Genomic DNA, 72,089 nt, shown 5'->3' with positions numbered 1-72,089 from the left:
TTAACGCTAGAAATGTGTTTTGGAGTTTGTACATGCTTTTTGGAGTTTGTATGTGTTTTGTCTCTAGGAGCCACTGTATATATTTATATATAAACATATATAAATAAAACCACTTTTTTTTTACATTAGTAATTCCTTCTGTGCATAATTTCATATTATTGTTAATAATAAATTAATTATACAAAACAACCTGAAGATCTGGTTCGGAGCCGAAAGATCCGGCTCTTTTTTGTGAGTCGAGCCGAAAGAGCCGGTTTTCTAAAAAGAACCGGAAATCCCATCACTAGTGCTCAGTCGCCTAGTGCCTGAGCTCGGATCATACCAAAATTAGGGGGAATTTACGACGGTGCGCTCTGTGCTTCGTGTGTTGTTTTTGTTTTATACAGTTGTCAGTCAGGCATTTTACTAACAAATTACACTCCAAAAGACCCCATGCTTCTGAAAAAATGACCCGGGCTTAAGCCCAGTAAGCCACAGGCTTTAGAAACACATGAAAAAGATAGATAAAACAAGTGATGTGGAACACAGGGGAGGCATGATAACAGTAACCAAAAGCCAAGATAACAAAACCAAGACCAGAAGAAAGTAGAAATAGGGAGCATAGCAGAATATGATGACTAAAAGAAACAAAACCTAGAACACCAACTTAACAAAATAGTAAGAAAAGCATGAATGACAACAAATACAAAAAATAGAACTATAATATACGGATAATACACTAGAAAACTCCTAAACATTCCCAAAACTCAAAACCCTGCGTCACAGACCCTGGACCATGACAGTAACTGTAAACAGCCCAGTTTTGGTTGCGCTTAAAAAAAAGAATAGAATAGCTTTATGTGGACATGTACAACGAAACTGTGGCAAAATCCATTCACATTTAGGTAAAGATATATTTTTTTAAATGAAAATTTGAACATTATCTAAATTCTTTTCACACTGTAAAATCTAATATTGTGCTCTGTGTGCATGCTGCTGCCTCTCGGGTTATGATACTTAAAAATTAACACCACAGCTTTAAAAACCTTATAAAAAAGACTCTCAGTGAAGCTTTCTTTTGTTTGTTTGAAGTAGAAAAGTGAGCAGCTAATAGAAACAAGCCCAGATGAAACTATTTGGGAAGGTGTAGCTATTAGGGGTGGGCACTTGTTTTCAATCCATATGAACTTTTATAACATATGAACTGTATATTCTTTACTCCTGTATTTATTTGAATGCTTTGTGGTTGCTTTTGAACATCTGTGGCATTTGTTATTGTCAAATCTAGCCATTCTTTTACAACATAAGCAAACTGCTTTTACATTTAACGAACATTTCTGTTTAATTACACATTAAATAATAATAAAATGGTAATAAAATGGGGCGCACTGACAGAGGCGAGGCTGCCGGACACTGGCGCCACCGGGCCCTCTGACCACCACCAGTAGGCAACGGGTGAAGTGTCTTGCCCAAGGACACAACGACTGAGACTGTCAGAGCCGGGGCTCGAACCGGCAACCTTCTGATTACAAGATGAACTGCCAACTCTTGAGCCACGATCGCTCCCAATAATAATAATAATAATAATCATGTTTGTTTAGGTACCAGTTGTTTTAGATACAAGTTTTGTTGCGAAAGTCCAAAGCCATAAACCAGATTAGCGGCATGTTAAATGGTTATAGTCTGGGTTGGCTTTACAGTTGAAAATAAAGTAATTTAGCTTGTCCTTCTAAAAAAATAAGTTAAATTCCACAGTTAAATCATCAGAAACTTGTAATATTAGTTGGATAGCAGATAGGGGGATAGAGGGTTTAATAAGAATATTTTTTCTTCCTGCTCCTTTTCACGCATGGTTGCAGTGTTATTTCAAGGGAAAGCATGGTTTGTGTGTATGAAAGGACAAAACTGTTGAAACTGTTGAACCAAGTGTGAAATAAATAAATAAATGAAATGAAATAAAGAAACATTTTGGGGTTGCCTATGTTAAATATAAACATTGCCACATTGCATATTAGAAATGTTATATATTGTAAGTTCGCTTTTAACAAGCATGTAATGATTACATTTAAATTAGATTTTATATCTCTTTAGGCCTCAATTGACGGTGGCAATACCACACATTCAGATACAGTAGTACATGATGTTTTGAGTACTATATGTGCTAGTCTAATTTGGTTATATGAGGTTTACATTGACTTTCTATGTTGTAAATTAAAACAGTTGCATAGCCATTAAGGATCAAATGAGCTACTAAATAATTTTCTGGTTTTTCTCCCTCTGCTTGCGTCTTACTTTCTTTGACGCTCTGAACACATTACATCAAACTCGTACAAGTCTAGAAAAGGAGCTGTTGGACAGAAAAACATCAACTGAGTGGCAAGTATTTTGGTTTTCCAACATATTAGTAATTGTCAGTGAAATTTATATTAATCATGCTGAACTTTAAGCATACTTTAGAAGAACCTGTTTTACCTTTCATTTCATTTTTTCTTTGCCTTTCTTTACTGATCTTTTCCTGTCTTCTGTTATTAGACTTGAAATATGACTGCTCTATGCTGTTGCCGTTGAGCCCAGTAAGTTCTACAAGACATGCTTTGTAAGTAAATACAAACAGCAACAGTTTGGTCTGCATTTCTTGAAAGATCATATCCCACAAACTTAGTTTAGGGGAGTTGCGACAATGTTAAAGACTTTCTTACGCACTTACATTTGGATCACCTAAATCCATGACAGCCATTCAGGCAGTAGTGCCACGACTGAAAATATCCTTAAAATATTACAACACACAAAGTTTCTGTGTTTGAATGCAAAACAAATGTGTTGTTTGAGCTAGAGACTGCACGTGTGGCTTAACAATAAATACATTTTATTTTGATTATATAAGTAATGTAACTTGCAAAGCAAGGTTATGGGAAGCCTAAACTTAGTTTCAGAATAATTAAATGATTATATAATTTTTTTAAACTTAAAAATAAAAGTTGGGCTGATTTTAACACCATTACAAGAAGTGTTGTTAATTATTCTTTTTGAATCATACATGCATTCAGTATTATATTAATATAAGTGTTGTACTAGAAATTTCAAGGATGATTAAACATAATGGGTTTTTTTTTTATAGTAAGTTACCACAAACTGTTTTTTTTAAGTTAGTAGAACTTGGAATGAACTTGAACTTTCCCTTTCACGCTGTTAACTTTTTTAATGCAACCTACCAGTAAAACATATGGTCAGTGCTCAATGTTTAGTGTATATGGTTAACAGTTTCCTTGTTCTGATTGTTGTTTGTTACTAGAATAAACAGTCAGAACCTGGAAATTCTTAGTCATCAACTTAAAGCTAAAGAAATTCTAGCTCTCCGATTACCACTGGGACCACTGTTACCTTCACCCTCCACATCTTTTTGAGCTCTTCTCTGAACAAATGATACTTCTCGAGCTTCTCGTGTTCCTTCTTCCTGATGTTGCTGTCATTCGGAGTCGTTACATCTTCTTCTGTTTCTCTACCACCACTATGTCCGGTTAGTTAGCCATCACCATTTTGTCCATCTGTATCTGGAAGTCACACAGGATCTTAGCTCAGTCATTATCCACCATCCTAGGGGGCATCTCCCATTTTGACCTCGGGATTTCCAGGACATATTCGGCACAGGTGTTTCTGTTTACTATGCTGGCCACATGGTTATGGTGTTCCATGTATGCCCTGCCTGCTAGCATCTGCTGTCAGGGGCATCTTTACACAGCCTGCACCTGGGGTCTTGCCTGGTATGATAGACCCCAGCCTCAATGGATCTTGTGCTCAGAGCTTGTTCCTGTGCTGCCATGATTAGTGCCTCTGTGCTGTTTTTCAGTCCAGCTTTGACCAGCCAGTAATAGGATTTCTGGATGTCAGCCACTTCCTCTATCTGCCAGTGGTACATATCATGCAGGGGCCTGTCCTTCCATGATGGTTCCTCCTCTTCCTCCTCTCTCTTGGGTTTCTGATGCCTAAGGTATTGACTGAGCACGTGGTCGGTTGGAGCCATCTTCCTGATGTATTTGTGGATGTTTGTTGTCTCATCCTGGACTGTGGTGCTAACACTCACCAGTCCCCGGCCTCCTTCCTTCTGCTTTGCATATAGCCTCAGGGTACTGGACTTGGGGTGAAACCATCCATGCATGGTAAGGAGTTTCCTGGTCTTGATGTCAGTGGCTTCTATCTCCTCCTTTGGCCAACTTATTATCTGTTAGGATTCAGAAATTCTTTTATTTCTGCCATATAATCTGCCTTATGATAATTGCATTAATAACATGTTTTACAGCATTATTTTATCAGTAATATTTCTTACAGGGTTATATTGAAGATGTTTGTCACCACATTGACCTTTCTATTTACAGGTTGAGTTTATTCTATACACATTGCTTATCTGTGCTTGTTTAGAGTTGGTGTTCCATTCAGGAGGGTTGCAAGCTTCACTGACGCGATGTTCAGGTGATACATGTTGAGGGAGGATGAGAACATAGCAGGTTAATCTGCATGCATGCTTACAATACATAAATCTAGCAACAGGCCTGAGCGACGGCCCAAGTGTCTTCTGCTTCTTTTTGAGACCTGCGGCAGTTCTGTCTACTTAGTGATTGGTGACGAGGGTCAATAATTAGCCACTAGAGACCCTGAGGTTTGAAGTTTATTACCTTAAAAGGCAAGTGTTATTGAAAAGAGAAGTTATATGTCTGATTATAGCTATTAAAAATGTACAAGATGTACCCATGTCTGTCAACAATGTATTTTTGACCTGTACTTGACGTGTACGTGGGGGCGTACATTTTCTGTCCTATAAAACCCCCATTCAGTGTATTCTTGTCAGAAGAGGACATATGCTGATGCTTCTTCTCCTGTGTAATAAACTCATAGTTTGATTGCACTTTTCTGGAGCCTCCGTCGTTTGTTGTCTGGTTTGCAGTTGATTGATCTCGCTTCATATCCCAGCAGAGTACCTGATCACGGGCAGGGCATAGGTGTTGATAGCCCGGATCTTGTTCTTACCATTCAGCTGACTCCTCAGGAATTGCCTCACCCTCATCAGGTACTTGGTGGTTGCAGCTGTCCTAGCAGCCTCCTCATGGTTCCTATTTGCCTGCGGGATCCCCAGGTACTTGTAACTGTCCTCTATGTCTGCAATGTTGCCTTCTGGTAGTTCGATCCCCTCAGTTCTGACTACCTTCCCTCTCTTTGTTATCATCCAACTACACTTCTCTAATCCGAATGACATTCCGATGTCATTGCTGTATATCTTGGTGGTGTGGATCAGTGAATCGATGTCTTGTTCACTCTTGGCATACAGCTTGATGTCATCCATGTACAGAAGTTGGCTGACAACTGCTCCATTCCGTAGTCGGTATCCGTAGACAGTCTTTGTCAATGATCTCACTGAGGGGTTCAGGCCTATGCAGATAGGCAGCAGGGACAGAGCATCTCCTTAGTAGATCCCACAATGGATGGTGACTTGTGCTATGGCCTTGAAGTTGGCGTCTAGTGTTGTTCACCATATCCCCACTGAGTTCCTGATGAAGGGTCCTGTTGATCTTGTATAGTTGTAGTTCTAGGCATATATATATATAACTAAAGCTATTTGTATCTATTACAGTTGTTTTGTTATATTTTGTAGCTTTGTAATATATTTTAGTATTTAATTTAGTTTAGTGTCTTGGAGCAACCATAATTTCCTCAGGGATTCTGACTGATCTGCTGACTGTATATAAAATATGATAATCTGAAACACACAGCTCTGGCTATGAACAGAGCCCCACCCACTTGGTTTTCAAAATCCTCTGTAAGAGGCAGCTAATCACAATAAAGTGGCCTCAAAATTGGTTTGAGCTTGTTTTTCACTCACTGTTTATATCTATAGATTGTTGTATTAATGTGACTGGTAATGCCAGAGGAGGTTTGAAAACTCTGCAGTTACTAATTCAGCAGAGCATTGGTAACTTTTATGCAGCTCAGCACTCAGTGACTCAGTAACTGTATGGTCTACCACTTTGTGGCTGAGCTACCATGGTTACAGCAATGCTAGAACATCACTTATCAAAACTGAAGCGCAAACTTTGTGCTTTCAAAAGACTCAAGCAAGATAAACATACTAAAATGACCATGCTAATTCAATGACCTAAATTACCAAGAAAGTAAACAAAGGCAAGGAAGATAAATGAATCAATTTATCTCCCCCTCATCATCACAGTGGGTGTTATACCTTGCTTAACAAAGTACTCCAGTAGTTATTGGCCCCGTTTCAGGAACTGTGTTCAACAAACTCTCAGTTGATGAACTCTAAGATCTGAAACTGAGTTTTTGGTTCCAGAACAGCTGATTAAAGTTATTTCAATGAACTCTGAAAGTGTCACCCCAAGTTAAGTACATGCATAAGTAGAGAAAGAAAGCCAGTCATCAGTGGAGCGCCAATATCACAATTTACTATTGCAACAGCTAAATAAAGACACTGTGAATGATGTCATTTAACGACTAAATATGAATTTGTGAACAAATTTCATCATGAAATGTTCAAAACAAAGCAGTCTGCAGCTGCTTGTAAAGCATCACTTTAAGACACATTTTTAGAGTAGTAAAAAGCCTCATTTTCTCTCATATATTCACATCATTTTCTAGATCTCCACTGTGATAGACATGCTTCCATCATTGTGACTGATTACACCATGAAAAATGATTGATGTGTGTTACGTGTCTAAAGCTTTATACAGATAAGTTTAATTTAAACAGTGAATGCTATAGCAATGTACACTAAATGTTTCCAGTGCAGAAAAACAGGGTATTTTTAAGAAATTTCAGCGTTTGTTAAAATGTAAACTTGTCCGAACTGATTTGCTCTGCTTTTCTTAACGATGACTGCTCGTCTGCTCTCACTGGTGATAGTGTTAATTTAAAATGCTTATGCAGATATGTTTTTGTACAGGCTTTGTAGAGTGTGCGTTTTTGACTGCATAGTCATCACAACACAACCCCAAAAAATCACTACCTATGTTAAATAGATAACCGATAGGGTTAAAACGCATTCAAAAACCATGTAATGTCCGATTTGCACCACATGAGAATATGCCAGAAAATTGTCAAATTAATTTACAGTGAGTTTATGTTTTCTGGATTCTGCAAGGCTTAAATCAGAGTATTTCCAGCTGCGAGAATGAGTTCATTTGTGAAAACAGTTTTTGTCATGGCTACACTGTATAAACATACTTCATAGTATTTTAGTTGGGGGACCAGGGTCCCCTGTATGTCGATCCTGCTTCCACTGAATGTGTACTTGCCAGGGTGGCCTTGCAGTCAAAAATAAATCACACCCGCTATCAGCAGTTCTTCTCTATAATCTGTGCACTTGGTATTTAACTGGGTTAAGATTTAGTGGCCTGGAAAGTAGGCCCCAAAGATCTGTTAATTGTTAAGGCCTGATTAACCTGTTTGAACACTTGAGTGAGATATAACAATACACAGATCTTTACTTTTACTGTTTCACAAAGGGCTTAAAAGGGAACATTCACATTTTAGACTTTTTAATGCAGGATATTTTATTAAAACAATTTAGCAGGAACAAAGCAAAACTGTAACCCACATAATTTCTTTAGGGATAAATAAAGTATTCTGATTCTGAAAACCCAAATCAAATAAGAATAAAATCACTTGAGTTATACTTCTATCTATCACTATCTAAATATGGGTAGATGTACTGTGTTGTAGGAAGTAATGATTGCTACACAAATTAAGTATGCAGATTGAAGGGAGAACATATTTTTCTCCACACTTGCATTTTTAGATTTCCTTCAGTTAACATTTTAAAACAAGCAACAGTTTGAAAATTTAAATTAAAGTGCTCATAGTATAAAGAAACAAAACCTCAGTGTGAGATTTGTCAAAGTATATAACATATTTTGTTTCACATGTCTTTTTCACAGAGCCAAAAGTTTTCGTTTTCACACGCAGCATCATTCCAGTTGTTTTCATAATCATAGTAGTGATTTATTACTACACAATCTTCATTTCTGCCTCTAAAATTGTTGGGTTCCCCAGAGTACCAGAAGCTGAAAGATAAAAAGGACAAAATAGTAACACAAACACATGCAAATTAGAAACAACTTAAAATCACCAATTTCATAATATTTACAATCTAAAAAATGTAAATAGAGGAATTATTTAATTTGATTAATTTTTAAAGTGGAAACCTTGCCGTCAATGGAGTCTCATCCACCCATTTCCAAACTCCTTCTGTCTCTCTGTCAGTCAGTCCAATCCACATTACCTTCTGCTGCTGCCTTATGAATTCCTTACACATAAACATGCAGCAATCAACCATTGAAATGATGTCACACACATTTTTGTTTTACTTAAATGTTTCACTCTGTTATCTAATTATATCATAAATGAACATACCTGTTCTTCTCTGCTGCTGATGATCGCCAAGACTGCGCCTCTCTGCAAACAATCATCTCTACTGTCTTGCCAGCTTTTCTTGATTGAAGAAATATAATAGAAACTGCCGTTGAAATACAGCCAACCTTGTTGCGCATAGTGAGCTTTCATGAGAACAAAGAATAAACTGTAGTTACAGTATTGTACAAACCTAAATAACACCTGTGAAATAAGTGTAAAATGTTAAAGGATACAACATAGTTTTCATTTGAATGTGTGTTTGGTATTGTGCTGTGAAAGGGTAGTTCCCCTGTCATGTGTTGTTGTTTGAGCTGGTTATTTGTGGAACCAAAATGCAGAGACACAGAAGGAAGGAGTAAACTTAAAATGAACATTTATTGATGAAAGCCCAAACTACACAAGATCAAAAGCACTAGAAGATACCTGGAGGAGGGAGGTAAAGAGCTAGGGTACACACAGATATGAGAGCTGAGGGATGGTGCCACAATAGACAGAGGGAGACAGACACAACATATCTTCCTGATAATGAGGGGATAGGTAACACAACTGATATAATGAGATGGGGAAGTAAACACAACACAACACAACACGTAGAAACAACAGAACTGGGAAAATAAAATTAACCTGACACAGAGGGAAGATAGGAGGGAGACCAGGGAACATAGAAAGATGAAATACAAAAACAGACGTGACTTAGAAGAACAGAAACTAAACAAAAGCCAACAGCGATGTCAGCAATGACTAAAACAAGAACAGAAAATTCTGCATAAGGCAGTACAGTAAGGAAATCATAAAGAGCATTTTCACCTATACCCAATAAGTGGTTGTGCAATCCTGGTAGCAAGAAAACGATATGATCATGTTATCTTCACTAGTATGAGCTTCATGCTCACACTTACCAAAGTCCTCTAGCTTCCTCTTCAACTCCTCTCTCTCTTTTGTCAGGAAATTCAGCCGTGAAGCTGCCATAAGATAAGAGAGACGAGCTGTTACATATGTTGCCAGTTTTCTGATTACTAATGGAAACACGTGTATTCACCCATATAATCGAGTTGCCTCTTCTGCTCTTCTCGCTCCTTATTCATAGACTCTAGCTGCAAAGCTGATATTTTTAGAGAGCTTACCAACACTTTAAACATAAGCAGAGCATGATAAAAACATATAATTTTAAACTGAATGTATTGCATAAATGTATGAAAGTATACACTACCAGGCAGAAGTTTGGGTGCATCTTCTCATTTAATGGTTTTTCTTTATTTTCATGAATATTTACATTGTAGTCTCACTGAAGGCATCAAAATTATGAATGAACACATATGGAATTATGTAGTAAACGAAAAGGGTTAAATAACTCAAAATGTGTTATATATTTTTGATTTTTCAAAATAGCCACCCTTTGCTTTGATAACTTGCACACTCTTGGCATTCTCTCGATGAGCTTCATGAAGTAGTCACCTGAAATGGTTTTCCAACAGAGTTACCAAAGATGCTGAGCACTTGTTGGCCCCTTTGCCTTCACTCTGCGGTCCATCTCATCGATTGGGTTTAGATCAGGTGACTGTGGAGGCCAGGCCATCTAGGGCAGCACTCCATCACTCTCCTTCTTGGTCAAATAGCCCTTACACAACCTGGAGATGTGTTTGGGGTCATTGTTCTGTTGAAAAATAAATGCTGGTCCAACTAAACGCAAAGTGTATGGGATGGGATGGGATGGTATTGCGACTGCACTTGGGGACACATTCAGTTTTAGCAATTTATTACTGACTTATTTTCAGTTCTTAAAGTAATGATGTACTGTCGATTCTCTTTACTTAGCTGATTGGTTCTTGCCATAGCATGAATTCTAATAGGCTGTCAGTTGTGTACCAAACTGACTTCTGCACAAGATAACTGATGGTCGCAACCCCATTAAGAAGGCAAGAAATTCCACAAATGAACCCAAACAAGGCACACCTGTGAAGTGAAAACTATTTCAGGCGATCATAAAGCTAAGTAAGAGAAGGCCAAGGGTTTGCAGCACTGTCAACAAAGCAAAGGGTGGCTACTTTCGACTGAATGTAGTGTAAAGCGCTTTGGGGTCCTAAGGGACTAAGTAAAGTGCTATACAAATACAGGCCATTTACCATTTTTTACTTTCAGCAATCTAAAATGTAAAACTTACATCAAGTTCTTTATCATTTTTTTTCTTTCCTACATTCTTCCATATATCTTGCTTCATATATTTGATATCTTCAGTATGTATCTAGAATCTAATCTTCCTCTTCACATTAGGCAATCAACATCAGTGCTGGTTTTTAAATTCAGATTAGAAACACATTTTTATTCGTTGGCCTTTGACTGAGTGGTTAACTTTTATTTACTTATATTTTATTGTTTTTACTATGTTTATTATTTTATCATATTTATTATTCTTATTGTATCTCTTATATTTCTATTATTCAGCACTTTGGTCAGCCTTGTGTGTTTTTAGGTGCTATATAAATAAACTATGATGATGATGATGATGATGATGATGATGATGATGATGATGAGGAGGAGAATGGCAATGTAGAAAGTAGAAAAAATAAAGACAAACCATTAAATGAGAAGGTGTGTCCAAACTTTTGACTGGTAGTGTATATAATTCGTGTTTATTTGCATACTGTAACATTTTATTCATATTTCTGTCAGCTTTATTTAATTAATATGTGGCATTTATAAAACCTGACAAATTATGTGTTCACAATATTTAATAAGCATTTATTTCTGACTATTACAGGGCTTTTATCCCCATGATGTTTACCAAAGTTGATCTTCTCCAAACTGTCTTCTACATTAGTTTGATTTTCACAGGTGACATCAGCACCTAGTGTAGAGGTTAGCATTCTTTACACAACATTACACACAACTTTACACAACACAACATTTTTCTTTAAAACTATTCTTTTAAATAACCGTAACTATAAACTAGTTTAGGGACATCATGCATCATTTATACATAAGATGGCAACAGTGGTGGTAGACCATTCTGTTGTCTGTTTCCACAATACCAACATTTATTAACATGAGAAAAAGGTCTTTAAGTTATAATTAAAGCTATCTTACGCAGAGCCAGACGCAGGGAAACATTGAGAGCAGCCTGTAGGATACATAAGAGACAAAAGCTCCCAGCAATCCATTTATGCAGCTTTCCTCCTGTAAAAGGACCACACACACACACGCGCGCGCACACACACACACGCACACGCACACACACACTTACATTCACTACACGCACTAAAAAGTGTAAAAAAACCCACTAAAATTTCATTTGTGTCTTACCTGGCACAGATGCAGCAACTTCAACACTTTCATCAGTGAACCGGTTCAAGGCAACACTCCTGGCTGGAGAGCTGAGGTTTCTAATATCCAGAACCATACCAGATTCATCTTTATGGCCTTTCATGTTTAACATAAATTGATGTGACTTTGCACAACCGTTAGTCACTGTGCCTTGTTTTTCAAGTTGCTTACACAGGAAAATACTTTCTTCCTCATTTGTCTTTTTTTTTCAAGAAATGTCATCGCGCTATTAACCTCATTTGGACAGGAAGGAAGAGACGCATATAAAAGTGTCTAGCAAGCAGCAGATTTCCTGTCTTTTTGTTTTTTCATTTTTATTGTTTGTTTTTTTTTAAAATCAGTTGTACTTTATCAAAATGAAACTTTACCATCCATGCCCTTTACTTCTGTCACACATTCTATTATCAGAACATCATTTCTTTATCTGTTACTTACTTAAGAAAAATATTTGTTTTTTCATGTTTGTCTCTTAAGGCTGTGTTACTGCCTGTCTGGTTAGTGTGATTAAAAAAATCAATGAATCATAACACATTCATAGTGTAAGAAACCTCCAGAGCATTATGTTAGGTTTTGTAAGTTTTGTCATCAGTTAATTTGTCATTCTAAATGTTCGGCTCCTCAGTTTATTCTTCAGAGTTTATTCTTAATATATATATTACAAGCTTAAATAAAAAAATAGTTTGAAGTACAACTCTCCATCAGAGGTGCCTAAACATTTTAATTAAGAGTTCCAGTAATTATTTTACCAAGCATTACCAATAATTTGTGAATTATGAGTTTTTTTCAGCAAAGGAGGGAAGTAATGTAAAGTAGAGCTTTTGGTAATCTATTCACCTTTTAACTTTTATTCCCTACATTTTTAAAGAAATATGAGAACTTTTTACTTCCTACATTTTCAAAACAGACTGGTATGTAGCATATAAGAGAAGGAGGAGCCAAACTCATTTACCATAGTCAGAGTCAAAGTGGACTGGAACGAGTGCAGATGTCTGTAAGTTACAGTAGCCGTACTTCATCAACTATCTAGCACTACAGAAGAGGAGCGAGAAAAGCAGGTAATTTCAAATGCAACATTTCTATCCGATCAACAAACATTGGTGAACACAAACAGTTTCTGTCTACAGCAGGGGTCGGCAACCCTGGGCACGCGTGCCACAGCTGGCACGTGAAGGGTTAACTGATGGCACGACCATAGCTGGACGATGGGGTTTTTTTTTTTACCGGCCGATGATTTTTTTTTGGGGGGGGGGTATAAACAGTGAAAGGTGGTGGATTGGCCAGATGCTGGCCGATGTGTTAAAATAACTCAGTTGTTTGGTGGGTACTATGGTGGTGCTGCCACAAGAGGCCAGGTGGATGAGGGAAAGGGGAGGCAGGAGGAGGAGAGAGCCAAGGCGGCCGCCGGTCCGAGTGTCAGGTGAACTGAACTTCAGGTAAGAAGTTATGACCTGCAGTTTATCTGGGTCAGATATAAACCAAGTTTAGGTGTTATTTTCGTTGTGCTGACTTTTTACAGTCAGTTACAATAACTTGTACTGCATATTAGCTAGCCTGACGGAGTTTCTATACAGCTGGGTGGGTGCTATGATGTTACTGATAGTGAACTTTATTTTATTCACAAGGTTAGTTAGTAGAGTTTCCAACCGTCCCCTAAAAAATGGAATCGTCCTGCATTCAGAGAAAATATTACGCGTTTCGTATTGAGCTGAAAAGGAACACAGTTTGTCCCGTACTTCAGCTAGAATGGAAAAAGACACAAAGCTGGAGTTATTCTGTGTTTTACGCTGCACAGCTGCCTCTTCTTTTCTCATTCTCTCCCTCTCCTGTTGCTACTTCAGTCATGAAACTGATCAATGATCAGCTGATCGGCTTTTCTCTCTTGTTTGTTTGTCTCCCAGAAAGAGGAAACCGGCAGATCTCGTGCTAAACAACAGCAGCACGTTTAAGCTTTATCAGCTGTTGTTAGAATTTATTTAATATTAATTTCTAGTATCAGCTGATGTTTGCTGGAGCCACAGCTGTAAAAGATGCTGGTCATGATATCGGTTTGGATATGTGGTGAGAGGGAAATATGAAGATGAAACCAGGAGATGTCCTTACTGAATCATCAGAGCTTAACAGCTGAACAACACGCAGTGAATCAATCTGAGAAGGTGCGTTTTAAAAAAAATGGCCGGGCCAGCAGTGCACATCGCAAATTAGCTTGCATAGACACATTAGTTGTGCCGCTTCTTAATGACCGTATCTTAGCTAACAACCCCAACTATCAGATTCAACTTGTAATTGGCTAAAAATAGCTTAGCCTACCGGTGAGAGGGACGTTGCTAGCTGATGCAGCTGACTGAACTGAAAAGCTCGACTCTGTGGGGGTCAAAGTTTGCAGAACTAAGAATGCAGCTGGAATCCACAGCTGTGCGTGTTCATGGAGCTTGCATTTTCACCTGCTGGACATCGCTACCTGACAAGCTTAACTGTCTTCAGAACATTGCATATCTGTATGAGCAGGTTTTCTCCCACACGAAGAGTGTCCTCAGGTAGCAGTCTGAATGCTGGACACTCGGAGACCTGTGTGTCTTAGTGGGAGACCAGAGATCAGATTAACATGTGTATCTCTGTATTAACAAACATGCCATACTGGCCCAGTTTATTTTTCTTATCATTGTTGTGAGGAGACCATAAATAGCATTTGCATTTTCTGTTGTACAGTTCATTTGCTGTACTTGTTATGGATAAAAAGTGTCTTTTTATTTATTTTTTGTTTCAAAATAGCTGATAACTATTCACTGATAGCTGCGAACATCTGCAAACAAATATAATTCTATAAAGTTGTTCTATATAGTGTGTAACTGTTGATATAGAGCGTTATTAAATTTATTGCTAATGCAATCATATGGCACACTGACTTCTGAGGAAATTTTAGATGACACTCATCATCAGAAAGGTTGCCGACCCCTGGTCTACAGTTTGTTACACAGTGTGTTGCTTGCTAAAAGTACAGCCGCTGTATTTCACAGGGAGAGAAATAAAAGTTAAAAGTTAACTTATCTTGGTGATGGAGAAAGATAAAGACAGTGTAGGAGAGGAGGAAGAGATTAGATTTAACCTCTGCTCAGTGGTATGTGATAAACTGGAAATTTAAATCTTACATCTAAGTGCTCATAAAGCTGCTGCGAAACCAACTGAGGTAGGCTAATGTGTCATTTAAAGGTTGCTTGAAAATACACCATAGTTCAGGATAATCTAGTTAGCTTGCATTAATATGATGAATTTAAAATAAAGCATTGTGTTTGAGTGGTGCACAGTGGATGGTGTCCTCATGGTCAGAGTTAGGTTACATTAAGTATAGCAGAGATGAATTTGAAGTGAAACTAAAGAAGTTAAAATAATGCTAAGATTAATTCACCTTCATACTGTTTAGTATAATGACACCATAAACAGTAGTGCCAGTCAAACTCACCCTCTACAATGTAGGCAACAGAAAATATAGCTATTTTTTAATTTTCCTTCTTTTGCTCATTTTCTACTTAATTGATTCAAGCCAATTGAATTAGAATCAAATTAAAACTGATGTAAAGGTTGTATTTTAATTTATTAATACTATGTTATTTTTAGATTAATATAGCACAAGGGTTGGTTAGCTTTGCACAAAGAGTTACTTTTTCCTTTCTTGCTTTGAGTATATTTCAGAGCCTGTACTTTTTCAGTTTTACGCGAGTAAATAAGTTGAAAATGTAGGCACCACAGAACACAGAACTGAAGTCTACCTTCCCCACCTGAGGAACAGGTATGGGTGCAGGGGCAGGCTGGGTCCTGCTACTGTCACCCTAGGAACAGGGAAAGGAGGAGGAACTTGCCGAACACAGGCCTCTCCCACCCAAGAACAGGTACGGGTGCAGGAGTGGACTGGACCTCAGCTGGCCTCACCCTAGGAAATGGGATGGGTGCAGAAACCTGCTGGAGGCCAGCGGCTGGAAGTAGGCACAGGAGCATTTGGTGGATGGACACTCCCTGCACCCGAGGAATTGGTACGGGTGCATGGACAAGCTGAGCTGTAGCTTTTCTGGGTACTGGAACAGGGACTGACTGGGCCCCAGCCACCCTCACCTGGGGAACTGGAGTGGGCAAAGGGCAAGGCTGGGTCTAAACCACTCTGGGATAATGGACAAGGACAGGCTGGGCCCCAGCCACCCTCACCCGAGCAACAGGTACAGGTGCAGGGGAAGGCTGGGTTCCAGCCACCATGGGAGCAGGAACAGGTGGAGCAATAGACTTAGGGATGATCGAAGGATGAGAAACACAAACAGTCTTAGATTGTTCAGGTGGTGATACCTGGCAGTTTTTGAGGGGAAAGCGATGCAGACACACTCTTGTCACAGTTTGTTGGTCTGCACAAGAAGAGCGGCAGTGGTGGAAGCCTTGTCTCTCTTTGGCTGAGGAAACAGGAAAACTAGGTAACTGAGCCTCCGATTGCCGCAGACAGGGAACCTCTGAAACACTAGGAACTAAACAAGTAACCACTAATGAGTCAAATACACAGCTGGGGGGATGAGGGAGATCATGACAACGAACACAAGAAAATGCAGACAATATAAAGACATGAGTGAATCAGAGCAGAGAGGAAACACCTGAGGATCATGGCTGGACAATAACTAACGAGACAGGGGAACAAGCACTGAGATGTGACTTACAAACCAAAGAGAGCGCGAGGGACACACTGTAAACGTAAACAACCAGACATGACTACACATGGGGCGTGGAGCAGAGGGGGGTGGGGGGGGGACCTAAAGAATAGATAGGAAAACTAAGGCGGCCTAAGAATACAAATATTAAACAGAGGGTTAATTATAGTAACCAACATAAGAAACAGAATCTCAACCTCAAAATAAACCAAAAGTCCAAACACAAATGCTGGGTCACAGACTCAGGACCATGACACATATATTAAACATGTTTTTTGTATGATATGTTGAAAAACCATTTATCGTTTCCCAGTCATTCAAACAATGTTCAGTTGTCAGCCAAAGATGACGTGATGAAGAGAATTTAGTGTCAGCAGTGATTGTGAAAAAAATTTGCCTTATGGCAGATATGACATTATGTGGAAATGGATATGTATACGTCAGGTGGGTTAAAGTTTTGTTCCCCAATTCGAAGTGCCCTTGAGCATGACAACATACTTTAAGGCTTAGATTCATCATTCGTTAGACTTTCAGTTTGCTTCCCCTATTTTTACCATTTCCAAATCTGTTAACCACAATACATGAGTATATTTCCTCACCCGTCATTGCTGAAGAAATACACCAACAGAGGACAAACAGTTTAATGATCAGACAGCACTGAAGTGTTTTTCTGTTGATGCCTTCAGAGTGTTGCAGGTAATGGAGATAATGGAGACTAGAAATGAGCTGCAAAGATGCAATGGGAAATGCGGGATGGACAATAATAAAGGTAATGACAGAGATTAGCTTTGTTATATATATATATATATATATATATATATATATATATATATATATATATATATATATATATATATATATATATATATATATATATATATATGTATATATATATATATATATATATATATATATATACATATATATATATATATATATATAGAGAGAGAGAGAGAGAGAGAGATAGAGATAGATAGATATATATGAATGCAGTGAATGGCATATGTTTTAACAGAATAGACTTCACATATTACAACATACTAAAAATGATGTCGATTTTTCAGAGAGACGACTCCTTCAGCTGCTTTTCCTCAGCTTTGGTGTGCTGTGTGTCATACAAGCCACTCTCAATCTTGCTTTACGCCTCACATGTGAGCATCATTCCTTATCTATGAAATTCAAAAGAAAGAAAAAATATCCACAAACTGCCTTCATTTGTTCAGTGCTTGTCTTTCTTTGTTTAAGTCGAGGGGAATGACTCACCCCACACAACAAAGTTATGTGGCAACAACCAGTTAAAACCAGGAAATTTTGAACAAAAATCTTGTAGCGAACTACAAGAAACAATCATTGCTTTGACCAGAGACAGAAGCATGCTTGAAAAGAGAAATGAAGAGCTCCTTAACACCATAAAGAGTCTTGAGGAGGAGAAGAAGAGGCAGAATGGTGAGAAACTTCAGTTCTTCCTCTTTCCTGTTCTTGCAAAAAAAATTGTGGTATTCTGATCTCACGCTCATCTTTTCTCTCTTAGGTTTCATCTCATAGTATAATTAGAAAAATGGCGGCATGCCTGGGATTAAATCTGCCTGTGGTTTCTTCTTCTTCATTTCCTGTCTCTTGTTTCAGTGCTTACTCATATGAAACAGTTGAGTTTCTCTCTAAAATGGTTTTGGTATTATTTCAACAAAGTTTATTATTATCATTATTATTATTATTATCATTGTTATTATTATTATCATTGTTATTATTATTATTATTATTATTATTATTATTTTTAAGCTAATCGTCCCACATTTTTGACTTTTGCAGTTAATGACAGTTTGGATTTCTGTTTGGGGTTTTTTAAAATTACTTTTTATAATTTTTATTGATTATTCTTTGAAATGTTTATGTCTGTATTATTCTGAAAGTGAATTTCTTGTTAAATCGAGTTGTTCATGTCTGGTTTTACTTCATGGTTTTCATTATAATTTCTGTTTTACCATCCATCATTTCTACCAAAGTGAGCTGTATTTTTTTATTTTTCTTTATGAAGGTTTGGGGTCCTATTTGTTAAATTTCACACTAGTTTCTTGTCCATTTGTCTCCTCATGGCTGTCAGACTTTTGGATTTGTTTCTCATTTGCTTCTTGGACTTTCTTACGCCTTGAATTTCTACATTAACCTCAATAAAATGGCTTGCTTTTTGTTAGTAAGTCTGCCATCTGTGTCCTGCTTTTGGGTCCTAACCTTTGCACGCCACACGACCTAACAAACCAATGTTTTCATGCAGTTTAGAACACTGAATATTTTCACATTTTTTTCTTATTTTCCAGCACATTAGACCTTACAGTGTCTTCCTACACCAGCACTAGAAGTCTCTGAAGTCAAAGATATGATAAACAGAATAGAAAGTTTATATTTATAGAAATGTATCTTTGTAGTACAGTCAATTTCACTAACAAATTGCATTTGTACCTAAAGCTTCTCTAAAGCACATCTCAACGCATTATTGTGTAGGCTGTGATTGGTTGTTTGTCACTTTCACAGAGCTGAGCAGTGGAGCATCATCTCAGCAGTCTCCTTATCATTGGAGGGAAGTCATATCTAGATGTTTTCCCCTTTCTACTGGGAACAAAATGGCAGAAAGCAGAAAGTCTTGTGAGAGTGAAGAAGCTAACCTGGTTCTGATCATGTCATGGTCCTGGGTCTGTGACCCGGTGTTTTTGGTTGTGTACTTTTACTTTTGATAGTTTTATGTATTATGACTGTTGTTTTGGGTTTCCCAGGGTTTAGTTGTGTTCCCTCTGTTTGGTGTCATCCCTGCTTGTGTATCCCCTTTAGTGTAGTAAGGTCTCTGTGTTTAGTCCGCGTCTCTGAGTCTGTGTCATTACGTGTATGTGTTTCCTGTTTTACTTTGAAGGTCTCTGTCTGATGTCAGTGCGTTCGGTTTACGTTTCCCCTGCCTCGTCAGTCGTGTGTTTCCCTCCTGTTTCCCATCCCCTGATTGCTGGTGTGTGTATTTATAGTGTGTGTTCCCTCGTCCTCATTGCTGGTTCGTCTGCGTCTCTCCGTCCGTCTTTCCGTGTATTTCCCCGTACCTCCCTGCATATCTGTTTCTGGTTAGTTTCTGTTAGGTTTTCCCAGTTTAGGTTTTCTTAGTTTCATGTTCACCCTCGCATCCCTGTTGTATCCACTTTTGGTTAAATAAACTCACTTGCACCAGAGCTGCCGCATTTTGGGTCCTAAATAATTCTCACACGGCTTGCCCCGGCAACCCGTGACAGATCAACAGTTAACAGAGAACAAGTACAAAAGGAAGTGTTAAAGAAAGAGTTACATTAACAAATTGTACATTTGTAATGTTGCTAAAACATGAATTTAAGTCATGTATTTCACCAGATCTCAGAAGAAAATACATCTACTTCACTATATTTATTTGACAGCAAATGTTACAAATTCACATTTTGCACATAAACAACAGCCATCAAATGATGTGATGTTGTGTTCTACTGAAACACTTCTTTGATTGTTCAGTATGTCACAAAATTGGCAACTATTTGGATTTGAAAACATAATTTGTATGATAAACTAATGACGCTATTGTTATGAAGTTATTAATGACATTGGGGCATTGCTATTTAGTAATTTAAGGGTATTTTAAGGGGTTTTAGCACTTTTCTTTATGTAAACATATATCATAAACATACATATATCATCTGGATGGAGATTTTTATATCTTTTACTGGATCATTTTACATGGCAGAGATGAGCCCTTGAAGTGGCTGGATAAAAGTCCAATGATCAAAGTATAAGGCCTTTGAATAACTACCTACTTTTTTCCTCTGAAGGACGATACATTTAAAATATGAAATTAAATATTTTTGTAATTAAACTATTTATTCGTCTTTAAAAAAATTATTATATTTCAAATACCAATGCAGTAATCAAGATTACCCAAATGCAAGATGCAAAAAAAGGGAATCAAATTAAAACAAGTCTTTATTTAAGCTGAAACGCAAGTTCCAGAAATTAAAACAAAACAAAACAAAAAATCTCCATCCAAACACTAGACTGTGAGCACCTCCAGCTTCAACTTTGGTCTGCCGGCTCAGTCAGCCTACTGGCCTTGAGGCCGGTAACATCTCCAACAAATCTGCTCTCTTTTTGCACCACCTGTACAACCACAGAAACTCCACCTGTCTAACCTAGCTCCTCACCCATAGTCTGCTTCCCCGCCGATCCAATTAAGACCACTCTAGTTTATACCCTCCTCTGTGACAGAGCACCCGTTACCCCCCACACTCACTAGCCCCTACTTGATAGTAAAGTTCAATTAACTGAGTACTGACCACAAAGTCTGCTTCTTGGGTCCTGCCAGTACCTGATCATGATATTCTTAGGCTTTCTCTCTTGGCAAATATGACCAAATTGACAAAGACTCCTTACCTGAGAGAGCAGGTCTGCTCATGAAGTTTTGGTCTCATATACATTTTCATAAATTGTATTTGAAGATCCATTTTCCTGTTTCTGTGATGGTGTTATGGTCTCACGGTCTAAATATCTGTATATATGGTCAACAGCCACATCTTTAGTCAGTCCTACTCTGCTGGGCAGTGGTCCTTCAAGAGCTGCATACCTAATTAAAATGCTTTTCATAAATTTGACTGATAAGAGGAAGTTAGTGGAATTAATTACCTTTGGTGACCCATTTTATCAGACTGATTTATATTGGCAGTTCAGTGAATCAAAGATCATGTTAATCTAACACCATCTTCCGTCGGCATTAGCATGTTGTGGATGTTGTGGTTTAACTGCAAATCGTTTATTATTTTAAAGGCAACAAAGACAATTGACTCTCCCACAGTAGGTGAAGGTTGTCTGGTTCACTGTTCTACCACAGGATGCAGCGATTTCCTGCTGATCTACTACTAAATAAATACAGCAGCTGCACATTAACCAGCTATACACAGAAACTGTTTCTGTGTTAGGTCATATTTGTTGAGCTGTTTGTAAATCAGTCTTTCAAATAATTTGCCACTCTGTTTATGCTCTTCAGCAGAGCTAGCTACATGCTGTGGTACCGTATGTGCACCATAAATGCATCACAGTAGATGAGAAGGAAAAAGGGATGTTTTGGCACTGGGAGGTCATTATTTTTAATACTTAGGACACTTTGGAGATATTTACTAACTGGATGCAACGCCAGGGAGCAGCAAAAAAAAAAAAAAAAACATAAATAAAATAAAAGTATAATAATTTGAAAGTCATATGGTTAAACTTTCCAGTCAAATTTAATAACTCACTCAAGTGAAGGTGCTGGAATACTATTCTGGATCCTTCTGGCCCACTTTAACCCATACAGATAATGTGTTTTTTTTTATGCTGATTTTATTTCCACATGAACCACCATACAGTGCAGTACAACTAACTTTGGCTGATACATGTATATTAAAACAGGAAAGCTGGTATTGAAAAAGTAACACCAACAAGATACAAGATGTAAATTTCTACAGAGGCACGTGGAACAATAAACTGTTATACAGTGAAAAAATGTTAATTTTTACAACTGATAACTTAAAAAGTCTTAACACTGACCTCCCTGTTGAAGAAATAATAATCTAACATACACACTGTCAGCACACCATAAGTCAATGTGGACAAAAAAATTTACAATTTAAATTACAATTGGAAGTAAAGCTCCATCAAAGCGGTTTTATTTTCAGTCAAAAATTATAATAGACAATACTTTTCTTGCCTAAAACATCATTATAAGCTTAGAAACAAAACAAAACAAAACAAAATGTGTTTATAGACTCTGTTATTCACAGTATTTAGTACACAAATTTTTTGTAATGAAGTTTTTATGGGGGTAAAATATAAGATAAGAATATAAACAAAGACTAATTAATTTGAGTCTTTGTTAAGAAAAGTCCCTCTGAAGTCTATATCAACTCAATACCCAGATATTCCCATAAAGTCTAATCTAACTACTGATAGCAACAGTACTGAGTTGCATGGTGTAAATTATCATGCTCCCTACTAAAAATCTATGCTTATATGTACAGTGCAGATGCAAACACATGGAAAGTGGTTATTATGCATTTAGATGCAGAAGTGTATGTGAATCAAAGGGAGACTTTCAAAACACATAAGAGTAACTGTGTGTCTCCTGGAAAATCCTCCATGCTCTTGAGACTGCTGGGAGACACAGAAAACCTTCTGGCAATGGCATGTGTTGATTTCTGTGCAGCCGCTTAAGGGTCGAAATATTGACTCATGCTACCAGTAGTGACACTAACCCCAGCCAAATACAAAACTAGTGAAAAAACAGTTTAAGAAGACGAGGAAGGCAAAAAACTTAAAAGCTGTAAAATCCTTATGTGTTATTGTAGGGTCTTTACTTTACAATATAAAGCACCTTGAATGTTATTGTGATTTGGAGCTATATCAATAATTATTAATTGAATTGAGTAGTTTGACTCATTGCTGCCACTCTGGTGCACTTGTTATTAAATTCAGTAACACCAAAGCAGCTGAAACTGATTAACAACCCCCTTTGCAACTTAACTGACCAGATCAATATCACAGAAGTTTAGTTGAATTGAAGCTATACGCTGATTAAAAAGTGTTCCTTTAATTTTTGGAGCAGTGTATTTACAGGATGGTAGACGGTAATCAGTAAAGACCGTTTAATGTCACATCTTAAATTTTAATTTTATGTATTGTGCTTATTTTCTAAAACTCTCCCTTTGACTTCATCACAAAGTCCATTTTACTTGCTGTTTCTGGAGCTTTTAATTACAACTCTTTCTTCTTCTGAAGAAATCGTATCATCAGTTATTACAAAGGTTATTTAGCGGTTATGATATCACCGAAGTTTTGCAAGCTGCTACACATAATTTGGTATAATGATATAAGTTTAAAGATAACTGGAACATATGAATGCCGTTATTGTTTCTTCTAATAGACTTCTGTTTTGTTTTCCAAGTTAAAATTTGTTTTTTCATTGTTGACAGGAGATGAAAGATAGTAATCTTCCAGTTTTCACTGATTATCATTTTTGGCTTTGGCCATGGACTCCAGTCGTGTCTGTAGTTGCTCTATCTGTTGAACCAGATTATTGAAACTGGTCTCATTATAAAGGTTTTCGTATTTTATCTCTAACTGGCGTCTTTGATCACTGAGGTTTTGGTATTTTGTCTCTAACTGGAGTCTTTGATTTTCAAGGCTTTCATAACTGGAGCGTAACTTATTACTTTGATCACTAAGGGAGTTATATTCACTTTCTAGCTGGTCCTTTATTTTAGAAAGATCATTGTAACTGTTCTGAAACTGGTCTTTTTCTTCAGTCAGATTGTTGTAACTGTTCTGTAACAGAGTTTTTTCCATTTTCCAATCAGAGTTGCTCTTGGTATCTGCATTTGACACATAAACAAATAAAGAAAAAAATCAACCAGAGTTATCTCCTTAGGGCATCATCAGCATACCAAAAAATACTCACATAAGAAAACCATATAAATGAGTCCAACCAGGAGGAGAAGACACAACAGACCCAGAAACACTACAGCAGCTCTGCAGGAATTCTTCTTTGCATGTCCAGCCACTGAAGAAAACCAGAAATGTATTATTTGTTTGCTTCCAAATGAATGTACATTTTATCAAAGCTTCACATCACAGAACACATCACATCAGTTAGAGTGAGTTGAATTTTGACATGAGAATAAAAGCCAGCACAGCCTTCATCAGTACACGCAGTGGTTTTCATTACCTCAGCGCAGGTTTCAGTTTTCTTTTGAGGCTACCTTACTATTTGTATCCAAATACAAATAGAATGCAGTATTATTATTAGCAAGCTATTATACTGTTACCCAAATATAATCTGGGCATTGCTAAATTATTTCATCTCATTCACTTGAATGCGTTTCCCCTAATAAATGTTAGACTAATAGTGATAGTACTGATAGCAGAAGTTATCATTGGTAGGCTTTCTTGGGTATTTATTTGGTAATCACATGTTATTCATTTATCTTTTACCTTTTTAATATGAAATTAATTGTTACATCATTTTTATGTCATTAGTACGGGGCTGAAAAAAGTTAGACCACATTAATTTTTTTGCTTTTTCTTCTTTAATGTGGGGCAAAGAACAAAAATGATCATCTTTTTAAAAAGTCATTTTCTAAAAGTATGCATACTAAAGTTTATTACCCAGCTAATAATATTTGATATTTATTTGCTCAGATAAGTGGGTGAAGCTGATGGAGAGTTATTTTACAATTTATACACATATTTGCACACTTACCTCAGTAGAAGTTGATCAATGCAGAAGCGTACATAAAAAAATTTGCTGTGACACTAACTCAAACCCAGTCACCAAATCATTGTGTACTTACACTGCATTATTTACACTTACATGCATGACATACCATATTGTTGCCTTATTTCATACACTGTATGTATTAACTTGGTCAGTACACATAGTTTTCTGGGGTTGCCAGTTACAAAAATTACACTTCTAAGCTGACTCGAATGGTTTCTAAACCTATGTGCTGGATATAACAATTATTTCTTTGCAGTGTTATCACGTCAGTCAACACCTGGGTGAAAATTATCACAAAAATTCATAAACTTCCAATCAGGTTTTCAAACACATGTGTTATATTCCTCAACAGATGTATTACCTGAGGGTGCAGCATCAGTTTGGTTATGAAACAACACATTACCATAAACATTTTGTGAATCGTGTGTCTCCCACTTCTTCCTGCTGTGTTTTCCTGAAAATCCGTCAACATTAGCATAGATATTATCCATTTCCATTCTAGAACTGTCGATGTCTGATGTGAAGGTGGCAGTTTGTGTGAGAGTGCCTGTCTAATACTCTAATAAGGAACACCTTCTAAAAGAGGCCCAATTATGTATGTGTCTCTGCTCAACAGGAAATTGATGACTGATGCAATTATTTTTAAAGGTGACTGTCTTTTTCTGTTTAACCTGTTTGCAGCAGCTACATGACTGCCGCTTCTATTTTAAATATACCATACAATACCGTATTACTTTATTTATTAAGCACTTTTAAAAACACCAACATGGCCTATCAATATCACCAAACATAAAAGACAAACACAGGCTGGAGGGTAACAGATATAGAAACACAAAACAGCAGTAGAAGTTAAACAATAAAGGAGTACACAAAAAGTAACTCAAGATGACAGTGAACTTTTCAACTGGTCCGAAGGCCAGGGCGTGAAAGTGTGTCTTCAAAAGAGATTTAAAAATGGCAAAGGGAGAAGTCTGATGTGAAATTGTGAAAGGTCTATCACCACTGAGTTTGTGTTGCATCTTTGGAACGAGCAAAAGCATCTGGTCTGCTGATCTTAGAGAACGAGACGAGACATATGTTTTCAGCAGCTGGCACAGATAAAAGGGGCCACAACAAGCCTTTTAAAATAGATTAGTAAACAAACTGGAAGCCAGTGAAGGGAGGCTAAGATTTGAGGTGGCATGATCTTGTTTGCTTGCACCACATAAAAATCAAGCTGCAGCGTTTTACACCAGCCGTAGGCAAGCAATGCAGGCCTGGCAAATTCTGATAAAAAAAGTACATGGCAGAAAGGTTATAAGAGCATGCATTAATCTTTCAAGGTTGCATTTGGACAGAAGAGGCATGATTATTGGTTAATACATTTTTTGACCGTTACATACAGTGCTTTGAAAAAACAATTTGCGCCCTTCCTGATTTCTTAGTTCCTTGCATTTTTGTCACATTTAAATGTGAGAGTGTAGGTCTTCTTTGAGACCTTGGCAAAGTGGTTACTCTTTGGAATAATTTGTACTTTTACACATTTGTTTGAACCAATGATCCTGAAATCTGCAGTTGTTTTATAAATGGATCCGAGAGACTTTTCAACTTCTATCTTCCACTTCAATCTACAACTCTTAGATCTTCAGTGAGTTCTTGTTCTGAGTATTTGTAAGAGTTCTGTCAAAGTCGTGTTTTTTATGCAGCAAAGAAAATTCAGCATGTAAAAAGAGAAGTGGCAGACAATTAAACATACCAACCAGACTTTGTAGTCCTTAGTTATTTTAGTCATTTAAGATGTTGAACTGTGTGATCAAACTAACTGCACTTCACAACTTGTGTGTGTGAGTTTGAAAAACAGCAAAACTATCTCATCAATATCACATATCCATATGCACATATGCAATATCACTGCTCACATATGCAGTATGCAGTCAAAGGATTGTGAGACAGCTTTCAGGCATTTGTACATGAAATGTGATTTTAAGCCTTCAGATGAGGAAGTGTATTTGCACGATTTTACTGGCTTACTTAAGAAGCCAGTTTCTTTTCACAGATCCAGAAGTTTTGATTTTCACATGGTATGTCATTCCAGCTGTTTTCGAAATCAAAAAAATTTATTTCGACACAGTCTTCATTTTTTCCTTCAAAACCATTGGGTTCATCAGGTCCCCAGTAGCTGAAAAGCAAACAAACAAAACAGAGAATTTAATCCAGGATGCATGCAGCTAATTATAATGTGGACAAGTTAGAAAATTCAAATAGCTTCCTTAATAAACCACAGTATTCTAACCTGGCACAACAATATGTGAGGGCATTAGTTTTGCCACTGATTAAAGTAGAATAAAACAATAATGTATAAACCTTTTGCTCAGTGGTGTCCCATCCACCCATTTCCATGTCCCTTTCATGGCTGTCTCAGTTAGTCCAATCCACATGACTTTTTTAAAGTTTCTTGTAAAATCCTAGCAAATCAAAAGTAAATAATTAATTAATGGAACTAATCACGTATTTATGAGTTTCTTTCCATTATTATTAAGTCACATTCACAAACCTGCTCTTCTTTGGTGTTGATAATTGCCAGGTCTGCACCTCTCTGTAAACAGTCGTCTCTACTGTCTTTCCAGGATTTCGCAATAGAAGAAATATAATAGAAACTTGGGCGGAAATAGACCCATCCTTGTTGAAAATATTGATCTGTTGTTGGAGAAAAAAAAAACAACATTTAATATTTCAGAGATTAACACATAAATTTACATTAACAGTTTTATTCTAAAGTTCGGCTCCTGTTAAAAATTAGAACATTTTAAATAGTCAGCTTATGTAAAAAATCTCTTTAAGCAAAATTATCAGACTTCAGAGGCTCTCTTTGCTTTATTTATTTGCTTATTTATTAATTTGCTGTGATCAGTATGTTGTCATTTAGAGATGATATTCCTAATAAGGTCAACCCAGGGCCTTTGTGGTCACAGTTCAAAAGCTCTGAGTCTTCTTAAAAGGGAAAGTGCTTGTTTTTTAAATAAAAGCAAGAATGCTGAACATAAGACGCCTAAGAGGTATTATAGACTGCGAAAAGCACAGCAATTTAAGCAGAGTCCAAGAAAAAGAATTATAAAGCTGGAAATGAGCTAAATAGATCTCCTTTAAGTATTGTAAGCCTTGCTTACAGCACTTACACAATGTTTGCTAATGAGGAAGGGCCTTGCAAGGGTAAAAATAGTCAAATACAAAAAGTGAGAAGTAAAACGCTGTAACATGTTAAGTTTAAATTGGTGTAAATTTTCATTTAACTAACTCTAGATGGTGAATAAAATCATGCCGCCTACCACAGAACAAAATCCTGCTGTAACCATTTGAATGTAAATATCATTTACAGCTTGAGAATGTTGCATTAATATGATTAGCGATACAAAAGACTCATTTATTGTAATATATCCTACATGATACCCAGGTATACCAAAGTGTTGATTTTATTAACCCTTAGTATATATACATATATGTGTATGAAAGGCCTCTTTACAAAGTTTACAAACTCATGCTTACCAGTGAGGTTTTTCAGCTCTTCGGTCTCCACTGTCTTAATACATGATGTTTTACTGTCTGCAAAAGCAGAAACATGTTGTCAACAGAATGTAAGACAAGCCCTCCCTACAAAAAAAGCCTAAAATTACTTTTTCTTCAAACCGATACTGGAAAACATTTTGTGTCACAGTGAAATGTAAGTACCTCATGACTATGGCTTTATTTTGAGTTTTTTGGTACTCAAAAACTGAAACATGACTTTAACTGGAAAGTCCCTTTCTTTTTCTAACGCAATCTTTAGGGGTACTTTGGTTGCATTTTGACTTGATGTTTTTGAATCTAAACTTCCCCAAATCTTTTTTCTCTGTCTGAATGGCAAATAACTATTAATTCTAACAGTACGTATTACAATTCCTTGCCCTCAGTATTAGTGAGCTAAATGAAAACTAGACACAGGATTACAAATGTTTCATCTTGTCATTAATCAATGATGTACACAGTGATAAAACAACAATAACAACAACAACAAAACTAAACTAGGGCAGTACTCTGGTCCAATTTCTAATAAAAAAGTGTGTAAACATTTAATTACACTACTTACAGAAAGCAAAACGCAGGGAGATGTTGACGGCAGCTTGGAGGATACACAGGAGTCCAAAGCTAACAGCAACCAGTCTGGATAGTTTTCTCCCTGCAACACACCCATATAAAACCTAAGTCCTTTTTAAGTAGCCTCTTTAAAGAAACAGGCCTGCAGAATTTTTGGGCTGATCTGACTCATCGAAACCTGACAAACTCACAAAACTGAAAGATATCTGCATTTCCATGTTTTCATTTAAATATTAGGCGAATATGTAGTATAAACAATGATTGTTTGGAAAGTTATTATAAATGAATTTTCTTTATGTAGACGATGATCCTAGTAAAGGCATTTTAGTTGAAAATTATGGGGATGAGTTATGTAAAAACAACTGTAAAACTTGAAACAGTTACATCAATTTGCGAGCATGGTGGAGTAAGAATGTGTAGTGGTTTTGCAAAGGAAAGAGAGAACAAAATGCAGAAGATGGACACAGCATGGCACTTCTTTCCCTGTAACCCAAGAGCGCCTTCGATGCAAGTTTCTGTATGCTTATGCGTTTGTAGTATTGATGGTCTACATTTTTTTTCTGTGCAGTTCTGTGAAAATATTTTTTGTTGTTTACTCAATTGCTCTGTATATAGCTATACATCCCTCTCCACCCCCAGCATTACTGTACATGAGAACTTATCTCTTTGTTTTTTTAAAATACCCATTAAATTAGAATTCACTTCGATGCACAAAAGCAGTTAGTTATGTTCATAAATGATAGTTTGGTAGAGAAGGAATTGACTAATATAAACAGAAATGGAGAACAGAGTTCTACATTCTGCTGTCACTCTGCCAAAGTTTCTAAACATTTCCTGTTGTTTTTTTTGTTTTTTTAAAAATCTTCTAATTTTGGTGGCACTGACTTCTTCATTCATTCAAAAAAAGTTGAGTTCTAGGAATTCGAGGTTTTGGATCCATCCATTCGGTTCTGTACGTCATTTTTCAGGGTCGCGGGGGGCACTGGAGCCTATCCCAGCTGTCTTGGGTCAAGAGGCAGGGTACACCCTGGACAGATTGCCAGTATGTCGCAGGGTTAACACATAGACAGAGACAACGATTTGCGCTGACATTCACATCTATCGGCAATTTAGTTTTTCTAATTAACCTATCCCCACTAACTACATGTCTTTTGACTGTGGGAGGAAGCTGGAGTACCCACGCAAACAAGGGACGAACATGTAAACTCCACATAGAAAGACCCCAGCCTGATGGTGGAACTGAACTCTGGACCTTCTTGCTGTGAGGCAACAGTGCTAACCACCATGCTGCCCAAGTAAATACAGAAGAGAGAAAAGCTCATTATTAGCTCACAAAACAGCAAAATGAATAAAATGACATATGAGATCAGTAAGAGTTTTCATTGCAAAATATGTATACATCAGTAATATGTGTACGTCAATTATTGCTTCATTTAAAATACCTTTAAAAATGTGTTTTTCTCGTTGCTATTAAAGAAAAATTCAAAATGATTTATTTCTTACCTGGTGCAGCAGCAGCCCCTTGACTGTGTTTATTAGAGCAACTTCTGGCTGACACATCAGGCAGATTTGCATAATCCATAGTAATCTCTAGTTGCTCTCTATGGGCAACTCTTGCCATCTTTTAAACAACTGCCTGGAGAGTGTCAATGATGAGGTAGAATCCACTTCTTCTTTTATACTTTTCTGTTTGCTTGTTTCCTCTTTCTGTTCTTCACTTTGCTCAGTATTACATAGGTTTTACCCTTCACCCCCCACTTCCAATGGACCAGTTCCTCTGGGGGAACACCCAGTGTTCCAAAACCAGTAATTCTATTGGGGTGGGGGGGGGGATTTGTCTGCCATAGTTAATAGTGATTTGTTGCAGTTGGCAGTTTGTCTGTAGTATAGGGTCTCCCAAGGAAAACTAATGCTAAAAGCAGTTCTTTAGAACGCTATGGAAAAAGCAACAGTGGTAGTGGGTCTGGTAGTCTGGCCTTTCCCGATGATGATCAGCCAGGGCACATGGGCCAGCCCTGCTATGCATCCACAACCGGCGGGAGGAACCATAGGAGTTTGATCCAGTGTGGATGAGGCGGTGGTCAAATTTGGAGGACTCAGTGATTTAATCTATTTTAAATATATTTATAACTAACCTTTATGGATTGCTTATGAATAATTTATGCAGAATTGTACCTCGAGCCTTTAAAGTGCAGCTGTTTTCTCTTTTATTTAATCAATTCCTTTGCTTCCTGTAATACCTTGTGAACCTTCTTTTTTAAAAAAAAAGTAACCCATAAATAGGGCTGGACTGGTAATTTGGTGTATATAAATAAAACTGAATTGAATTGAATGAGTCATTATATATATTTTGCACTTTTTACAGGCTACAAGCCAGCTTGTAGCCTGGAATTATACAGGCTACAGGCTGGCTTGAAGGGCAACTGTGCACTGGCCCTACAAGCACTGATAGCAGCCCATTGGTTAATTTTTTATTACGACAATATATTGCCCAATCAAATCTAAACCAACCTCTGTGTGGCTCATAGCATTTATATTTATATTTTATATTTTTCAGACACATAGCGATATCTTAATTGTAGTGAAACCTAATATTGTGAAAAGCCCAATTCAATATAATGACAAATAATATGGGATAAATTAAGACCATACAAATATATGAAGGACAGTATTTACTCAATTTGTTAAACATGGTAATATTTAGCAAGTTATTTTAATATTAATGTATTTAAGTCTTTTAAAACTAGGAACACCGGGTCATTTATTAAAATGTTTGTTTGCAGAATTGTAGATACCATTTACTAACAGTACCATCGACGGCAGTAAAAATGTTGTGGTTAAAAAAGGTTGTGAGGCCGCAGAATAAATAAATAAACGGCAAAGATTTTTCTTCTTAGTCATGCAGCCATGTGGGAAAAGAATAGCAACAATAAAAATGTTATGAATGGTAATGCTTGAGGTGACAAACCAAAATTTCCAACATTGCATATCTCTTAGTGACCGATGACAAAGCTGAGACTACGTAATCTTCCTGATGAAGCAACAGAGTGTGGTAAAAGTTCAGTTTTCCAAATGATTATCTCAGATAATTTACAAAGACACAAACAGCCAGGGATTAAGTTTTAAAAAATGAACAATGAAGGCTAAAAGCATCAGAGAATCAGGGAGAGCTAGACATGAAACAAAACTGACACAGGAAAGAAAATGAACCCCCCAAAATAAATGAGACACAGGGAGGCACAGACAGAAAAACAAGGAAGATGATTAAGAATACCATGATGAATACTACGATTAGTCATGAATCAAATCACAAAACTCAGCTGATCACTAGAACCCACAATGTGAAACAACAAAAGACTCATTTTACGTTTGAATTTAGTGTCAACATTGGCAGTGAAAACCAATTACTTAATGGTTGATGCTGCATTATTTGGAAGTGGAAGTGTATATGTAACAGACTGATGTAACACACATCATCAACTGTGCAACTCCAACAGTCACACTGGGCTCAGGTGCACATGTCCAAGTTTCCTTGAGCATGACTGTGAAAAAGACTGCAAAGGTATAACGAGGACAAAGAAATAGTACATGCAAAAAGGTTGTGAGTTGCAATTATCTCCAAAGCAAGACATGCTTTAAGGCTTAGATTGAGGATGCAACAAAAACTGACAACTTTTTTGTCTTTCCCACATTTTCTCCTCTCACTGGGCTTTGTTGAGTTCACATTAATCTGGCCAGTGTGATGACATTAAATTGTTAATGGTTAAAAATAATAAAAATTATGTTCTATAACAATCTACAGTGCATTTTGCTTCTTTGATAAACCAACAAGAGAAACAAGCATCAGTTTAAAATGATGATTTTTTAAAGAGAAGCTGTTTTTACTCAGCTTTGTTGTGCTGTGTCATACAAGCCACTCTCAATCTTGCTTCCGCCTCTCGTGTGAGTATTATCCTTTGTTTGTGAATTTCAAAAGTAAGAAGACCTGAAAAATAAATAGATTTGCTTTTTTCACCCCATCCACCCCAGAGTACAAGGTAATGCCCATGGATTGTGAGCCTAACAGGGCAAGTCACTGCGATGAATTACAAGACAGATTCAAATCTCACCTCCTAAACATAACAAGACTTAAGGATAGGAGGGACAGGCTGTTTTATTTTTTTTTCTGTTGTTGCCCACAGTTTGATTATGGGAAATTTGGGGGTTGTCTCTAAACATTGAAGGGTTTTTTATGTAAAAATAGTTCCTTATTATACAAGAGTCCCAGGATTTTTTATGCAATGACTTGCTGGTGCATATTACTAATTGTATTTCAGAATCAATTACTAAACAGGTGTTTATGTATTTGATTACAGTATTAATTAATGTTGCCACTGTGAGGAAAGGGAACAAGAAATAAATGTTTGTCCTTCTTGTTTTTTTTTTAAATTTTTTATATTGTATCAAGTTAATGTATTCGATCAGGCAGTTTAGAAGAGCAAATGTGAATTAATTAATTTAAAATGTCTAGCATTTTAGGCCATAGAGTGTCTTTTCTGAAACTGGCACTAGGAGTCACTAGAGTTATTTGCATAGTATGATTTAAGTTTCAGCTTCAGTATAGTCTGATATGCAAGTACATAGAAAATAGAATACATGATTTATATTCATAGTACAGTAAATGCCACTGACACATTTCCATAATTGTCTAGTCTGTGACTTTTTTTTGTTCTCTCGCAGAGTCTCGCAGTCTTTCACAGTGGAGGGAAGTGAACTCTAGATGTTACTTCCTCTCTAACTGGAGTGGGTCTTGGGTAAGATGTGGGAGGAGAGCAGGAAGTATTTCAAGAGTGTAGTAGCTGACCTGGTGGGGATTGACAGTGAGAATTGTTAAATTAAAACTTACTTTAACAAGAAGTACATTTGGAATCCAGATAAAAAAAATGTATCCAAGCACATATATTTAAAGATTTTATCAGGTGTAACTTTGATGGAAATGCAGAAGGACCTCCCCTTGCCTCTGTTTGGTCATAGAACCACACAATGTTTTGGGGGTTATTTTTCTCATAATGCCAGTTTCTGCATCCTCATATTTCAGCGGGAAATGTTTTTACATAACCATATTTATATGACAACTTTAGCTAGTCTACAATTTAAAAAAACAAACAAACTGTAACGTTAGACTGAAACGCTTAATTGATTAATCAGTGTGTCAGTTGAGAATTGACAGTTAACCAATACTTTATAACACTGAGAACTCTGCTGATTAATGGAGAAAATTTGGTGATTTATTTACAGTTAAAAATAATCTCTAATTGTAGCCTGGTGTTAAAGATACAGTGAAAAATGAACTCTGCTGCAGTCAAATACAACAGAATTTAGGTCAGTGCATTTCAATAATAATATGAAATTATATACTTATAATATGAAAATATAACATTAAGATTTTTTTGTGACTGAAACAGACATGCATTTACTTGAATAACATTTTCAGTGCAAGACTTATACTTGCTGTCCAATATCTCATCAGAGGGACATATATCGTCTGGATGGAGATTCTTATATCTTGGTCTGGATTGGTCTACATGGCAGAGATGGGCCCTTCAGCTGGTTGGATGGATCAGCACTAAATCTGAGGTCTTTGAATAACTATATCACTCTATCAGTATCTTGATGCATGCTCAGTTATCCAGGTAAGGAAACCAAAAAAGTTGATTCTGTTCATCTGGACATAGTGTTTAGACCTCCAGATGAACAGAATCAACTTTTTGGAAACATATCTATACAGAGGAATATTTCATGTAACTATAGGTTATGTGCTTATATTGCTTATTTTGAAATAAGACATGTATTTAGAAGATGAATATTCAATATCAGACAAAATCAAAAAAGGAGGAGTAACTTACTTTATGTCACGGTACTGTGTCTACGACCTAGTGTTTTGTGTGTTTTAGTTTTATTCTGTGTTTTTTGTCATGGTGCTTAGTTTCACTTTTCCAGTGTCGTCATTATGTTTATTTCAGTCAGCTGCTTCCCCATGTGTTCCCACTTCCCTGATCAACTCCTCTGTGTATTTAAGTCCTCTGTCTTCCTTTGGTTGTTGTCAGGTCGTCTGTCATACATGCCATAGTTGTCACAGTTTTTTCATAGCTTCATGTTTGCTACTGCCTTCAGGCACAATAAAGGCTCGTTTTTTTGTAGAAATCCGCAGTTCCTCTTTCACCATCTGCTTTTGGGTCCTGTTCTGAAACACACTGGTGTCATCCACCATGACACTTTAATTCAAATTCAGCATGAACTCAGCTCGATGTACAGTATTTACAGAACTATTAGTACAAGGGTCATTCTTGTCATAAAAGCTTGAGAGAATAGCATTATATCTAAATAGATGAAACAAAGACAAATACATACATGGAAGCATGGGAAAAATAAAATAACAAAAAATAAATTTGTTATATTGCAACAAGACTAAACTTGTATTAAATACTTTTGGGCGATACAGTATGATACATGATGACATGTCACATGGCCCGCTTTCCTGCTTAAAGTCAAGTGCTTCATGGTGAACTGTGTAGTACTTTTTTTATGGGTTTAATAAATTGAACATGAAAGAGAAACAGGGTATCATCTCTGTGACAATGGTAAGAGATTTTATATTTTTGAAAAATAACATTAAGACATTAAGACATGTGGAGCCCCACCCAAAAAAAAAAAAAAAAAACCCACAAGAAGCCACAGAAAACAAAGAACATGAAGAGAAATTAGGGCTGCAATATTCAGGAAACCTGAAGAAGGGACAAAAGGAAGTAAAGGCCATAAAGAGTGAAAAACAGGGGGAACTAAATACTCCCTGAGAAATAAATTCAAAACAAGAAATGAAACCCAAAACTACAGCGACACTAAAACAGTATTTAAATTGAACCCAGGAAACAGACTGAACCAAAAAATGTCATGCATCTTGATTAACAGAAAATTACAAATGACCAGAAAAAGTTCATCCTCGAAACAATTAACCCACTAACTACTAATATAAGGTGCTGAAAAAAATCCCAATGTTTCACTGAAAAAGATGATGAGAGTGCATCACACTTTACATTTACACAGCAGCCAGTCATCTCCAACTATCAATCGATCAGGCTAAGTCAACAAAAGGTTCATTGTAATGATTAAAAAAATGTTCATGCTTCAGTTTTTCCAATATGACTCAGATTCACAAATCCAGTGATTAGTTTTTAAACAAGATATGTCGTTCCATTTGAATAACAAATCATTGTTGCAATTTAGTAACTCTGCACAGTCCTCTTCAATATGCTCGTCTCCTCCATTGTCAGGCTGTGGATGGTACCAGTAGCTGTGACCGGAAAAAAATGATAAAAGGACAATGTTCTAGTGGGAAATAAAGTTAACTAATAGTGTATGAAGTTTAAACCTAGAGTGAAATATTTTAACTGTCAGCAAACTGGATATACTGGATTTTGCATTCACCTTCATGATCTCCAGAGGAGGACAAAAATAAATCCAGTGTTATCACTGGGTCAGAATTATCCAATACTACACTAAAATCTAATTATATTAACATTAGCTGCAAATTTACTTTGCATTAGTATTTCAATACCTTTTGGCCAAAGTTGTCCCATCCACCCATTTCCAGACATTTTCCTCATCTTGGTCAGTCAGGCCAAGCCAAACTCTTTTGCCTAGGCTCATAATGAACTTCTGCCCAAAACAAAAACAAAACAAAAGAATCATAATGCTGAAGAAGTATGCTTGACTCATGCATTGTCGTTCCAAGCCCAACACTTTTGTGCTTTTACCACTAATAAGTGCCAGGTATTTATTATTATCTCTCACCTGTTCCTCGTCACTGTTGATTATCACCAAGTCAGAATTTCTCCTCTGACAGTCCTTTCTGCTCTCTTCCCAGGTCTTCTCTTCACTTGATATGTAGTAACAGCTGGGACCAAAACTCACCCAAAGAGGACATTGGTCCTCTTTGTCAGCAGCACATAAAAACAGAGCAAGGTTATGACTTACAGTAAGTGCAACAGAACTAATTTGCTTCCATCATAAAACTGAAGGTTGGAGAGGCCCAGTGGGCATTCCAGTAGGATACTCTGCTATTAAGAGAAAGAAACAGTGATTGAAACCGGGGGTTCAGGTTAAGTTACTTGGTTTCTAAAAAAATTAAGAGTTTTAAGACGTGAAGAAAGGTAATTTAAACATGTCATGATTGTTGATGCCAGACAGTATTTCAGAAACCGCTGATCAACTGGGATTTTCCCACAAAGTGATCTCTTGTGTTCAAAGAGATTGTTCCAACAGAAACTGGTGATGTCAGAGGACAGACAGGAAGGAAATATCCAAAACCGTAATGTTAGTTTTTACTCATGGATTCAAAGGTGTATTGTGACTCTGACTTTTAGAGGGAACTACTTTATCTCACTAAAAATGATAAGTGCAAGTTGTCTTTTAAGCAACACTAATAAAACAAATTTGGAACAAATGTCACTGTGCTGGTTTGAACATGCTCTACACAATTCAGAGAACCTTGATAAACTCTTAAGAGTTTATGGTAGTGAGATTTTTGTCACTGCAATAGTTTTTTGATCTACAATTGTCATATTTTGCATTAAGACCATTGGTGATACATTAATGTTAAGATGATTTTTTGTAGGCTAGAGGAAAAAAGTGTCAAAGGTCACCTTTTAGACTTATAGCATATACAACAGCTGCAAACGTTACATGCATGCATGAACAACACTGTAGCCCTTCTGCTGATGGCTAAACGTAGATATGTACAGATCACTTTGAGTGATGACGTTAACCCAACAAGAACAAAGAAATTTATAATTTACTCGGAAGCTCATTTGTCCTTATGATCTCAAGTTTTTGTTGGAGCTGCTCTTGCACTTTAGCCAGATCATTATAACTGTTTTTTAACTGGTTAAGTTCATCTTCCAGATCTCTGTAACTGGTTTGTTCCTGGTCCAACTCAGATTTGCTTGTTTTATACATAAACATCAAGAACTGTTGAATTGTATCACTTTCTAGTATTAGAGGCATGTTGTATAAGTACTTACACAGGAAAACCAGAGTTAAGAGTCCAGCAAGGAGGAAAAGACAGAGGAGACCCAGAAACACTGCAGCATATCTACAGGAAATCTTCTTTACACCTGAAGCACCAGAAGATAGAAGTTATTTGTCATCTTTTTTGGTCCTCAGTGTGAAATCAAATCAAATCACCCAACTTACTCACTACTGACTGAATATTTTGTTGCTCTCAGGATGGTAGTCAAAGACATAATGTCCAACAGGAGATCCAGGACAGCACCCCATGAGGCATTAATGATCAGTGCCCCAGATTTGCTTCCATTTTATTACAGTTTATTAAGAAAGTGAGCATGATTGTAAACTTTTTTCAGGTTATTTTGAGGTTTATATCAAAGTGTAAAGTATAGACTACTAAGGTCAGATACAAAAGAAGGCAACAGTGCTGTAACCCAGCGCCATGTGTTTGCCTTTTTTAAAAAGTTGTTTTAGAAGATGTAGTTATTCCTGTGTGGAAAGAAAGCACGTATAATGGTGCAGGTTTCCTTACCTGAGCGAGGAGGTCCAGCCATGGATGACTGTGAAGTTTGGATTTCGGATACATTTGAATAGACAGTGTTTGAAGCTTTAACATTCATTTTCCTCTTTCTGTGATGATCTGATGGTCTTACTTCAGTCAACTCTTCACTCAGTCCTGTTTTGTTGGGTCTTGAGGTGCCTGCTGTGTTTATTGTCTCCTGTTCTGAGCTATGTACCTAATTCAACACTGCATTTCGTACAGATGATAAACATCAGAAAACCACATGTTGCTGGTGTGAATTGTTTTAAGTGACTATATTTATCACATCACTTTGTCTTGCCAGCAACATGAATGTGGTTCTCACTTTGTTCAGAGCTAAAAAAAAAACAAAGTCATTGAAATCTTACACCATCTCTAGTCAGTCCCACAGCTGGCACTAGAATACACTAGAAAACAATGTCTACTCTGCATTTTGTGGCTTCGAGGCACACCGAGTATTATTTTAGGTTCTTTTCTCATATAGTGAAACAAAGGGAAAAAACAAGTAATGTTCCCACAGTAGGTGAGCATCTTGTTGTTCATGGAAAGATATTGATATGTAAAATCATCTACCACAGGATGCAACAATTTCCTGCTGACCTATTTCTGAATGTCCAGAATTCGTTTGCAGGTGAGAACTTAAAACATCAACAACAACACAGTGTGGTATGAATGTATATCTCAAATACATGTAAAACAATAAAATACAGATTACGCCCTCCTGAAATTGACAGAGCTTCTTGGCCTGCTGGGTCTCCCAAGGCAAACTGGTCCTGGTTAAGGGGTCAGACCAAGATAAAACCCCTACGAAAGAAACTAAATCATGGCATCAGTCTGTCCTGCCAGGGCCCCACTCTGGAGCCTGGACACAGCCTGAAAACACAACATGGGCCCACCCTCCTGTAGTTCCACATCCTGCAGGGGAGTCTGTAAGGTTAAGTGCATTGTGAGTTGGACAGCAGCCATGAATGAAGGACCGCGTGATCTGATCTCTGGTTGTTTATTTACTGTGGGAGGTATAAGAAACATCAAAAACCACCACATTTCTACACATGCACTCGCACTGCAACTGTCTGTAGCTGTCTGTAGTGAGCAATGCTCTTCAGGTCCACAAATATGCAAGCACGATGAGGAAACCACAAATACTTCCACAAGTGCCTCCACTGCGTAAAACAAAATCAAGAGAGAGAACAAGATAAACCACCCAAAAAATAAACATTTTGTTCAGATCTATAATGTACAGTGCTCTATACAAAAAACTAATTAGTGAATTAAGAATCCTGTATTATTGCAGGCTCTTTACCTTACACTGTAAAGATACTATTTCTGCTGTTTCTCTTAACCTTGGTTTCTGTTGCAGCTGTAAGGTAGTATTTATAGAATTTTAAGACCTGCTTAGGACCAGGTAATCTTTTACTATGTCCTTTTTATGTGATGTATTGGCTCAAAAACTGAATATTTTTTGAACCAATACAGTAGCACCACCATGTGGTCGTTTAAAGAGACTTCTGTAGTTTAAAAATAAAACATGTGTACATGCATGATTCCCAAAAGGTTGATTTTGTTCATCTGGACGTAGCGAACGTTACATGCATGATTGTGCAGAATATAAAGTGACTGCCATTCCTGCCCAAGCGCCTCAGATTTGTTTTTTTAAATCTAAATTATTTACAGGGCATCCACAAAATGTAGCTCTAGTCTCTAGAAAAGCACACCGTGACTCTCCCAAATAGTATTTGAAACCAATGTTAGAAGTCAGTTGTGAACTGTGCAAGCATCTTATATAAAGCTGAGTCCAAATTACATGAACAGTGCATCTTTATTTAAGTTAATCAGATTAACATACCTGAATACTCCAGACCAGCCAACTGCTAAAACTTCTGCTAATATAAAGGTGCTCACAATTACTGATGATCAGTTAATCCAATGCATTTGATCACCTGTACCTGACCGCTACTGTGGAAGTATGCATACTTCCTAAATATATGTGGGATATACTATATACAGAATACAGAGATTGTTTATTTAGCATATATCACACACTGTGGTGTACAAGGAAGTGATAATAAGGACTTTTGATGCAAAGCTTATACTGTAGATAACAGTGAGCTGACAGGATCAGTCATATACATTTCATGAACTTCTTTTCTGTTTTCTATCACTCTGTGATGAGTTTGGATACTGATTTATGTAGCCAGTTTCTTCTCACAGATCCAGACTCTCTCAAGGTCACATGATTCATCGTTCCAGGCGTTTTGGAAATGAAAGTTCTTTATTTCTGCACAGTCCTCATCTCTTTGTGAAAAACCGTTTGGCTCAAATGCAGCCCAGTAGCTGAAATACAAACAAAATACAATATTTAAAAAAAAAAATGCAAAAGACACACTCTCTCTTTAAGATTAGGCTTAAAACTTTCCTTTTTGATGAAACTTATTGTCAGGGCTGAGTCAGGTGACCCTGAATCCTTAGTTATGGTGCCATTACTCTTAGGCTGCTGGGGGGATTTCAATGAGTGTTTCTTCTTCACACATCTCTTTTCACTCCCTGTGGGTTTATACACCACTCTGTATTTAATCATTAGTCATTATTAATCTCCAAGTCTCTTCCACAGTGTGTCTTTTGTACAGTCTCTCTGCTCTCTTCTCTTTTTTTCTTCCATTGTCGCCATCTGCTAGCTGATAATGTAACTGTTGGGGTTTCTTTTTAATATTTTAGAATCTTTACTTTACAGGATAAAGCACTTGAGGTGACTCTTGTGAATTGGCAGTATTTAAAGTGAATAAAAAAAAAAACATGGCGCAGAGTGCAATATTCAGCCTGATGTCAAATTAAATTTCAACCAACTAAAAATGATGATTTTTGTAAACAAAGTTGTAGTCTTTAATGGAATCTATACAAAGAAAAAATATTCAGACATCAAAAATTATGTTGCTATAAGATGAAATCTCTTCTAAAACATTAAGCCATCAAGTTGTATCCATATTTTTAAACTGTTTTTGAAAACAGCACACTTTTCAACTTGGACAAAAAAAACCCAAAACAACCAACAGCAACAAAAAAATAAAAAATACATGACATATTACTCAGTGCCCAAGTGCTTTTCTGAATCTTATTTTGTGTATGAGTTATGTTTTGGGTTCTTCCTAGCAAAGCTAAGTTAATCTTGTTCCTCTGTTTTTCAGCTGTTTTTAGTTCCCCTCTTGTTTCCACTTCCCTTGTTACCTCTTGCATATCTTGTCTGGTCTTTCCTTCATGTTGTCTGTGTAGTTTTGCATTCCAATGTTTTCTGAGCTTGTCTTATTTCAGAAATTTTGGATTTGAACTTTGTAACGTTTGGACTTAATGATATTAAATACTTACATTGGCTTTAACTTCTGCCTCCTGCATCCTGTTCTTCGGTGCTCACAAATTAATGTGTATGCCATACAGATGTTTATGAAAATTTATTTAACAACACTTAAGCCAAAATATAGAACCAGTATTTGAAGGAGTAAGCACACCGCATGAATCAGAATCTTGTTTAACTACCTTTAGCAGCAATAACTAAGTTCTTTCTGTTTGACATCATTGCAGAAGAATTTTAGTCCACTCTTTTTCACAATGCTGCTTCAGTTTGCTGTGTTTTGGGGGCATTTGTTTAAATGCAGTCTAGTTGAAATTCTGACTTTGACTGAGACAGCACATTCCAGAAGTTCTGTGATTTGTTGAACTTTGCAGACCTAAGCCATGTTGACATGTTCTTTTTAGAGTGAAGAGAAGAGAGAAGACATAAAGATCTTTTTGTAATTTCTCTGAACATTGCACTCACCAACACAAGGTCGTATATAAATGATTTTAAGACTTGATAGACTTAACTTAACTTATCTTTTGGTGCAGCACAATAAGGAAAAAGTAAAGTAATGTACAAACCTTGTAACAAGCAGAGACCCATCCACCCATTTCCATTTCCCCTCTTTCTCGCTGTCAGTCAATCCTATCCACATCAGCTTTTGAAAATTTCTTGCGAATTCCTTGTTGAGAGAAAGAAATATATATATATATATATATATATATATATATTAGGGGTGCAACGATACACAAAATTCACGGTTCGGTTCGGTTCAATACTTTGGTGTCACGGTTCGATATTTTTTCGATACAAAAAAATGTTCATGCCTTTTTAATTTGTCATTTATTAAAATTATAAATATATATTTTAACTCAAAAGTACAGTTTTTAAATTTAATGTTGCTGAAATGACAAAGTAATAAAAAAATAAATATCTGATGGAGAAATCCCTCATCTTTGGAAAAGAGAGTTTATTACAGAGAAATGGCTCTTTCCAAAATAAAAGCTATACTATACGCTTCTTCTGGGGTATATTCTCAGCAGCATATTAAACATATCAGGTCCCCATAAGGAGAATCACGTGGCTGTCTAAATGACTCGGGTAAAGTCTGTAGCATGCGTGCTTGTTGTTTTTGTCTGCTTCCACTTGTCTTTGCACTAGGATGATGTCGGAGTAAATGTGCAGTCATATTCATTGTGTTCCCACTAGTGCTGTCAGCGTTAATCTGAAATGACGTTAACGCCACAACACGGCAAATCTCCGTTAACGAGCTACCGCGGATCGCCCCGTGCGTGGGGCTGGACAGCGTCAACACGTTAACGAGCAAACTGCACTAACGCAGTAGTTCCCACCCATGTAATTGAACACTGCGTGGCACATCCGACATACTGTTTTACTTTTGTCCATGATGCGCTTACCTTCAGGGTCATACTTCACATGAAGACCAAAATAGTTCCAAAGGCCAGATCTGAATGAGGGTGGGGGAGGTTCAATTTACCATGTTGCAACGAGCTAAGCTTCTGTCTTGCTAGCTTGCGCTGTGCTCAGTAGATCTGCGCTCGACAGTGCAGCCTAGGCGGAGTAGTCGAACGCAGATCCACTGAGCTCTCAACACAGACAGCATCGTCAGAAGAAAAGTTGATAAAATAAATTAAAAATCTTGTATTGATCGATACACATGCGTACCGAACCGAAAGCACTGTATCGAACGGTTCAATATCGATACGAGTATCGTTGCACCCCTAATATATATATATATATATATATATATATATATATATATATATATATATATATATATATATATATATATATATATATATATATATCATACATATATATATATATATATATATATCATACATATAGACAGAAACCACATTTAGAAAATCACCTGTTCTTCTTTGCTGTTGATAATCACCAGATCAGCACCTCTCTGGAGACAGTCATTTCTACTTTCTTGCCAGGATTTCTTGTTTGAAGAAATGTAATATAAACTACCATTGAAGTACATCCATTCTCCCAGACAACCTGTTAAAGGAAAGAAAAAGAAAACACAGGAATGTCTGCAGGTGGAGTGAAATGAGTTTATTTCTGCAGTGGACTCATCACTATTAGGATGCCGCTTTTGTCATTTCTAGCAGCTGTCAGTAGTGGAGTCACTTCTGCATTTGGTTGTTTGAAATTTTTTTAAGAAAAAAATAGAGAAATGAAAAGCAGCAGACACATCATGAATTAGCTCAGCCTGAGCGAAGAAGTCAGCTGAATCAAGTGATTAAAGGCAGTCTTAACTGAGATATTGCAGTATTATATCAGTTCTTTTGTAGTGGTTTTAATTGAGTGATTTGACATATACTGTATAAATCAAACACGGTGAACCAACACTGCATGTGTGCTGCTTTGGATACTAAATTTCTATTATTTCAAAACTTCAAACTTTTGGTGAGTCACATTTAGCTCCAAGATTTACTTAAGATGTCATTTGGGATGCACTGAACCTTACTTTTCCTAATATTTTTCCTAAACCTTAATAGGATTATTAATGTGCAGTGAAAAATACATGTGTGCCTTACTTCAAAATATCCCCCCCAAAACTTGTTTTGTTTTTATGGAGGTGAAATAACAATAATTACCAACAGACTTTCTCTGAAGATCATCTCTATTTTTGGTCATGTCTTCAAGTCTCTTTTGGAGCTGGCCTCTGTCTTCCACCATATTGTTGTAGCTTTTCTGTAGCTGGTCTCGTTCCATTTTCAGAATACTGTGCCTGGCCTGTAACTGGTGTTGTTCAATTGTTAGGCTGCTGTAACTGGTCTGCAACTCATTCCACTTTCTGGTCAAGTTTTCGTAACGGTTGTATGACATCATCATCTCCATCATCTGCTGAGATTTGCCTTGGGTGACTTCGTTGAGCCCGTGAAGTTAAAATAAGAAAAACATGTTAAAGAACTACACATCACCTGTTGAAGATTATATTAACTGCTGTACTCACAAAGAAAAAATAGAGTTATGAGTCCAATCAAGAGAAGAAGACACAGCAGGCCCAGAAGAATCACAGCAGCTCTGCAGGAGCTTTTCTTCACAAATTTAGTACCTAGGCATATAAGTGAAGATTTGCGAAGTTTCAGAATAATAAAAAACTGTGCTATCTCTCCATGCACTATTCTAACAATATGTGGTTATTTTTATGTTTTGCATGCACAACGCAAATCAGAACAGAATCAGAATCAGAGTGCAAATACTGCCTTCCTGACAAACAAACACAGACAAACTGTTCTGCTGTTATGCACTGGGCTACCATGTGATAGGTACGGGTCTCTCCATCACAGGGGACCCTTGCTTATCAAAGAAGACTGCAGTCCTTTTGTCATTTAGACAAAAATAATACATTATATTTTCTTTGTTTTAAAAATCTATATCACCATGATGACCTAGTTTTAATTTCTGATCCATTACCCACCTACTATGATAGCAAAAACGCAACTCTCTTTGATATGATTTAAGTTAAGTTAGGGTGATACTTTTTTGATATTTTGCCAGAATGATAATAGAATTAATGCTTTAATTTCCCAAAACTCTTATGTTATTTACATTACATTTGCTACATTGGTTTTTTAGGATAACTGACCAGCGTTGATGATGGGGGTCAGGAAAGTTCTCTTAAGATTCTGATCTCAAAACCAGAACAGACTATAGTAAAATACATTTACAGTAACACAGAAACATTTGTCTGAGACGGTTCATCCATGTCTAATTATTATTTTAACTCTGATGCAGTGAAACTTTACAAAGATCCTTTCTGAAGGAGCTTTCAGGAGCCACTAGACACTTGCTGTAAGTAATGCTAGTGTATTGTGAGATATGAGATCAGTTATGATCACAGAGACATACATACAGCCAATAGTTGCTCAAACTGTAGACAACAGTATGTTGTGTTATTTTTTTCAGAAAAGCAAAATGGTAAATGGCCTGTATTTGTATAGCGCTTTACTAGTCCCTAAGGACCCCAAAGCGCTTTACACATTCAGTCATCCCATTCACACACACATTCACACACTGGTGATCTCAAGCTACATTGTAGCCACAGCCACTGACAGAGGCAAAAGCAGGCATTATTCAGTCAGGTCAGTCAATTCTCATTCATTAAAATACAAAATTGCTAAAACAGGTAAAACAATGGGGGTTTTTTTGTTTAGTAAAGTTGCCTGTGTTCGTGCATAAAATTGTAACAGTGTCAAATTATTTGTTTATTACCTGTGAATGCAGGTGCCGGTCCAGTCCTGTTCATCTCCACAGTTTGGATATCATCATAAGTGACATAAATATTTTCTGAGGAATTTAGGTCCCCTTTTAGCTTTCTGTGATTAATTGCTACGCTGTTTAGATAAATGTCATCCATGATGTTATTCTGTGCTGTGATTCAGTTACAACCTGAGCAAGAACTTGAGATTAACAAAGTTTTGAAAACTGTGTGAAAAAGTGTGATTCTCTTTAACAGGAAATGAAGGTCTGGTGGGATGAAATAATAATAGGCCACTTTATTTGTGTTCCGCCCACAGGTTGCAGCTGCATCAAAGCAGTGTGTGTGTGTGTGCGTGCGTGCGTGCGTGCGTGTGTGATGGTGTACTGTTTATACTACAATATAAATCAAACTGAACTGAATTTGTTTGGCAGGTATATGTCAATGAACAGCTGTTTGACTTTGTTCACCTTTTTGGAGACAGTCTTGTCTGTTTTCTTTTCAAAATTTGCCTTATGAAGAAATATCTTTCACATGTCATTTGTACATCTTTTCAAACAAAAAGAGCGCTGAACAAAAGCTCTGAGCCACACCATCTGAGCAGCACTCAGGGGTTAATGGAAACCAGACAAAGGGAGGCAAAACAATTATTACATTTCTACCAAACTTGTGTCTATCATAGTGTATCTTAAAGACTTCAAAGATCATAGACCAACCAAAGACCAACCAAAATCAAGCACTTTGATCTCACGCTAAGGGCTTACTTGTGGATCCTATAGGATATTTAAAAGTAGAATGGGAGGCAGAACCTTTCAGGCCCCTCTTCTGTGGAATCAGCTGCCAGTTTGGATTTGGGAGACATAATTTTCTTTAAGAAATTCTTTAAGCAATGTAATTTCTCTCTAAGTTATCAGCTTTAATCCATTTTGGCTGTGGGGCATATGCAACAAGGGAAATATCTGAATACAGTTTGTTGACAGAATATTTCCTGTCAGTTATAACCACAATAGTATTGAGTAATACAAGCATGGCCCAGTATGTTTAAGTAATCTATTGTTTTCCTTGTTTACTGGGACTGTGTTTGTGGTTATCTGGTTAGTATTTCTGCAAAACCTGAAAAAAAGTATGTTAAAATAGCAATGTTTATGCAGACAGACATAAAGGGATGTAAAGATCTTTCTTTAAGAAATAACAGATCCAATATTTATTGAATATTATGCATATGTCATATTGCCCATTCCAAATATAATATGAAACTCTTTTCCCGTACAGATGCTGTGTTTCATTATTGCTAGCAACCAATTAATTCTTGCAAACCTAAAACTTAACAGAAATTGAATAATTCTGCCACTTTTAGGTTATGCACCCCTCTGATATTAAGTCAATTAACAGACAACAAGTGTAGTTCAGTCATATCAGTACAATCTGTTTGTGTTCACTATTTCCCTCCTTGCTTCTGAGATACCACAAAACACACAAGGTTATAAAAAGGGAGGCAAGGCATACACATGAAAAGCGCTAGTGAAATAATACATGCATAAGTACTTTTAATTTCTACCACTGCATTGTAGTTAAAATACAACGAAAAGATAGATACATAGTAAATGAGAGCCACACTAAGTAAAAAGAATAAAATATACATACAGATGGAAAACTTATGGTTAGAGAATCTTTTTCTATAGGATGAGTATTTTAAAGCAGGGGACTGTTTTTAATCAAATACAGCTAACAATGTTATGACCGGTCACACCAGAGCAGACCTCCATCACTGAGGAGGTTCATAGTGACAAAAGATTTCTTGATTTTGAAAGCAAAGCAAAAAGCCTCTGCGTGTACTTGTTTCTATGTAAATTTCCACAGTTTTCTGTTCAGCTTCATTTCACGAGTGCATCTTGTGGCTCTGTTTTATGCATTATTTGATGGACTTGATGTGAAGTTATGGGGAAGCTTTCTTCTCACACATCCAGAAGTGTAAAATAGAGCATTTTTCATCATTCCAGCTGTTTTGTGAGTTGTAATTTTTTATTTGCCCACAGTTTTCATTTGTGAGTCCATTAGGCTCACCACTATTCCAGTAGCTGAAAATAAAGATAAAATTATGAGAGTTAAACTCAACAATCTGATCATTTTTTTCTTTTCAGTAACTGTAACTTAGATACTAAAGAGACAGCATGAATAGTATCTTTTTATTTAAAATATATGCAAACTAAAGAATGGATTTTATTTGTATTTCAACCTTGTGGTCATTCGAGTCCCATCCACCCATTTCCATGTCCCGTCTGTCTCTGAGTCAGTCAGTCCAATCCACAAATACTTGTTTAACTGATTCACAAAGTTCTTTTCAAAAAAGAGAGAAACCAACTGTAAGGATACTGAGTTTAAACTGCTGTATCTATATAGCCTCCACTTAACTGAACTTTGATTTCATTTTAATTTTCATTTATATATTTTTAATGCACTCCCACCTGTTCTTCTGGGCTGTTGATAATCACCAGATCTGCACCTTTTTGAAGACAGTCTTGTCTGCTCTCTTGCCAGGATTTCTCCTCTGAAGACATGTAATAGAAACTACCGCTAACATACACCCATTTATGCTGAAAATCTAATATAAAAAAAAAAATTTGAAGAAGAATGTTAACAGTTTGGGGTTACACTGTACGAGGTAGCTTTCACATAACCCTAATGATGAGCTTTTTCACAGCCATTGCTTTGGAGTTAGTGACACAAATTCAAAACACTTTGGTGGTGAAAAAAACATTCTGTCATAGTTGCACAATTTGTCATAATGTGTTACCTAAGACATAGTCCAAGTCAGTGTTCTCAGCACTTTGATTTTTAGATTTGTTTTCATGTTCATTAACAATGTGCACTTAATTGCTCCAATTGTGCAAGTTAATAGTAACTCTCAGGGCTGCGAAGATGAGAAAGATATAAGATCATATAAGAAAGCTATTTGAACTTTGGTGACTTCTAGTGAAGATGTGTAAAATGTGATAAAGTGATTTCCGCTGTAATCTGCATCAGCAGCTGTAGGTAAAAAAAAAAAAAAGGCATTGAAAGGAAGCTGCTTATTACTGTCATCAATGTGGCAAGACTCTTAATGCTGCTTTCATTTCTTACAGAAGAAGCCCTAAGCGTAAACCACAATGTTGGTGGTACAGTCATCTCTGTATTTGGTTGTCTTTTTCTTTTTTTATTATTATTATTTGCAACTTCAAGTACATAATTGAAAAAGAGTGAAGGCAAACTGAGTGAGTTCAGTTTGAGTCAGGAAGTCACCTTAACAGCATCAAAAGATTGTTTATTTTCTAAGTCCAGTGGCAATATATTATTGTATGAATTCTTTGGGTATTTTTTTTTTTTTTATCTCAGAGCTCTGAAATACTTCATGTATCAACTGTTATTGTCTAACACTGCAGCTGTGCTTCTTATGATGCATTAGTAAATTAGTAAAAACAAACAAAGAAACAAACTGAAAAATGTGCATTTAAAACATTTTGCAATCACATTTAACTGTGATATTCATTTATGATGTCTTGTAGGCAGGGTCTGTGCTAAATCTATCACATTTTGTTTGTTGCAATTTACAAACTATTGGTTTATTATTGAATCATTAGAATAAAGGCTAGACCCAAGAACAGATTTTCTTTGAATGAAATAAAGGAATAATTACCTTGAAACTTTTTCTGAAGATCATCTTTTTCTTTGGTCAAGGCTTCAACTCTTTTCTGGAGCCGGACTCTGTCTTGAACCACACTGTCGTAGTTTTTCTGTAACTGGTCTTGATCTGTTTTCAAGTTGTTGTAACTGATCTGTAATGCTCTCTGTCTGCCCACCTCCTCTTCCCACTCAGATTTGTCTTGGGTGACTGTGTTGGGCATGTGAACATTAAATGAACAAGCTCTATTAATGAACACCCATTTAGGACATCATCAGCATGCTACCTAGCTGCTGTACTCACAAGGAAAAGCCAGAATTATGAGTCCAGTGAGGAGAAGAAGACACAGCACACCCAGAAGAATCACAGCAGCTTTGCAGGAACTTTTCTTCACAAATTTAGTACCTGGGGCTAGAAATCAGTATTTTTCAACATGTATCTAAACATAAAACATTAACAACCTCATATTTGGTGACTAATAGCAACGGTGACACTAGCGACTGCTCTTTTAATTTACAAAGTAAAAAATAAATAAATCTGTTTTTCAATCAGCGCCTGAAGAGTATTGTCTTCAATACACAACAGCATTTATCTTTTTCAATTTGGTACAGCAGACATTTACTGTCACAACAAAAAAAATAATTAGCACATTTAACGCGAACCACTCCAAAAGAGCGCAAGCCTCCACCAAGCCAGCTAGCTCTCTGGGTAGTATTTACTTTCAAAGGAATAGTAATGTATTTTGTAAATTTAATTGTATTGTCTTTTTTCTTTTTAAACATACTTTAAGAGTTTGTTGTGCACTAAAAAATCAGCTAAGAGCAACATGACAAATGTTCAACTTAATTTAGGGCTGCAGCTATCGACTATGTATTAATTAAGTAACTGGGTAAGTAATACATTTTGTCTCATTAATGATCAGTACATACAAAAAAAACCCACTAAACCCATCAATCCATTCTCTTCTGCACATCCTTGTCAGGGTTGCTGGGCCCCCACTAAACCCTTTCATTGTATTTACATGTTAAAATAAAAAATTTAAAAGAAAACATTTTCTTAAATGCAAAAATATTGAAATAGTTAAATACAACTAAATACAGTAATGTAAAATAAAATGAGAAGGCATTTTTTTAGTTTGGTGAGAATATTTGGAAGGAAGGTGAGAATATTTTTATAATCGAGTTATTGGTCGTACTTAATGAACTGTTACAGCCCTATTTTCTTTACACAGGCGTTTGTAAATACCATATTATAGTATTATACAGCAGTATATTTGTAACTAACTAAGGAGCTTGTTCTGTTTTTCTTGATGATACTTTCAATCATTTAATGCATTTTGGGACCAACTTTAAACTAAGGCAGAAATGTAAATCAGTTCAGTGATTAAATGTGGCCTGACATTTTGATATAGTATATCTTTGATATAGATATATTTTTGTATCATTTCTTAAATGTTGTCACTACTAACAAAGGCAATAGATTTTTAAACACAGTAAAAGTAAAAGACATTTTATGAAAGTTTGACCTTATCTGACCTTAAAAAATAGGTCAGGGGTAGAAAACAATGTGATATTTAGAATCCTCATGTCCGCTTTTTGAAATTGTTTTATGACCAGATTTGAGTACTAATATTATGTCATACTGTATATCATATTTTCAGTAACAGATGGAAACTAGGTCTTTGCACTGTCCACTACACCAATTCAGTGACTGGGATGCCAGTTTTGGAGTGCGCCACTTTTTGCAATGATCATAATAGTTCTGCTCTAAAGGGATGTCTGAGGAAATTATGTGTGCAATTTGTTAGTGCAGGTGATGGTTCGGCTGCTGCAATGCTCAAATAGTAACAAGCAACCAGGAAAAATCCATTATCAAAGCAGGCTGTTTAATAAGATTGATATGTAGGAATCTACTGTAGTGGGATATTTAATTAATGTCTTTTAAAATGAAAGTATTTTGTGCAGTTGAAATCTGAGCTAATTTCGCAGTAAGTATTGTAGCAAAGCTGTCCAAAATTTATTTGGTTGCATTTTTTAACAGAGTTTAAATTTGTTTCCATTTTAGAAAAATTGAATTTTTCTATTTCTTGTACTTAAGAAGTTTAGGGGGCTCAAAAATGAAGGAAAAATTAAAACCACTAAATTTCAACCAACCCACCCGTACTTTCAAGAGCTATAATTTGGGCACATTTTATAGTGTGAAGGTAAAAAGTTTTGCATGGCTTTACTTTGTATGCTCATATATGAGCTGTTTGGGAAATACATCTTCAAAGTTGAAAGGTCGATGTTATGTATTGGCTTTTCTGTCCTGAGAATTTAAAATGTATGCAGTTATAAAGGGTTTATACCTATTTCACAGACTGATTTTGACTAAAAATACTGAATAATGATACTAAAAGGGGAATTTCTCATTGTATCTTCTTGTAATATTGTCTGCAGTGACTGCTTTTTGAAATTTGTGTTTTTCTTTTTAAGTCGTGACCACAAATAAAGATTATTATGCTAACTAAAATAAACTAAAACCTAAAACTAGATTCACAAAAGTAAATTTAAAAAAACATTTGTAATTATGTCAGCTGAAACACCTGCATGTAGCTGTTTTAAATGATTTCTTTTTTTAAAATTATAGTGTGGGTCAGTTTGTGAGGTTTAAATTAAGAATATTACAATACTGTAACAGCATAAACTTAATGAAAAATAATAAAGAATAAATATTATTAAACTTAAGGGTTTGGTCATCTTTAGGCTTTCTGACCTTTGCCCCTTTTTCAACACTCTGTGATTACCTGGTATTTCTTCTGGATTCCTATAGCGCATTTCCATGATGTTCAGATGCGTTGCTGGTTTCAGCTGGGTCTTGGGTTTCTGAAGAAAAGATCTAAGAGTGTCTCTGAAGTTGCAGACTGTTGTACTGAACTTGTGAAACTGATACACGTGATTCTCTATTTAACAGGAAACTGAGGTCTGGTGAGATGAAAATGTTATACTGCTTGTGCTCACATGGCATGTAATAAATCCTGACAGTGAAGGGGCTATGGTGCCATTTAAATTGTAATTATTACTGACACATTTAATAAATTATTTAATAATGTATTTGTTTGATTCAATTTGGCACTCATGGCCCCCTGTAAAGACTTTGCTTGGGTTATGCCTGCATTCGTCTTTGCTTTTGAATGGGCAGACTACACTCACTGCAGCCCTTAATCTAACTTAAACCAATTTAAATTTACTGAGTAGAAATAGCAGAAGAGCAATCCAACAACAAAATATAACTGATTCATTGTTGGCTTTGGTCTCTTTAGAACATCAGGTTATACTTTGACAGTCAGCGGTTCAAATGCTATAACTCTTCTTTATTCAGTCCATAACCTCTAGTTATTCTGTAAATCTCTTATAGTGAGAGGTAAAATTAATGCTTGCTGCAGAAAATGCTGCATTTAAACGATTAGCTTAAGTAAAAAGTTTAAATTATTTAACAATAATTTAGCTTTTGATACAAAAACAACAACAACAACAACAAAAGACAATAAAATTGATACAAAAACAACAACAACAAAAACTGAAAAAACAAATAATCTGCTTCATAGTTCACAGAAGCACAGGCAGCATTTACAATTTTTCTTCCAGTTCTCTTAGTCCAATTCTCACAGCAAAAATGTTCCAAAAGTCAGTCACAACTCTAGATCACTCACTTTCCTGAATACTGTCAAGCATTAGTGTTTTTAATCAAATTACTTCAAACTTCTTTTAGATATGTATGAAAGATCCAATACAATAACACAGTCTGTGGTTTGCTTGAAAATTAAATACATACTTTTGGTTTTGTGTCACAGCTGCTCATCCAAATCTCTCTTTCAAGCGCATCCCAATGATAATCAACTGGACTGATAACAAAGTTTCTTCTTGGTCACGTCGGGGGCGCTGTCACTTGGTGTTCGCTCGCTTTGTGGTAGAGTATCACTTCCTGTTCCTGCTCAAACACAGTGGTGTTTCTGAGTAGCTTTTCTGCTTAGCAATTTAATTTAAATCTTCTGATACATCCCTTTTTCATAGTATAATCTTAACGTGCTTCATCTGAATCACCCTTTCTGTGTACTCACTACCTAATTTATAGCCAAAGTATTCACTCACTGTCTCTTTACTGTTTCGCTAGCTTAGCTTAGCTCGTAGCCGACTCGTTAGCACCATGGCTACTTCACCTGTCCCTCCTGCACTTTCCTGCTCATTGTGTCAGATGTTTAGTTACTCCTCGGCCTCCTTTAGCAGTAATGGTACCTGTAACAAATGCAGCATATTTGCAGCTCTGGAGGCCAGGATTACTGAATTGGAGACTCGGCTTCCAGTGTTGGGAAGGTTACTTTTAAAATGTATTCCATTACAGAATACCGAATACATGCCCCAAAATGTATTCTGTAACGTATTCCGTTACGTTACTCAATGAGGGTAACGTATTCTGAATACTTTGGATTACTTAATATATTATCATGCTTTTTACAACTACGTGAATGTACTATTGCTGTGATTTATTACTGATACTGAAGGTCCGCGGCTCCGAACCGTAGTAAAGGGACATCTGGCTAATACGGTGGGTTCCGTGTCGGGCTCGTAGCTGAAAAATAGCTTTACTTTGTTGTCTGGGTCAACTTTGCTAGCGAGAGACAGAGAGAGGCGTTGAAAGGCTGCTCCAACGGAACTTATTTTTTCCGGAGGAAAACACGAACACAGTGTACAGTTGAGTCTTAATAGCTTACTTACAAATGGGCTCGTCAGGCACTCTTCTTGGCTGCAGTGGTTATTATTATATTTACATGCTTCCAGCTCCCGTTTTTGCTCCGTGACAGCTCATACTTTTCCTTTCTCTCCCTCCCTCGCTCACAGACACATAACGGGTATGGTAGTCCATTCTCGCTGCAGCACGGACTACACTGCCCATGAGGCTACATTCTTTAGGGCCATGCCTGTAGCATTCTGCCTTTTAGCTTAGCACAACAACAACAACAAAAAAGCGCTCTCTCACCCAGGAAACACGCAGAGAGAGAGAGCGTCACCCTGTAACCATGGCAACCGTAACGCTGCCGCCTGGAACAACAGAACATAGCTGTCAAACAAACCCAAACAGTCCTGACCCGCCACAATATGAAACAGGAAAGTACCGCCGTGTAATCCATTTATTTCAACAAAGTAACTGTATTCTGAATACCACCTTTTTAAACGGTAACTGTAACGGAATACAGTTACTCATATTTTGTATTCTAAATACGTAACGGCGGTACATGTATTCCGTTACTCCCCAACACTGTCGGCTTCGCACCCTTCATTCACCCGTAGCTAGCCAGGCCCCTGCAGCTGGTGCAGCCGAAGATAGCGTAGGCCCCGCTAGCTGTTCCCCGGCAGACCCCAAGCAGCTGGGGAAAGAGGGCGGCTGGGTGACGGTGAGGAGGAAGCATAGTCTTAAACAGAAGCCCCAGGTACACCACCAACCTGTTCATGTGTCTAACCGTTTTTCCCCACTCGGCGACACACCCGCCGGGGGTCAAACTCTGGTAATTGGCGATTCTGTTCTCAGACATGTGAAGCTAGAGACACCGGCAACCATAGTCAATTGTCTTCCAGGGGCCAGAGCAGGCGACATTGAAGGAAATTTAAAACTGCTGGCTAAGGGTAAACGTAAATACAGTAAGATCATAATTCACGTCGGCAGTAATGACACCCGGTTACGCCAATCGGAGGTCACTAAAATCAATATTGAATCGGTGTGTAACTTTGCCAAAACAATGTCGGACTCTGTAGTTTTCTCTGGTCCCCTCCCCAATCAGACCAGGAGTGACATGTTTAGCCGCATGTTCTCCTTAAATTGCTGGCTGTCTGAGTGGTGTCCCAGAAACGATGTGGGCTTCATAGATAATTGGCAAACCTTCTGGAGGAAACCTGGTCTTGTTAGGAGAGACGGCATCCATCCCACTTTGGATGGAGCAGCTCTCATTTCTAGAAATATGGACCAATTTATTAAACCCCCCAAAATATGACTATCCAGAGTTGGGACCAGGAAGCAGAGTTGCAGTCTTACACGCCTCTCTGCAGCTTCTCTCCTCCTGCTACCCCCCCCAAAACCCATCTCCATTGAGACTGTGTCAGCTCCCAAAAAGACAAAAAACAAACCAAAAACCAGCAATAAACAACTTAAACATAAAAAATCACAAAGAAAGAACAATACAGTATCCACATCTGAACCAAAGAGTAAAACAGTTAAATGTGGATTATTAAATATTAGGTCTCTCTCCTCCAAGTCTCTGTTAGTACATGACTTAATAATTGATCAACAAATCGATTTACTCTGCCTTACAGAAACTTGGTTGCAGCCGGATGATTATGTTAGTTTAAATGAATCAACACCCCCGAGTCATTCTAACTACCAGAAACCTCGAAGCACAGGCCGAGGGGGCGGTGTGGCAGCAATTTTTCACACCAGTCTATTAATTAACGAAAGACCAAGACAGACTTTTAATTCATTTGAAAGCCTGATGCTTAGCCTTGTCCAACCCAGCTGTAAAACTCAGAAACCAGTCTTACTTGTTATCATCTATCGTCCACCTGGGCCTTACACAGAGTTTCTCTCTGATTTCTCAGACTTTTTATCTGATTTAGTGCTCAGCTCAGATAAAATAATTATTGTGGGTGATTTTAACATCCATGTAGATGCTAAAAATGACAGCCTCAACATTGCATTTAATCTGTTATTAGACTCAATTGGCTTCTCTCAAAATGTAAAAGAACCCACCCACCACTTTAATCACACTCTAGATCTTGTTTTAACATATGGCATAGAAACTGAACATTTAAAAGTGTTTCCTGAAAACCCTCTGCTGTCTGATCATTTCCTGATAACATTTACATTTACAATAATTGATTACACAGCAGTGGAGAGTAGACTTTATCAAAGTAGATGTCTTTCTGAAAGTGCTGTAACTAAGTTTAAGAATATAATCCACCCACTGTTATCATCTTCAATGCCCTGTACCAACATAGAGCAGAGCAGCTATCTGAACGCTACTCCAACAGAGATCGATTATCTTGTTAATAATTTTACCTCCTCACTACATACGACTCTGGATACTGTAGCTCCTGTGAAAACTAAGGCCTCAAATCCGAAGTACCTGACTCCGTGGTATAATTCTCAAACACGTAGCCTAAAGCAGATAACTCGTAAGCTGGAGAGGAAATGGCGTGTCACAAATTTAGAGGATCATCATTTAGCCTGGAGAAATAGTTTGCTGCTTTATAAGAAAGCCCTCCGCAAAGCCAGAACATCTTACTATTCGTCACTGATTGAAGAAAATAAGAACAACCCCAGGTTTCTCTTCAGCACTGTAGCCAGGCTGACAAAAAGTCAGAGCTCTACTGAGCCAACCATCCCTTTAACGCTAACTAGTAATGACTTCATGAACTTCTTCACAAATAAAATTTTTATCATTAGAGAAAAAATTACCAATAATCATCCCACAGATGTAATATTATCTACAGCTACTTTTAGTACCATCAATGTTAAGTTAGACTCTTTTTCTCCAAATGATCTTTCTGAGTTAACTTCAATAATTACTTCCTCCAAACCATCAACGTGTCTTTTAGACCCCATTCCTACAAAACTGCTCAAAGAAGTCCTGCCATTAATTAATTCTTCAATCTTAAATATGATCAACCTATCTCTAATAATCGGCTATGTACCACAGGCCTTCAAGGTGGCTGTAGTTAAACCTTTACTCAAAAAGCCATCTCTAGACCCAGCTGTCTTAGCTAATTATAGGCCAATCTCCAACCTTCCTTTCATATCAAAAATCCTTGAAAGAGTAGTTGTCAAACAGCTAACAGATCATCTGCAGAGGAATGGCTTATTTGAAGAGTTTCAGTCAGGTTTCAGAGCTCATCACAGCACAGAAACAGCTTTAGTGAAGGTTACAAATGATCTTCTTATGGCCTCTGACAGTGGACTCATCTCTGTGCTTGTCCTGCTAGACCTCAGTGCAGCGTTTGATACTGTTGATCATAATATCCTATTAGAGCGATTAGAACATGCTGTAGGTATTACAGGTACTGTGCTGCAGTGGTTTGTATCATATCTATCTAATAGACTCCAATTTGTTCAAATAAATGGAGAGTCCTCTTCACACACTAAGTTCAATTATGGTGTTCCACAGGGTTCAGTGCTAGGACCAATTCTATTTACATTATACATGCTTCCCCTAGGCAGCATCATTAGAAGACATAGCATACATTTTCACTGCTATGCAGATGACACGCAGCTCTATCTATCCATGAAGCCAGGTAACACACACCAATTAGTTAAACTGCAGGAATGTCTTAAAGACATAAAGACCTGGATGGCCGCTAACTTTCTGCTTCTTAATTCAGATAAAACTCAGGTTATTGTACTCAGCCCTGAAAATATTAGAAATATGGTATCTAACCAGATTCTTACTCTGGATGGCATTACCTTGGCCTCCAGTAATGCTGTGAGGAACCTTGGAGTCATTTTTGACCAGGACATGTCCTTCAACGCACATATTAAACAAATATGTAAGACTGCTTTCTTCCATTTGCGCAACATCTCTAAAATTAGAAATATCCTGTCTCAGAGTGACGCTGATAAACTAGTTCATGCATTTATTACTTCCAGGCTGGACTACTGTAATTCCTTATTATCAGGATGTCATAAAAACTCGCTGAAAAGCCTTCAGCTGATCCAAAATGCTGCAGCAAGGGTACTGACAGGGACTAGAAAGAGAGAGCATATTTCTCCTGTTTTGGCTTCCCTTCATTGGCTTCCTGTTAAATCCAGAATTGAATTCAAAATCCTGCTCCTCACATACGAGGTCTTAAATAATCAGGCCCCATCTTATCTTAATGACCTTGTAGTGCCATATCACCCTATTAGAGCACTTCGCTCTCGCTCTGCAGGCTTACTTGCTGTCCCTAGAGTATTTAAAAGTAGAATGGGAGGGAGAGCCTTCAGTTTTCAGGCCCCTCTTCTGTGGAACCAGCTTCCAGTTTGGATTCGGGAGACAGACACTATCTCTACTTTCAAGATTAGGCTTAAAACTTTCCTTTTTGCTAAAGCATATAGTTAGGGCTGGACCAGGTGATCCCTTAGTTATGCTGCAATAGACGTAGGCTGCCGGGGATTCCCATGATGCATTGAGTTTTTCCTTTCCAGTCACCTTTCTCACTCAGTATGTGTTAATAGACCTCTCTGCATCGAATCATATCTGTTATTAATCTCTGTCTCTCTTCCACAGCATGTCTTTCATCCTGTTTTCCTTCTCTCACCCCAACCGGTCGCAGCAGATGGCCGCCCCTCCCTGAGCCTGGTTCTGCCGGAGGTTTCTTCCTGTTAAAAGGGAGTTTTTCCTTCCCACTGTCGCCAAAGTGCTTGCTCATAGGGGGTCATATGATTGTTGGGTTTTTCTCTGTATTTATTATTGTGCTATCTACTGTACAATATAAAGCGCCTTGAGGCGACTTTTGTTGTGATTTGGCGCTATATAAATAAAATTGAATTGAATTGAATTGGTAACTGTGGAGGCTGCTGGAGAACAGCTTTTTTCAGTGTTCTGTTGTCTAATTTCGATGAGTGCGAAATGTAGCCTCAGTTTCCTGTTCTTATCTGACAGGTGTGGCCCTCAGCGTGATTTACTGTTACTGCAGGCCATTTGGTTCAAGGTGAAAAGTGTTGTGCTTTCAGAGATGCTCTTCTGCACAGCTTCAAATCAAATCAAATCAAATCACTTTTATTGTCACATCACATGTGCAGGTACACTGGTACAGTACATGTGAGTGAAATTCTTGTGTGCGAGCTTCACAAGCAACAGAGTTGTGCAAAATACAATAATGTAAAACAAGCAAAATATAAAAATGGCTAATCTAAAAAGTAATAAATATATGTACAATATGTAAAGGTATATACATTACTGAATGTGTATACTAAATGTGTTTTTCTACGTGTGTGTGTTTGAGTGTGTATATAGTATGTATATACATGTTTTACAAATGAAATAAAGTAAACAATAAAATAAGATATATAAAATATACAGAGGTTGGTATGTGCTTATTTGTAATGAGTGGTTATTTGAGTTGCTGTTGCTTTCCTATCAGCTCAGAGTATTCTTCCATTGTCCTCTGACACCAACAAGGTATTTTAACCCGGAGAACTGCTGCTCACTGGATATTTTCTCACTTTAGACCATTCCCTGTAAACCGTAGAGATCGTCGTGCAGGAAAATCCCAGGACATCATCAGTGTCTAAAATACTCACACCAGCCTAAGTGATATCAAAAACCATGCCACATTCAGTCAACGTTCTTCCTCATTCTGACACTCGGTTTGAACTTCAGCAGGTATCTTGACCATGTCTAGATTCATAAATGCTTTTAGTTGAAAGTCACTGATTAGATATTTGAAATACTGTGACAAACACTGGAGCAGGCGTACCTAATAAACTGGTTGCTGAATGTATGTAGCGTGACGTTGGTGGACTACACAGTAGTTGGTGCGTTGTCTGTTTTCTGATGCAAATGGTTTTGAGGGGTGAAAAAAACTAAACATTTTGAATGCTCAGTCTTTAAAAGGTGGTGAACTGTTTTTATTCATTAATTACAAGCTGAAGTGATTACATGACTATTCATGTTTTCACAATTGTGACAAAGGTTTTGATTGTTGTAGTATCTTTCACACAGATGTCTCAGTGTTTTGTTATACTACTGTTTAAAGAACTGCTTTAAGAGTGGTGAGAATAACTTTTCTGCTAGAATTGAGCTATGAGAAGACTGTAAGTGTACTAGACAATTCTATAGACTATAGACTATAGGATTTCTCCTCAGGTGCTTCGAAATACTTCGAAGCACCTGAGGAGGGCAGCAAAACGCCTTCCACGTGTCAAACCCGCCTGAAGCAGGAAGAAGAATACAAACCCGAAGAGGCGGAGCAATAAGGATTCAACATCAAATTACTGAAATGAAAGTGGAAGTAAAATCAGAGCTGCAGACAGGTAAATCTCCGTATCTAAGGAAGATCAAGAGGAGATTTTTTTTTCTCTCAACAACAACCTGGAATGCAGGTGAGTGCAGCTGATCAGATTTGCTGTGCTTAACAGGCAATTGTTTCTCTCTTAATGTTATACTTCACGTGAAATGTCAAATTAGTTCAACTGGAGACTGATGCTAAGAAAGGTCCGTCCATTCTCTTCTACGTATGCTTGTCGGGGTCGTCGGGGGACTGGAGCCTATCCGAGCTATCATAGAGTACACCCTGGACAGGTCACCAGTCTGTCGCAGGCTGTGTTGAGCAAAATGAGACTGAAAATCATCAAAGTTAAATGTGGAATATTCCCGAAAAACAAACAATCAAAACAAAAGCAAAACTAAAGGTCCTCTTCGAATTCGTTTCGAATTCGTTGTAAAAACGGAGTGCTGCTCTGAGATGGAATGATCATCACACAAAAGTCTACACAGTTTCTTTTGACTTGTGCTTTTTTTTAAACCAGAGGTCATAAACTTAAATGAGCTGGGGGCCACTGCTGGCACTGTCATCTCATTGGAGGGCCACTTTAATGATCAAATAGTACAAAAAAACAAACATGAAAATACCCACATATATATATATATATATATATATATATATATATATATATATATATATATATATATATATATGATTTTTTTAAATTAATTAATTTATTTATTTATTTTTTCAAATATTGTATAACGAGACAAAACTTTAAATGTGGGTGCAAATCTTTTTTCTTTCTCACTCTTAACTAACTGAAACCTTTCATTGAACTACCAAATAAACAAATTGTTACTCTCTTTCTGGCCACACACGTGGGAGAACTTCTGCTATAATTTTGTTTGTGTATGAAATAAAAATGCAGACATAAGTGTACATATTAGCTTTTGACTGCTAGTGAAAAAATTTTCTTTTACAATTTTCTTTGCAAATAACTCTCTCACTAAGCTAACGTATTGCCTTCATATTAAATAAAAAATAAATAAAACTTAAATAGAAGTATACATTTGTATACAGGTTTTTAACAGTTAATGCAAAAATATTTGTTCCTTTTTAAAGAACTTATTTTAACATTGCACTCAATAACAAACAAAAAAGTAACTTTAAGGGCCAAATTACATTATATGTCTTCATGTCAATATACGTGGTAGGAGTAACATGGGTCGTTAAGTGGCCCCCGGGCCGCAAGTTTAAGATCCCTGCATTAAACTTTATATAACAACAACAACAACAACAGTAATTATAATAATGATGAATTTATCTCGTCCATTTTGCAGCATTTTGCTAACAGCAGTCAAATCATAAATTAAGACAAGTGACCCAGTTCCACTGGCAGCCTTACATGCCCTTACCATTACACTGCCTCCACCAAATGAGGTGTGGTTTGGTCTGCTCTGGCTTGTTCTTTGTTTTGTGTGACCAGTGGTTTCGAGCTTAACCTCCTACCTCCTCCTACCTCCTTACCTCCTTAACCTCCTCCGACCCGAACTCTTCCATGGCATGCATTTTTAATTTCTCTTTGATATTTGGGCATATTGGGACCCGATGAATGTAAAAACAAAGAATCACCAGATTTTTTTTTTAACTGATTTTTGTTTCTAAGAAAAATGAGAGCCACATATGAGGATATTCATTTTAAATTTTGATAAAACAGAGGCAGTATAATGTCCTTTAAAGTGGATATCAGGCCCTTGTAGAGCAAAATTTAGTGTTTTGGTCTAGATTTGGTCTAGGTCTAGACATTAAAACTTACTTTTTAATGTTTTTTGCATAATTATGTGTGTGCAATTTGTGCAATTTTGTAAATCCTCTGTGTTTACATTCATGAAAGCATCTCTTGATTGCAGATTTTGACAGTGATACCTGTTAGGTTTTGTATTGTTGATTGTCATTTATGCTTAGAAATATCTACTCATATATGCTTAGAGTTTTATAATTAGTTGTAGATTAATAGAGGTTTGATCCTTAGTAGTCTGCAGACACACGTTGTGTGCATTCCAGAGCACTCTGGCTTTCACACCCACATCCTGGGAGCATGGGAGAGGTCGTACCTTGTCTTATTGTTTTATGGTAGGATAAACGTATCTATGTCTGTTTTAGGCTAAGTGCATTTTGTTTAGATGAACTGCTGGACTTCCAGGCCAGCAGGGTTAGGAAGTCATTTTATGGCCACACACACACACACACACACACACACACACACACACACACACACACAGGGTATTCTTTGTTCACATGTATACCTGGGTACGCTGTTATATGTTAATGACCCTATGCATATTCATGGAACCACAATAAAAGAGCAGTGTTACGGGGGAGCGGACAAGAGCAAGTGGGGTCAAGCGAAGGAACGGCGCCTGTCCAGTTCTCTCCCGTGCACGTGAAACATAAAGGACTTGCCTACTCGTGTCTTGCTTGCTGTGTAATTACATTGCCTTTAACGTTCCAGCGAATAGGTTCAAGCTACAAACCTATCAATACCTCATCTATGATATTCTTGATTTGGTTAGATGTGAAGTTGTTTTTTCTTTTAAACAAAAGAAATAATTCCATCATCATGCACTTTAGTTATCCTCAAGTCTTTCGGGCCTTTTGGTGTTGCTGAGCTGCTCAGTGAAAGTACCAGATTTTTGATTTGCCTACTCCTGAAGTTTTTTCTACTACTTTGATTTAATTTGGGGTTTTTTGTTTGTTTGTTTTTTCAGCTTAATGATGGATTCCTCACTTGCACTGACATCTCTTTGGGCCTCATATTTTAAAGTGAAAAATGAAAAGCTATAAAAAAAAAAATCAACAGTATGAAGCAATTTCATTTTTCATGAAATCATCATGGAACCAACCTCATCTGGCTATGAAACAGCTTGTTACCTAATTGTCCCATTACCTGTGAGCTTCTGCAAATGAGAGACAAGGTAATTCCCAAATATTTTTCTTAAACCCGTTGAATCAAAGCCAGACATCTGTAAAAAAACACATTTTTCCCTAAAATGTTTACTTTTGTTTTGTAGAGTGCAGACATGTTTGCTGCTGGTAATCTGCGACCTGAAGATCAGTTTCTGTGCTCCATCTGCCTGGATGTGTTCACTGATCCAGTCACCACACCATGTGGACATAACTTCTGCAAAAACTGCATCACCCGGAACTGGGACATTAATGTTAGGTGCAAGTGTCCCCTGTGTAACAAACTGTTCAAGAGACGACCTGAACTGGAAATAAACCATTTGTTCTCTGAGGTGGTTGCTCAGTTCAGAGATGAAGCTCAACAGAATGCAAGCAGCAGCTCAGAGCAACAAGCTGCCAAACCAGGAGAAGTTCCCTGTGATTACTGCACTGGAACCAGACTGAGGGCCCTGAAGTCCTGCCTGGTGTGTCTGACCTCCTACTGTGAGACTCACCTAGAACCTCATCTGACAATCAAAGGTCTGAAAAGACATCAGCTGATTGAGCCTGTGGAGAACCTGGAAGGCAGGATGTGTACGAAACATGATAAACATCTGGAGCTGTTCTGTAAGACCGATCAGACATGTGTCTGCACGCTCTGCTCTGTTTTAGACCACAAGACTCATGAGTTTGTTCCTCTGAGAGAAGAATCTGAAGAAAAGAAGGCAGAGCTGAGGAAGATAGATGATGAAATTCAGGAAATGATCGAGAACAGACGACAGAAGATTCAGGAGATCAATGAGTCAGTGAAGATGAGTAAAGATGCTGCAGACAAAGAGAAAACAGAAGGTGTTCAGATCTTCACTAATCTGAAGGAGTCTATTGAGAAAGGCCTGAAGAAGGTCATAAAGGAGATAGAAGACAAACAGGAAACAACAGAGAAACAGGCTGAAGATCTCTGCAAAGAGCTGGAACAGGAAATCTCCGAGTTGAAGAAGAGGAGCTCTGACCTGAAGCAGGCCTCACGCTCTGAAGACCACCTCCACTTTGTTCAAAGCTTCTCATCTCTGAAAGCTGTTCCACCTACCAAGGACTGGACAGAGGTCATCGTCCTTCCACCAACATATGAGGGGACTGTGATGAGAGCTGTGGCTCAGCTGGAGGAGACACTCAAAAAACATTTTAAGAAGCTGCTTGCTAAGGCTGAGCTAATGAGGGTCCAGCAGTATGCTGTGGATGTGAGTCTTGATCCTGATACAGCACATCCTGAGCTCATCTTGTCTGATGATGGAAAACAAGTGAATTTTGGTTATGTGAATCAGAGTCTTTCAGACAACCCAAAGAGATTCACAGTTTTTGCAAATGTTTTAGGAAGGCAGAGTTTCTCTTCAGGCAGATTTTACTTTGAGGTTCAGGTTAAAGGAAAGACTGATTGGATTTTAGGAGTGGCCAGAGAGTCAGTGAACAGGAAGGGAGGAAACTCAGTAAAGCCTCAGGATGGTTTCTGGGCTCTATGGCTGAGGAACAACAACGAGTACACAGCATGTACTGGCCCAGCAGCCGTTCTCTCTCTTCAGTCTGCTCCTGATAAAGTAGGAGTGTTTGTGGATTATGAGGAGCGTCTGGTCTCCTTTTATGATGTGTATGCAGCAGCTTTTATCTACTCCTTTACTGGCTGCTCCTTCACTGAGAAACTTTACCCATGTTTCAATCCCTGTAATAATGATAATGGTAAAAACTCTGCACCTCTTGTGATCACTCCTATCAATCGCATTAACTAGTCTAGAAAAGTTATTACATTTTATTTGAAAGCGGTCTGTGAAAAGATTGCAATGCTGTTTTATTGTTCTCTTTTACAACATGTTTCTCAATGCTGAATTTTCATCATTTCACACTCCCCCACAATTACATTTTTCTCCCTTTAAGAGGGAAAACAGGACGTCTAGTCTAGTGTCATTTAAACCAAAGGAGCAAAAACATTTAGGAAATGTTCTTGTAGAGAAAAAAGCATATCTTTAAATGTGTACATACACATATTTGATTACATTCAAAATAATCAAATGTTGGATTCTGAAAATTTAAAGCTGTGTTATTCATATATTTATTAAAAAACTTTTTGGTTAATGACAGCTTCTGATAAATGTGTCCGTTCTTAGTTGCGGAACAGTTTTTAAGCTGTATCTATGTTTACTGCACAAAGAGTATTCATTTCAGAGGTGAGACCAGCCAATAAGTGCCTTCATCCAAGAATCTGGCTTTGACAGTCTGTAATTATGTCTTCAATAATGATGTGTTTGAATGCTGTCTCCACCATAGGACATGTTTTTTCAATCATCATGTATAACATGTCCTTGCATTATGTGCCTGTCTGTATATTTTTATATATATATGTTTTGTACACAGCTCTCTCTTGAAAAAGAGGGCTTGATCTCAATGAAATTATCTATTTAAATAAAAGATTTAATAATGATAAAACAGACTTTCTTTACTTTAACAGGATAAAACTTAAACCCCAGTCAGAGACAACAGTCAATGGTTGTTACTTTCTTTGCACTCAGATAAATAGCAGCATTGATGCATCAAAAAATGTATTGTATATTATATAAAAACTTATACTCTATATATCACATACATTATAAAAATCATTATTATAACACGTGACTTTTCTTATGTCCCTTGAAATATTGTTTTTAAGAAAAATTATAACACAGGTGACCTGAACTTTTGTGTAATATCTATTAGGAATAATATGTTTCCCCTATTTTATTCAGGGGAATCTGTGATGGTCGGGACGGAGGTATTTGATGACCTCTCATGAAATGACCCATAAGAACAATTTCAACATTTTCTGCATCAAGAAATGAATGCTTGCAAATTCCACTGTTAATGTAGTGCAGTTTGCACTGCTGTAACTTTACAGCAGGTGTTCATTGGCGGTGTTAGTAAGAGTGATCTCATCAGATTGAGCATATAAAAGCTAATACTATAAAAAGTATTATGGTAACACACTACATGAAACAGTATAAAACAAAAGTGTTTTTCCCTTTCAACCTAATAATAAATAATATTTAATCTACTGAAAAGGAACTATTAGATAATCTTCAGTCATTTTTAGATATGTAGCACTGAAAATGTCTGCAACAGAGAGTTAAACACAAAGGGAGGAAAAGTTAGGCACTGTGATGTTTACAAAGAGAAAATGCACCAATCAAATTTGGAGGTGGACTTTTACACCTTTCATTTCACACTGACATGTCAGAATAACTCAAGTAGCATTAACTTAAACTGTAAACAATCAAAGTTAAAAATTCTGTTCTTATTGTTCATGAAACTGTTCTTATGGAGGGATGAAGGACTGGAAGCTTCCAGTTTAGTTTGTGACAAATGTCTTCACTTTTTTGGAGAAAGTTGTAAGCACTAGGGCCTTCATATGATCCACCCACCTCAACACCCTGTTTGGCTTTCGTTGACCACTTTGAGCCTGTCTCTCCTTATTAGAACAGTTCATTTCCAGTATAAATCCATCAGGATTCCCCTTTGATGTTATTCCTCCTCGACTCCTTAAGAAGGTTTTTCCTACCCTTGGTCCTTTTATTCTTGCCATTATTAACAGTACATTGACCTTTTGTAAACACATTTTTGGGCAATTCTTGCTGACAAAAACTGGCCTTGACCATTCTGTTTTGTTTCAGGGCCTACCTTTCTTGTCTAAACTCCTACAAAAAATTGCCTTTACCCAACTGAAGTCCTTCCTGGGTGAATGTGCAATTCTGGAAGTGTTCCAGCCAGGACTAAAAACTCACCAAAGCAATCAGTACGTTTTATTAAGGCTTTTTTAATGTTATATTTTTTAGCAATAGATTCTGGTGACTGTGTGCTACTTGTGCTTTTGGACTGAACAGCTGCCTTTTAACGCTGTGTTCCTTGAGATCCGCGTGTCCAGGGTGGAGCAGTGGGTGGGCACCACTGGCTCAGCTCTCCAATGGTTTAGGACCCACCTTTCTGATAGAACCTTTACCTACACCTCTGCTGCCCTCCTCTGGCGGGATTACACAAGGCTCTAATCTTGGACCTGTCCTTTTCTATTTGTACCTGTTACTACTTGGAATAATTTTAAAGAAAAATAATATTTGCTTCCATTATTATGCAGACGACTGTCAAATTTATTTTCCATTGATGCAAATTGCAGCATCCTCTCTCATCAGTGCTTTCATCACCAGGGAACTGCCTACTCAGTATACTGTCAAACTGGTCATGGTGGAAGATGCTGAAGCTCCAGACTTTCTGTTGCATGTCCTCAGTGTGACCCTCCTTTCATCTGTGAAGACAACAGGCACACCATTGGACAACCTGCTGGTTCTAGTGTTCACAAGCAAATGTCAATCAAGCTGCACGGCTCTGCACAGGACCCACTAAAGGACATTAGTCCCTCATGCCACCCTCCCAGAGTCTGTTTCTGACAGTTTGGTATTGCTGAGTTCATACACTCATACATCCTTGCCTATCTCTTCTTGTGTAACAGCCTTAGTATCTCCTCAATAGGACTGCAAGATTATGCCCGAAGACACAGGAAGCCTTCTTCCAACTTGACTATCTGTGCAGCCTAAATGAGCTGCAGCTGCACTCTCATGTTAGCAGTAGGGACAAGGACAAGCAAAAATCAAAACTAGAGAAAAATGAATAATGAGGGATAAACAGAGAGTCTGTGTTCTTTCTTTATGGGCTACCTCCTGCTTAATTATTCCTTTTTACAGGTTTTCTTGTTCTTGCATTTCCAGTGCACCTGTTGTCACTCTGGTTTGTAACAAAATCAAATGAAATGGATTCATGATGGTTTATTTTTCCTAACTGTACACACTGATTTTCTGAATTTAACTGAGTTTCTCTTATACCACTTGTTAAAGTATTTTTATATGTATTCTGCTCTATTGTAGTTAAAAATCCCTAGTGTGGAGAGGAAATTATTTTTTCTGTTACTATTCATAACCAGCATATATGAGTGTGCATCATTTCCATTATCATTTCATTAAAGCATTAATTGAATCTGTTGATGTTATATTACAGTTTGTATTCCAGGTGATAATAATTGCATAATAATCTTCCATTGCAGGTTAAACTGTATTCATGTTATCCACATTGCATTTTTTGCTTACAATACACCACATATAACTCTGAAACAGAATAGAGACCTGTGTGTGTATGTGAGGCTGACTAGGAGAAGGTTAACTGAGGACAACACACATCGGGGGCCTGCTCATACACACACTCTATCTAGACTTGTTTTGTTCAGAAGTTGATACGTGACTTGTCCGGCGTAGAAGACTGTTGAGCAATAATGAGAAACATCTGGTGTGGGGTCTTCAGGGTCCAATGTGCTGGAACGTTCTTAGATTACAAGAATTGATACTTGCATTTCCAGGAAATCTAAGTGTTTTGACGCCTGTTCTCCGTCATCAACTGTTATATATACCACTCCTTATTATTGTTCGGGGAAGACTGATGCTGTTTTTGGTGATCGTGCTCGGCTTCCCACATATATATATATGTGTAATAAAATCATTGTTTTGACGCATCACTGGGCTCTGCAGTCGTTTGTCGTTTGGAAGGTAAGCACCACCTGCTGATTAAAGTAATATCCAAAGGTGCTGAATTGGAATTAAGCTAAATTCAATTTTCACTCAGTAGAGTTGCTGGGAATGTCTGTGGTGATTTTGGGTAATTAGTGACAAAATAAAAGTTTGGGGAATATTTGGCTGACAAAATTTGTTGCTGTTAATTCTGGGGTGAATTTTAAGTCAATAAGTTGTGTGTTTAAGTGAACATGTTACGTGCTTAAGTTAATGTGTTATATTTGCTGACTGTGACGCCAGCCAAGCAAGATTCAGATTTTAGATTAGGGCATTTGGCTGAGGGATTTTATCCCCGTTTTGACCAGCAGGATCGCGGATCCGGGCATCATATAACGAGTTGACAAGTGAGGTCCGCTTTGATGCTTTTAAAAAGTATCTAAATTAGTCTAGGACCGGAGTTGGACTCCGAGGAGCGCAGTTGCTCAGCGTGTGGCAACGACCGGTAACCGTGGACGCACGGTTATCTCTGGCGGCGTCCAGTAGCCCGGGTAGCCTCCCGCGGGACTTCGGGCACCCGTTAAAAGGCTAGGTAGTCTAGGATTACCTTTTACTGCGCTGATTGAATGAAGGGTCGGACCCGGCCGTGACCATTCAACGTGGGTGACTTATGAGCTTTAAGTATAGCTGAAGGCGTGAGTGTGATACTAGACGCCGGAGGTGGAGTTCTCTGTCAAGCTGCGGGAAGCGGTTATAAATTAATTAGGGCCTAGTAATCTGACCGCTGTCGGCGACGGCGTTCCCAAAGCGGAATCAATTGGGCAGTAAGGTCAAGGTTGGACCTGGGCTTAGATGCTTTTAAATTGGTCAAAAAGTTAGGTGTACCGGTACAAGAGGTTTTAAAGAAGTAATGAGGATAAGAATAAGAAACTGTTGAATAACCTGTCTTGGCATCTGGCGTTTTTTCCGTGTCTATACAGGCCTGAGTATATAAAATAAAGTGTAAACTGGCTGTGTACATTGCTTATGTTGATCATAACTGGGTGTGGTGTGAAAGTGATTTACCATAGAGGCTGAATGTATGAGGATTAAACGTAACAGTGTGTGAAAAGTGTGGTGTGAAATCTGCTGGTGAAAAGAAAAAGGCTTAATATTATGTGGCTGGACTGTTTTAAAGAGTGGTGAAGTGTTCAAGTGTTTCTAGAGGTGAAGCGGTGTAGTGGTGAAGCATTGAAGTGGGAGTGTGTGAGAGATGTGGATGTTGTTTAGTGAAGAAAAGAGCATAATAGAGCTTTTGGTGATTTTGTCAGAGGTTGTGTGTACTGTTTGAGTATATTGAATAAACCCTGTAGTCTGGTGTCTGGGATTTTGCATTGTGAGTACGGGTGTGGTGATATTTCATGAGGAGGTCAGTAAGAGGCCTCCTGGAAAACTCCTGTAAAATAGAGTTGTTGTTTTGTTGTTCAGTATATAAAGTGCAAAAGAATTAATTGTGTGATTTGTGGTTGATTTTTCTGTGTAGCCTAAGGAGGCAGGAGTGTGTGGGTTATTTTTGATATTTTATTAAGAGTGAGTCGGCTGATGTATGTTTTCTCCCTATTAAGAGTGGGAGAAGTGGAGTTATTTTTGTTTTAAATTTTGTTATTGCTGGGTGAAGTGAATGTGAGAGTGAGCTTTTGCTGGCTTCGCGTGCTTAATTAGTTGCAGTGGGTTTTTTGAGAAGCTTTGTGTTTTTTGTGGTTTAGGAGAAGTGGTGCAGTTGACGCACCGACTGCGTGTGTGTGTGTGGAGAGAGAGAGAGTCTGTGTGTGTGTGAGGCGGCTGTGAGAGCTTAGAGGAGGTGCAGCTTAGGCAGACAGGGCGCATCTGACTGTAGAAAGGGAAGTACGGCGAGGCAACCCAAAAGGAGGAGCTCAAGAGCGGCCATTTTGTGGGATTGTCATCGACTTCACTGACATGATCGACGTGGGTCCAGGAGGAGTCAGGTATTTATTGGTAAGTGTAGATGCTCTGACCGGCTGGCCAGAGGCGTGGCCTACAAAAAGAGAAGATGCAAAGAGTGTAATTAAGTGTCTGATTAATCATTACATTCCGAGGTATGGGTTTCCTAAACGAATTCGGTCAGACAATGGAACACATTTTAAAAACAAAGATTTGGCAGAAGTAGAACAGAGGCTGGGGGTGCAACACAGGTTTGGAACTGTGTATCATCCTCAGTCCCAAGGGAAAGTAGAAAGAATGAACCTAAACTTGAAAAACAAAATAGCCAAAATTTCTGCTCAAACGGGGCTAAATTGGGTTGCAGCTCTGCCCATTGCCTTAATGATTATAAGATGTTCTGTTAACCACTCAACAGGTTTCACGCCGTACGAGCTGCTGACAGGACGGCAGTTTCCAGGTCCCTGGACGGCAGTCCCGGCGGAAGAAAGTATAAGTTGTTTAGCTTCATTTTCACTGTGTTTCATGACAATGCTTGCATAAGGAAGTTGCCACAGGAAACCTCACCCTTGCTGAGTTTGCTGAGTTTGCTGAGATAAGCTTGACCAGTTCCTGTTGTGACAGTTGAACGTATATGTTTTATGCTTATCACCTTGTAAGGAGTTGTTTTGTACTCACAAGGGGTGGCGCCCTGAAATGTGCTACGTAAGAGCTGTCTATAAATAAAGAGAGAACTGATGCCTCGTCGTGTGTCTCTTCGGAGACATTGCCCATGTAAGACCTACATGTCTAAGTCTGTCTTTCTTGCCTCCTGAGTTTCCTCTTTACATTTCTTGGTCCTTCGAGCCGGATTAGACATAACACTTTTGTGTGATCCTACGGGAAAACCTCATCGAGTCCTGACGTCGTGAGAAGCCCGCGCTGAAGTCTGTCGACAGCTTCTCTCTAGGTAGAGGATATAAAGACCAGAGACGTTGAAATTCGGGTTCTGGCCAGCGTTCTTAAAAGTGGTCCACGGCGGTGGGGGTCGAT

The 72,089-nt window shown here is 37.5% G+C and overlaps 4 protein-coding genes across 4 annotated transcripts; 1 reads left to right on the top strand and 3 right to left on the bottom strand.

Annotated features, from left to right (window-relative positions):
• Positions 1 to 7,558: 7,558 nt before the first annotated feature.
• On the bottom strand, positions 7,559 to 11,838 carry LOC134629317 (CD209 antigen-like protein E). The gene is made up of 8 exons (XM_063476557.1): positions 11,695 to 11,838; positions 11,479 to 11,568; positions 11,177 to 11,239; positions 9,434 to 9,496; positions 9,294 to 9,356; positions 8,395 to 8,537; positions 8,187 to 8,287; positions 7,559 to 8,045 (listed from the first exon to the last, which is right to left on the bottom strand). Exons 1-8 carry the CDS (start codon positions 11,825 to 11,827, stop codon positions 7,901 to 7,903), a joined length of 801 nt encoding a protein of 266 aa, XP_063332627.1. The 5' UTR covers positions 11,828 to 11,838; the 3' UTR covers positions 7,559 to 7,900.
• Positions 11,839 to 26,706: 14,868 nt separating this feature from the next.
• LOC134629752 (CD209 antigen-like protein E) lies at positions 26,707 to 30,427 on the bottom strand. Its single transcript, XM_063477271.2, has 6 exons — positions 30,310 to 30,427; positions 28,799 to 28,888; positions 28,219 to 28,275; positions 27,230 to 27,372; positions 27,040 to 27,140; positions 26,707 to 26,854 (listed from the first exon to the last, which is right to left on the bottom strand). Exons 1-6 carry the CDS (start codon positions 30,425 to 30,427, stop codon positions 26,707 to 26,709), a joined length of 657 nt encoding a protein of 218 aa, XP_063333341.2.
• Positions 30,428 to 40,578: 10,151 nt separating this feature from the next.
• LOC135933205 (CD209 antigen-like protein C) lies at positions 40,579 to 49,841 on the bottom strand. Its single transcript, XM_065471225.1, has 5 exons — positions 49,634 to 49,841; positions 44,354 to 44,623; positions 43,615 to 43,751; positions 42,058 to 42,131; positions 40,579 to 40,726 (listed from the first exon to the last, which is right to left on the bottom strand). The coding sequence occupies exons 1-5, from the start codon at positions 49,839 to 49,841 to the stop codon at positions 40,579 to 40,581; spliced, it is 837 nt and encodes a 278-aa protein (XP_065327297.1).
• A 13,545-nt stretch (positions 49,842 to 63,386) lies between these two features.
• Positions 63,387 to 65,557, top strand: LOC134629315 (E3 ubiquitin-protein ligase TRIM39-like). Its single transcript, XM_063476555.1, has 2 exons — positions 63,387 to 63,584; positions 63,681 to 65,557. Exons 1-2 carry the CDS (start codon positions 63,573 to 63,575, stop codon positions 65,331 to 65,333), a joined length of 1,665 nt encoding a protein of 554 aa, XP_063332625.1. The 5' UTR covers positions 63,387 to 63,572; the 3' UTR covers positions 65,334 to 65,557.
• The last annotated feature ends 6,532 nt before the right edge of the window (positions 65,558 to 72,089 follow it).

The sequence above is a fragment of the Pelmatolapia mariae genome, linkage group LG6 (assembly GCF_036321145.2).
Source record: "Pelmatolapia mariae isolate MD_Pm_ZW linkage group LG6, Pm_UMD_F_2, whole genome shotgun sequence".
Taxonomy (NCBI): domain Eukaryota; kingdom Metazoa; phylum Chordata; class Actinopteri; order Cichliformes; family Cichlidae; genus Pelmatolapia; species Pelmatolapia mariae.
Note: the sequence above shows the minus strand (reverse complement) of the source record. Positions and strands in the feature narration are given on the sequence as shown.

Excerpts from the sequence above, each read along its gene's own strand:
- LOC134629752 (XM_063477271.2), bottom strand. The coding sequence starts at position 30,427 with ATGGCAAGAGTTGCCCATAGAGAGCAACTAGAGATTACTATGGATTAT. Across the intron at positions 28,889-30,309 it reads AGGGGCTGCTGCTGCACCAG|GGAGAAAACTATCCAGACTG; the intron begins GTAAGAAATAAA and ends GGTGTGTTGCAG. Across the intron at positions 27,373-28,218 it reads AGAGCTGAAAAACCTCACTG|ATCAATATTTTCAACAAGGA; the intron begins GTAAGCATGAGT and ends CTCCAACAACAG.
- LOC134629317 (XM_063476557.1), bottom strand. The coding sequence starts at position 11,827 with ATGTTAAACATGAAAGGCCATAAAGATGAATCTGGTATGGTTCTGGAT. Across the intron at positions 11,569-11,694 it reads AGTTGCTGCATCTGTGCCAG|GAGGAAAGCTGCATAAATGG; the intron begins GTAAGACACAAA and ends GTCCTTTTACAG. Across the intron at positions 9,497-11,176 it reads TTTGGAGAAGATCAACTTTG|CTTTGCAGCTAGAGTCTATG; the intron begins GTAAACATCATG and ends TAAAAATATCAG.
- LOC135933205 (XM_065471225.1), bottom strand. The coding sequence starts at position 49,841 with ATGCCCAACACAGTCACCCAAGACAAATCTGAGTGGGAAGAGGAGGTG. Across the intron at positions 42,132-43,614 it reads TCAACAGCAAAGAAGAACAG|AACATGTCAACATGGCTTAG; the intron begins GTGATTTTCTAA and ends CACTCTAAAAAG. Across the intron at positions 40,727-42,057 it reads AATGTGCTGTCTCAGTCAAA|CTACTGGGCTGCATTTGAGC; the intron begins GTCAGAATTTCA and ends TTTGTATTTCAG.